General features: G+C 34.4%; 3 protein-coding genes across 4 annotated transcripts; 2 read left to right on the forward strand and 1 right to left on the reverse strand.

Moving 5' to 3' along the window:
* The first annotated feature begins 291 nt into the window (after window positions 1–291).
* On the forward strand, window positions 292–26,732 carry LOC131146866 (uncharacterized). 2 transcript variants are annotated; one of them, XM_058096693.1, is made up of 11 exons: window positions 292–533; window positions 650–742; window positions 837–901; window positions 16,441–16,495; window positions 17,670–17,759; window positions 17,916–18,000; window positions 18,124–18,219; window positions 18,428–18,612; window positions 18,694–18,782; window positions 26,292–26,391; window positions 26,468–26,732. In XM_058096693.1, exons 1-11 carry the CDS (start codon window positions 483–485, stop codon window positions 26,510–26,512), a joined length of 954 nt encoding a protein of 317 aa, XP_057952676.1. In that variant the 5' UTR covers window positions 292–482; the 3' UTR covers window positions 26,513–26,732. The 2 variants fall into 2 exon arrangements, with proteins under 2 accessions (XP_057952676.1, XP_057952677.1); XM_058096694.1 differs by having other exon boundaries at window positions 18,446–18,612.
* Window positions 2,548–8,414, forward strand: LOC131146865 (uncharacterized). The gene is made up of 5 exons (XM_058096691.1): window positions 2,548–5,894; window positions 5,993–6,672; window positions 6,775–6,911; window positions 7,030–7,105; window positions 7,224–8,414. Exons 1-5 carry the CDS (start codon window positions 4,879–4,881, stop codon window positions 7,412–7,414), a joined length of 2,100 nt encoding a protein of 699 aa, XP_057952674.1. The 5' UTR covers window positions 2,548–4,878; the 3' UTR covers window positions 7,415–8,414.
* A 17,296-nt stretch (window positions 26,733–44,028) lies between the features above and the next one.
* Window positions 44,029–47,612, reverse strand: LOC131146069 (uncharacterized). The gene is made up of 5 exons (XM_058095353.1): window positions 47,267–47,612; window positions 47,117–47,166; window positions 46,765–46,891; window positions 44,871–44,975; window positions 44,029–44,790 (listed from the first exon to the last, which is right to left on the reverse strand). Exons 1-5 carry the CDS (start codon window positions 47,376–47,378, stop codon window positions 44,165–44,167), a joined length of 1,020 nt encoding a protein of 339 aa, XP_057951336.1. The 5' UTR covers window positions 47,379–47,612; the 3' UTR covers window positions 44,029–44,164.
* Between the last annotated feature and the right edge of the window lie 24,477 nt (window positions 47,613–72,089).

Here is a 72,089-nt window from a genome sequence, read left to right on the forward strand (position 1 = left end):
AGTGTTGTGTGTGCTCTGCAAGACTCTGCCACTCTGTAATTTCACGAGAAAAATGGAGGAAGAAGATTTCAAAAATTTGATCTAGCAAGTTTTGCTCCACGTCAAAAGACGGTTCATTTTCTAAGAAAAACTCGCTGGATCATCTGGCGAGTTTTGACCGCCACACATCAATTAGCGTGTGCTTCTATTCGTTTAAAACTTGTTGGATGGTTTAACGAGTTTTGCTTAAAATCTCACTACACTATCCAAGAGAAAGAGACATTAAATTATAGTTATTTAATGTTTTATTATAAAGAAAATAAAAAAAAGGAAAAAACTCCATTTTGGCCGGTACGATTTGTGCATTTCAAAAACTCGTCCGCAGGTCTTCGTCGCCGGCTTTCCTTCTGCTGCATTCCCCAGCCTCCGAACTCTGTAAAGCCCGCTGGCGTCAGTTTGTAGTTCCCCGGCTACAATTTTCTGCTTTATGCGGTGCCATCACCATGTCAGTAGAGCTCAAACTTTCCAGAGCAAATCGCATCTACCGTCCTTCTGTAATCCCTCTCTCTCTCTCTCTCTCTCTCTCTCTCTCTCTCTCTCTCTCTCTCTGTGCTGCTCTCTCTGTCTGTTACTCTTCACGCTGAAGCATGCATTTGTTTGTAAATTGAAGGAACCCCTCGAGGGCAAAATCGTTACAAAGCTTACTTCATCAGTTTACCACTATGCGATTCGCCTCACGGTGAACGGATCCGTCAGCTTGCAGGTTTGCACTCGACGGTCTCATTTTTCATTGCAATTGTTTGTTTCTGACGTATCTTTTGTTTGCCCTGAGAAACTGATCACTTTGTGGTTTCAAGGTTCACAGAGGATCGGCAGGTGTAATCGAGTCCCTCTATGCTGCCGTCAAGCCTATTAGCATCGTGTAATTTCACTTCAGCCCTTTCAGCAATATGTTTTTTTAATTTTTTTACAAGTTCAGTTAATGGGCGACTCGTACTTCGTCACTTGCTTCCTGGAGTAACTTCTTCAATTTTAGCTCTTGAAAGCAAGAGATTTGTTTGCAAAAGGCTAACCTATACTCTAATTTTTTCTGTTAATAAGTTATTGGACTTGTATTTAATAGAATGGAGAAATTGAAAACCATGGGGGTTGATGGTTGGAGAACAGAAAAAAAAAACTATAGGAAATTATCATGGTTCTATTAGTAAAAGTAATGTCAATTATATTTGTCCTAGGGAAAAAACGAAGCCACCCCCTCCAAGGAGGGGGTGATAAAGTTGTACTTTGTGTGGGATCCAATTGGCCATTGGCCCACCGCTTGTATTAGCTTCATTTACTATGTTCAGAGCATAGTTGCATGGTTACCACTTCTTGGGAAGCAGGGAGAGAGAACATGGAAAACATGAGACATGGAAGTTGGAACAAGTTGGAAAAAGGTTGCAGGGGTTCTATCTTTTTGTTTCTTTCTTTATTCTATTTTTTTTTTTTTTATGGGTGGGGATTGGGGTAGTGTTTCTTTCTTTATTCTATTTTATTTATGGGTGGGGATTGGGGTAGGGTTAAAATTTTCTTAGGAATTTATGTGGAGGCAATTGTAATATCTATGGAAATATATTCCAAAGAGAACAGGCAATATTAGGAAGTGTACAGGCTTAATGTGGTATTTGGGAGGATTTTATTCTAGATGTGTTTAACCACTTTTTACCCAAAAAGTGAAAACAATTAAAAAAGAAGAAGAACTCCATCCCCAATACTTGTGCACGTTTCATAATTTAGGAGCCATAATATAAGAGCTTCCTCAACAAGTTAAGAATATCATTGTCCTAGGTTCCTAGGGGCTGATGCTTACTTCCATAGACATGAATTTGGATTATGACAAGTCTATTAATATTCTGTTTGTAGTAGACTACAGTGAGCGGTCAATAAGGTAATTAAGTTAAAACAGCGTGGACTATGGGGAAAAATATAGGAGGTAGAGTGTATTTTTAGACTTTCTAAATCCTTATTCTGAAACAAATTAAGCTGTCACCTGTCTATTTTGTTAGAGAAATAAACATTACTGCATCCTTGTATTCTCATCTTATTGTTGATGATATGTCTTTTTTTTCTTTTCCCCTTATTTTGATAGCACAAGAAAATTCATTAAAAAAGCATGGGAAATACAAGCTAAAGGAGTACTAGAAGCCTTGCATGCTATGAATGAAGATAAAATAAAAATTTAAAATAAGAAAAAGAAAGAACTTAAAATAACTTATTCAGGAAGCCCTTCTTCATACCAATTTCATCATAATTTGTGGAGCACCAAACACTCTCTGACCTTTTTTGTTATTATTCTTATGGCCGTCCAATCTTACTTCCTTCCCTCATATCCCCAGGCCATTTCATCTTTTGAGATAAACACTGACAATGCTGAAGATTAGGGCTGTGAACAGTATCAAGAAGAGTTACTAGGTTTATTTTGTAGGGCTGGAGGTTCTAAGCATGGTTTTAAATAACGCCGATACGTAACGTAAATCAAGGACTCCGAAACCGATCCGGGCCGATAATGCGGTTCGGAAAAAATTCACAGCCGTAACGGCCGTTACGGCTCCGTAACGGTCCGTAACAGCCGTTACCCCTACGTTACACTCCGTAACAGTCCGTTACGGACCGTTACATACCGACAACTTGCAGAATCTGCTTTCTGCTGCGCAGCGTTCCTTTCCCCCTTTCCCGAGTCCCAAGCACCCATCTACCATTCAATCTACCTAAATCTAACATTCAAAAACAAAAATACTTACTTGCAGTTTTGTTGGCCGAGCCGCTGAAGCTATAAGATGGCTTCACGCCTTCACTCCTTTGAAGCCTGAGTTACTCATCTTCGCAGCCTTCGTTTCCTGAATCCTGAACCTAACAAAGTTCTTCGAAGCTTGAGAGTGGCCGAACGAAGGCAGCTTCATCCGCCACCGCCAGTCGTCGCACTCGCCGCCACCAGCCAGCCCTCTACCAGTCGTCGGCGTCGTCGCACTCGCAGCCACCAGCCAGCCCTCCGCCAGTCGTCGCACGAAGCTTCGAGGCTTCGAGGCTCCTCCATCCTCCGAGTCGCCTCCCCTCTCTCGGTCTCACTCAGAGTCTCAGACTCTCTGCCCTCTGCTCATCTCGCGTATGAGATAAGCTTTATTTCAATAACACTCAACACCCACAACCACATTTTAAATATTTTATTATGTTTTTTTTTTAATTATAATTTATTGTAAGTAATGTTTGTTAAATTAAATTAAAAAAAAAAAAGTAATTTAATAGAGTAAAAAGCTTTAAAATTTCAGATTCATTTAATATGCAAGCATGTCATATTCTGTTTTGATTAACATACTTTTATTCATTCTTTACGTATTCTTTCTTTCCTTTTGGTTTCATTGCATATAAAATATATATTATTTTAAAATAAATGACTATGACATGGCATTCCAAAAATATGGAGTGGACAATTTCTCATGTTCTATTTCTATGCAATTTTATATTTGTGAGTAAAACAACATTTTGCATAATTATTTCCCCTAACAGCATTTTTTTTGTTGTAAATTATTATATTCATATACAATATCAATTTCATTTATATGGTATCGCATTAACATTTTTTGAAAGCTGACACCATTAGAAATAGACTAATAGTATTATGGTTACAGACTTCCAAGATACAACATTAGTACAAAAAATACTCTTTTCTAGTCTTATGCCTTGCCTATAGATGCAGCTCTTGTTTTTTTTTTCTTTTCAAAGATCAGAAATCTCCCACATCTTAAACTTTTTATTATGTTTTTTTTTTAATTATAATTTGTTGTAAATTATGTTTGTTAAATTGAATTAAAAAAAGAGTAATTTAATAGAGTAAAAAATCAAAAAATAGTAATAATTATGTAAAATAAAATTTTCTTAATTTATAAATATTTTAATTGTCTTATATTTTTTGAAAGGTAATTAGGAAAATTTAGTTTTATCACATATTTCCTATTTATAAATATTTTTTAAGTTTTAAAATATCATTTTGACGTTAAATTTAAAATTAGGTAAAATAAATCGTTACATGATCTATTTTTTGTTTTTCAGTTATCAAATAAAGTAAAAATTGATAACTTAATAAAAAACATTTTAACCTAATAGTTAATATATTAATAATTCAGATTTTTGCTAATTACTAGTTTACTACTGGAATTTGTAGAAAAATTTTATTTTAATCCATAAATTGAGAAAATGCTTAAAAAATTAAATAGAAAATTTATACTGTATGGATCTCTATTAGTGATGCTGTGATGTATATAAAAGTAGAGCAAGTTTTTTCCACCTTTAAAATTACAATGTTAATTTCTTATAGTTATAAATAAAAATAAAATCAAGTTAAAAAAATAATGAAAATACCTTTTTAAAGATAAAGGAATATATTTTTTTGTAATAAAATATCTAATATTTTAATCCATATACTGAGAAAATGTTTAAAAAATTAAATAGTCAATTTGTAATGTATGGATCTCTATTTGTGATGCTATGATGTATATGAAAGTAGAGCAAAAATCTTTTTCACCTGTTAATTTCTTATAGTTATAAATGAAAATAAAATCAAGCTATAAAAAATAATGAAAATATCTTTTTAAAGATAAAGGAATATATTTTTTTTGTAATAAAATATCTAATATTTTATAATTTTGTTTATTTATATATAAAAATAATAAACATTACTTATTATTTTTAATCAAATATTATACTTATTTTTACGTAATAAGTATTTAAAATTAGGACTATTTAGTACTTATTATTTAATATTTACTAAATTACTAATTATATTATTCCTGTCATTGTAGGAAGGTTGTAACTTTGTATTTTCTTTATATTTTGTGTAGAGATCATCAAATTAAGTCTATCAATATGTCACGTGATAGAGGAAATGAAAACTTACCTAGTGAAGATATTGGATGGCATTTTGGTACTGCGGTAGACGGTAATAGACATGTTATTATGTGTAAGTTATGTGGGAAGATAATCAAAGGGGGCATTACACGCTTGAAACAACACTTGGCACATAAAAAGGGTCAAGTAGCTGGATGCTCAAATGTGACCACACAAGTAAGAGAACAAATGATGAAACATCTACAACAGTATGCTGAGAAGAAAAGAGATAAACAAAAAAGGCAAGAAGAAGCAGAAGCCCAAATTAGAGGAGATTTTGAGAATTTCAGCGATGAAGAAGACTTGGAAGAAGAAAGTATGAGATTCGCTCGACAAGAAAGCATGCGATCACAACAACAATGGGAAGAGAGACAAAGATTTCGAGCAAGAACAACTGGAAGGGGTAATATTTATGAAGAGGGAGGTGGCTCTGGCAGTGGTGCTACCAGTGGTTTCAATAGAGCAGGAGCTCGATCTTATAGTGGTCGAGAAGCTGGAGGTAGTGGACGACAATGGATCAATCCTGATGCCCCTGAAGCTAGACTAAAGGCAATGGATCCTATTTTAGAAAGAAGCAAGAGTGCGAAACAACCAAAACTCAACACAAAGTTACTGAAAGGTTTAAGAAGTAAATTAGGAAAAGCGGTTGGAAAATTCCTAATTTATAATCGGATTCCAGCGAATGTAGCTGACTCTCCATTTATGCAGCCTATGCTTGATATTGCTGCAGAGGTTGGAAAGGGGGTGAAGGGTCCATCACCCTATGAGATATCTGAAATTTATTTGGAGCAAGAGTATCAAGAAATGAAAAATTATATAGCTTCTTTTGCTGGAATTTGGAAGGAAAGAGGTGTAACACTTATGTGTGATGGTTGGTCAGGACCAACTAGAAAACACATTATAAACTTTTTAGTTTATTGCGATAGAGGCACCGTGTTTCATAAATCAGTTGATGCCTCTGATGTGCCAAGCAGAACAGCTGAATATTATTTCAGGTAATTTTCTAATTTTAATTGTATATGCAAATAGTATTATGGACTTGCATGTTTTTAATTAAATAGTAGTAATTATTGAATTTATAATTTCATTTCAGATTAATGGATGAGGTGGTTGAAGAAATTGGAGAGGAGAATGTTGTCCAAGTAGTGACTGATAATGAAGCTGCAATGAAGGCAGGAGGAAAATTATTAATGCAGAAGAGGCCCAATCTCTATTGGACAGCATGTGCAGCTCATTGCATAGACCTTATTCTTGAAGATATTGGTAAGAAAAGTAACGTGAAGAAGGTCTTAGAAGATGCAAGAACAATAACCTCATTTATTTACAACCACACATGGACAGTGAATTTCATGAAGAAATTCACAAATAATAGAGAGTTACTTCGCCCTGCCATCACTCGATTTGCCACAAATTTCATTGCTTTGGAGACTATTGTCAGGCATAAACAAGCACTAAGGGAAATGTTTACATCTGATGCTTGGAAAAACTCAAGGTTTGGAATGGCAAAATCAGGCCCAGCATATGATTCGAAGAAAATTATCTTAGGCAAAGAGTTTTGGCAAAAGGCCTCTGATATAATTAAAGTGCAAGAACCCTTGGTGAAAGTTCTTAAATTGGTTGATGGTGATGAAAAACCAACCATGGGCTTCATATACGAGGCAATTGATAGGGCGAAGTTGGCCATTCAAAAAGATTGCCGGTTTTACAAAGACTATTGGAAAATTATTGACAACCGGTGGAGTTTTCAGTTGCACCAAGATTTGCACGCTGCTGGTAAGTGTAAATCAAATACAATTTCTTATTATTTTAACTTTTAAATTATGCATGGTTGCATTAGAAAACTATTGATTAATATGTTTCTAAATTTAATTGTAGGGTATTTTTTGAACCCACAATTTCTTTATGGTGCCCCACCCTCTCCTGAAGTTGCTAGAGAAGTCATGGATGGAGTTAAAAAAGTGATAACCAAGTTGGTACCCGATATAGATACTCAAATTCGGGCTATTAATCAAGTAAGTATTGGTTCCATTAAATTGAATAATGAATTGTTCTAGTATTTAATAATACTTTTAAGAATAATTATTAATATATCTAATTAATTAATTATATTTCACAATCATCCTTTTTTAGTTGTTGCTATATCGAGATAGGCAAGAGACTTTTGGAACCCCGTTGGCTCAAAGGGCAGTAAAACAAACAAATCCTGGTAAATATGGCTATATAGCTAAATAATAGAGAATTACTCTATTTTCTCTCTTTGTGTTCAAATTTGACTTTTGAAATACGCTATACTAACATAAAACTCTTTTTAATTATTCATGCAGCTGAATGGTGGATTCATTATGGCTTGTGTGCTCCTGAGCTCCAAAGAATAGCAATTAGAGTTCTTAGCCAGACCACATCAGCTTCGAACTGTGAGCGTAATTGGAGCACCTTTAGCCTCATCCATACGAAAACAAGAAATAGATTAAAGTACATGAGACTACAAAAACTTGTTTCGTACATTACAACATGAGGTTAAAGTTAAGACGTACAATGAGAAGAAGCCAACGAGAAATTGAAGAGGGTTTCAATCCTATCAATTTGGATTACATTTTCGAAGAAGATGATCCTTTAAGTCAATGGTTAGAGGAGAGAGAGACACCACTACTCGACGGTCAGGACAATTCAAATTGGTTAAATGAAGAGGTTGGTGGTACTACAGAAGGAGGTGATCAACCACCAATAAACGCGCATGATGATTCAAGTTCAAGTCCTGAACGCACACAAAGTGATGACAATCTTGGTTTGAGCCCACCAAGTGATGATGATGGTAATAGTGGTGCTGGAGCTGGGGTTGGGGGGGGTGGCAGTGGTGGTGGTGGAGGCGGCGGTGTAGAATATAATTATGGATATGATACAGGGACATCATTTGGAAGGGATATATATCCTTCTGATCCTTATGGACTACATGACATACCTGAAAATTATGACTTGGGTATTCCTCCAGGGAACCAATCTTCACAACCCAGGAGAAGGAGTGCTCGTGGTGACCCTAGCGATTCTACTGAAGATTCATATGGTGTGGTTCGTAGTTTTGGCGACTTTGGTTTAGATGGTTCATCATCACAATCATATGGATCTCATCCAGCATATCCACATTATGCATCTCGTGACTCACATTTTTATCCCAGTGGATCAGGAATCTCAGGATCTAGTGAGTCTTCTTCTACACACTACCCAGAGCCAGCCCCTGCCCCAACTTATAGACATTATTCAGGAGAATTTTCATCACCAGTACATTTTCAAGAGCAACAACAAAATGACGCAAACTTGGGTTCATTTAACTATGTATTTCCACAAGGATGGGGAGATAATTTCCCATCCCAATCTCAAGATACAGATGCAAATTATGAAGACCCTCCACGTCATTCTTTTTGGTGGTGACATGAGTTATGTTATAAATTTGTAATATTGTATTCATGTATTTTCAACTATTTATTGATATTTGATATTAATCACTTTTTAAATTCATGTATATGTAATCACTGTAATGTGTATATTGAGTATTAAGTCTATTGAGTATTGATTCATTTTTAGTAACTTTATGACTTTAATTAATTGATTCTTACATTTCTACATCTTTTTACTCATTAAACTAATGTAAACTATAAAAAAATATGATTTTTTTTTTAAACAGCGCACTAAAATTAATATAAAAATCATAATGCCTATTAAAAAGCATTTGTAGAGTGAATGAAAGCCTGCAAAATTCATTAAAAATCATGTATTAATGGATTTCATGCTTATTTTTTAAATTTGGCATGGTTGTGCATGTGTGAAAAAAATTCACGACCGTTACGCCCGCTTCCCGTTACGTAACACCCGCGTCTCCCGCGACCCGCGACACCCGCGACCGTTTCGCGACGTTACCCGCGACCGCGATTTCGAACCATGGTTCTAAGGTTGTGGATTTGGGAGATTATGGATTCAAGATTGAGTTTTTATTTATTTTATATATTTTATATATTTTTTAATTTTTATTGGGGGAATCAAGGACTTAGACTTGAAAATCAAATGTGAAAATAAAATAAAGATTAAGTAGAGGAGAATGGTACTAACAAATGCACTTTGGGTTGCGAGAAATCCATCCACTTGGCCATGAGAAAGCATCAATGCTAGATAATCTCATTCATTCGTTTATTCAAAAAAACCAAAAGAGTATAATCCTTTATATAGACTCTATGGTACGATTGTTTTGGTGGCTAAGGTTTATGGGATAGGATTGGACTGGAATAGATTGCTTATGACAGTTATTCTGCCCCATGTTTGAATTGTCATCTATAAAGGGCAGGCTAATCATTCAAAAGACCAAAATACCCTTAATGAAAAGAATAATATAACGAAGAATGAAAAAACAAATGACATTTCAATCTTTTAATTGCTTGACCACCACTAGCCTATGGGAAGGGGTTGGCCAGCTTTAAACCATGCAATGGGCTAAGGATTTCCTTTGCTAGTCGTACCCAACACCTTTTTTGCATCAAACATAGGCTAATGGTGTTTTTCCTAGCCTAGCCTAAGCCAAGCCACCATAACAAACATACCCTCTAGACTATACTTGCTTGGGAAGCATGGGACTTCTAAAACCAACCAAACACTTAACTTCCAAGCATATAATTTGATAACTGCCTCACTCTTACGTCAGTCCCTTCTGCCTTCATTTTTCCATCATCCCTGCATTCGCCTTACCCTCCATTATCATTCAATTCATCTTCACTTGACATAAGGTCCTTGAGCTTGTAAGCACTAATTATATCTAGCATCTCTACAATAGCTATGTTGTCAAAGAACCTCGGAATACAAAAAAATAACGACAACAAAACTAGCCTTAAGTTCCATTAGGTGGGGTTGGCTACATGAATCCTTTTCTGCCAGTTTACATAATTGTGGGCAATTTCCTCAGACAATTGAGGCTACTTAATCCTTTGATTTAATATTTTCTCTAAATAGAGGTAGGAATAGAAACTTGAAAGCTCTTCTTGTGGGGATAATGCCAAAATATCAAGTTGGCTCATTCAACTTTATGGTGTGTTCGTTACATGCCTTCTGAAAGGGCCATGGAACAACTAGAAAAAGCTTGGGCTCGCTTGTGTAAAGTAGAAATGGAAGCAAATAAGTTTGGAGTGAATGGATCCTCTAAGATAGAATGATGAAAAACTCAATGAATTATCATTGATCCATTAATTTTTTATCATAATAATGACAATGAACTCTTATTGTGGCCCATGCTACTGAATCAAATATTTTATTTTTGGTACCAATAATTAAGATGAGTTTTACTCCACTTGCTGCATAAAAAATTGAATCACAATCTTATGATAAATGATGCCATTTTCTCGTTCTTGAACGGGTTTGCTAAATTCCTTTAGGTTTATGTTCTACTCTAGGTAAAGATCTGCCATTTTTGATTTGCAAAGATAAATATCCCCATTGCCACATCCTTTTGCTTTACAATGACCCCTTTTTCCTTTTCTTTTTCATTTTGTTTCTCTCATTCCTGCTTTCTCCCAAATTTTGACGTATTTGTTATATTATTTGTTGATTAAGAATTTGACATCACTCTATTATAATGAGAAATATAAATATAATGAATATAAATAGGTATTTTAAATAGGAATTGTTTATGGTACAAGTAGTAATTATAGATATATTACCAATTGGGTTTTTCTAAACAAAGCCTGGATACTTACTTTCTCATTCCAAGTTATTTTAGGTCTACCCTACCCCTTCTATTGCCACTAATAGTAATTGGCTCACTCCTCCTCGCTTGTGCGCTTAGTGTAGTGATATAACCTTAAAAGATCAATTAAGGGATGAACATATTTGTAGCAAGTTAGGTAATAGCTCCCATATAAGTCAAGATAAAGGAGGGGTGGTTTCAATGGTTTGGGCGGCTTTTGTGCATGAAAAATCAACGAACATGGGGTGAACCTATTTGTTGTAGAATCATTAAATACACAATTATTGGAGTTAGAGGTGGCAAAGTGGATGTCTTTGAAAAATGAGTCAGTGAAGGTATTATTTAGGGAAATGAGGAGTTGGAGACAAAAGATTAAATCAAAATGAGTTAAGAGAGGGTGATCATATGCAAGATTCTTTTATAGGATGGCTGATGGTAAGATGAGAAGAAGTGTGGTTAGAGAATGGGAGATTAGGGAAGGATTTGTTACATTTGATCCTTGAGATATTGCAAATGAGCTAGCATAAATTTTTTCCAATTTATTTTTTTAGGAGGATGAGAGTAGGCCTATGATTGAAGGATTGGAGTGGAGTCCCATTGCTAGTGGCCGGATGGGTTGGTTGGAAAGGCCTTTTGAAGATAATGAAGTAGAAGCGGTATAAGAGGTGGCAAAGTGGATGTCTTTGAAAAATGAGTTAGAGGAGGTATTATTTGGGGAAGTGAGGAGTTGGAGACGAAGTACTCAATTAAAATGAGTTAACAAAGGGTGATTGTATTACGAAATTCTTTCATAGGCTAGATGATGGTAAGATGAGAAGAAGTTTGGTTTGGGAATTGGAGATTAGGGAAGCATTTGTTTCATCTGATCCTTGATTGATTGAAGATGAGATAACATAACTCTTTTCCAATTTATTTACTCCGAAGGATGAGAGTAGGCCTATGATTGAAGGATTGGAGTAGAGTCCTATTTCTGGTGACTAAGTGAGTGGGTTGGAAAGGCCTTTTGAGGAGAATGAAGTAAGAGCAGTACTGTTTGGGATGGAAGAGGGATAAGGCTCCAGGTAGGATTGTTAGGAAGTGGTTAGGGCTGATTTTATGAAGATTTTTGAACACGTTTTTCTTTGACGGGATCTTAGGAAAAAGTATTAATTCTAGTTTCATTACTTTTTAGTTTCAAAGAAGGATAAGTCTATAAAGGTTGCTGATTTTTGTCCTATCAGTTCAGTTACTAGTGTACAAAATTATTGCAACTGTGCTTTCTGATTCGTTGAGTCAAGAGATGGGACACTATGTCTCAGGCACAATCTGATTTTGTTAAGGCAGACATATTGTGGTTGCTATCTTTGGTGGCAAATGGAGTAGTTGAGGATTTTCGTAGGAGGAAAGACATTCTTAAATTGGATTTTGAAAAGGCTTATGATTGGGTTAGTTGGAATATCTTAGACAAACTCTTAGCTGGAAAGGGTTTTGGGTAGAGGTGGCATAGGTGGATGAGGGGATGTCTGCCTAATGGATTCTATTTAGTCATTATAAATGGAAATGGTGAGCCTAAGGAGTGGTTTAGGGTCTTGAAGAGTATAAGGAAAGGGGATCCACTATCTCCCTTTTTGAGTAGATTGATAGATAGGATAGTGGGTAGGGGCTATGAATTTTGAGGGGCCAGCGTGGTTTTTGGGATGAGTAGTGAGGAAAGCGAAGGGGTTTACTCTTAAATTGGATTTTTGAAAAGGCTCATGATCGGGTTAATTGGAATTTTTTGGACAAAATCTTTGCTAGAAATGGTTTTAGGTAGAGGTGGTATAGGTGGACGAGGGGATGTCTGTCTAATGCATTCTATTTAGTATTTAGGTAGCTTTTGGTTCACAATTGGAATTGGAATCAGATTTGGAATTGGAACCGGAATGTCAAATTCCTCTTTCATGTTTGGTTGGGCAAGGAATCGGAATTGAAATTATATTATAGAGTTTGGTATGCATAAACTTAGGAATTGAAAATGAGTTTTATTTATCAATTATGTCATTATGGTATAAAAAAATTATTTAATTAATTTAATATGGAATAATAACATTTATACATTATAAATATGTAATTATTACATACAATTATTTAATTAAGCTATATAATAAATATTTTTTTACAATAAATTTATTTTGATAATTATATACTTGATAATAATTTGCATATTATATTTTGTTATCATTATATTTTATCTTATATTTTATAAGTATTATTTTTTAATATGTAATTTGTTAAATGTAAATAAAAATCTCATGTCTGTAACATAGTTTACTTTTTAATATAAAATAATAATATAATAAAACAACCACCATAGCATTCTATTTTATTACATTTTGGTATTTTATTCTTTTTTATATATTATATCATTATTAACATTTATTATTATACAGTTTTATTAATGATATTAATAATTAATAATTTATTTTATTTTAAGGTTATATATAATGATAACCACAATCCTTGGAAGCAGAAGACGTACTATATTATATTATATTATATTATATATATTATTATATAAATATTATTTTTTACATTTATGAAGTATATATCTTATTATATTATATATAATATTATATTATAATAAATATGTGCAAGTATTAAATATTTTTCTATACCATATCATTATTAAATTTACTATTATATATTTCTAATTGATGACAATAAATATTTAATTTAATTTTATTTATTTTCGAGATTAAAAAATAATAATATAATAAATCAATAATCGTATTACAAGTATATCATAATATTTAACATTTAATATTGTTCTATTAATTTTATATGTTATAACATTATTATATATAATAAAAACTATTAATAATGATGATTTAATATTTATATTAAAATATATTATAAGATTTTAAATATTAATAATGATATCATAATATTAATATTATTTTTAAAATTTATGTAATATATACTATATTATATTAATATAAATTATCATATTATAATAAATACTATGTTTTGAGGAATTAGAATTTGATTCCAGAATAAAAGTCAAGAATAAAAATATAGGTAAAAAAGGGAATCCTTTTTCAGCGTGGATTGTGAATCGGAATGAGATTACCGTAAAACAAATGATAGGAATGAGAATCAACCATTCCGATTTCGATTCCGATTCCTAGAGTTGTTTCCCAATTATCAAACACCACCTTAGTCATTATAAATGTGAACCTAAGGTGTGGTTTAGGGCCTTTAGAAGTGTTAGGCAACAAAATCCACTATCTCCCATTTTGTTTGTTCTTGTTGATATTTTGGGTAGATTGACAGATAGGGCAGTCAATAGAGATTTTGTGAGAGGGATCGAGGTGGGTAGTGAGGGGGTGTTTGTATGTCATCTTTAGTTTGTATATGATATTAGTTTATTTTTTTTAGGTGCCCATATGGAATCTCTTTCAAATGTTCATACAATTCTCCTTGTTTGAGAAGGTCTTTTGTTTAAAAATTAATTTGGGTTAGAGTGGGATTGCTACCATTAGTAGTCCTACTAGATATTTGGAGTTAGCCTCCTTTCTCTTTAGTTGGGTGTGGTATTTTAGAGTGCCCTTTTAGAGTGCCCCCTAACTTATTTAGGAGTGCCACCTAGGTTTGTTGGGTTTTGGTAACCAATGTTAGATAGGTTGTCCAAGCATTTAGATGGGTGGAAGGGTGCTTTGTTATCTCTAGGTGGTTGTATCAGTCTTGTTCAAGCATGTCTTTCCAGCGTCCCTTTGTATTATGTCTATTTTTAGAATTCCGGAGGGGATTGCTAGTGAAATTGAGAAAGTAATGAGAGCTTTTCTTTGGTCGGGTGTAGGGGTGAGGAGGGTCATATGGTTAGATGGGAGATTGTGTGTTCCAAGAATGATGGGGGTTTGAGTCTTGGTAATTTGGTGTCTGAAAATGCTGCTTTATTGGGCAAATGACTGTGGAGCCTTTGAGGATAACTCCCTGTGGCATAACATTATAAAAAGTAAATTTGGCTTGGAAGCTAGTGGGTGGGATGCTAACTTGTGTTATAAAAAGTAATATATGCTGTGCTGAGAGTCCTTGGAAGTATATTGCCCAGATTTATTCTTCGTTCCTCCTTATATCAAATATGTTGTGGGCAATGGATTTCATATTTGTTTTTGGGAAGATTCTTGGATGGGGAATGTTGCACTTTTCATTTTTTTCCTAATCATATCGTCTATCCTTAGAGCATGATGATGTCATTGCTTCCTTTCTTACTTCAAATGGGTGTACTACTTTTTGAGATCCATTTTCTTTGGCCTCTAAATTATAAGGAGGTGGAGGACTCTCTTATTTGTTTTTATTATTGGAGGGAAGTCATCTGTCTGATGGGAGAGATGGATGCATTGGGATTTTAGATTTTTCAGGAATGTATTCTTTTAAATTTCTCTTTCAGCGTTAGATTAAAACTTACTAGTTCTTTCCTTTTCATCGTACTATCTGGAAAGCTAAAGCCCCCTCTAAGATAAAGGCTTTTGTTTGGTTGATTGTTCTTAATAGAGTTAACATCAACAATCTGTGGCAGAGTAGAAGACCTTTGAAGTTATCTCCTGATTTTTGTATGTTGCGTTTTGATAACTCAGAATCTGCATCTCATCCTTTTTTGCAACCTATTTCTCTTGGGGGATTTAAATAATTTGTTTACTTTATTTGGGGAGAGTTGGGTATGTTTGGAGGATTTGTTGAATATTTCATTTATAGGCTTTGGATAGCCTTGAGACGTTTCAGTGGACTTGTAGGGTCTTTGCAATTTTATGGGGATCTGGTTGGAAGGGAGTGCCTGATTTTTTTTTTTTCTGGGAGGAAGAGCCCTTGTCCTTTGATCTGGGAAATGATTCAGTATTTGAATTCTCTATGGTCCTTTACAGCAGGCAGTTTTAAAGGGGTTTCTTTTTTGTATATTCTATGAGATTGGAATGCTGCCTTATTTTAATTGTAGTTTTTTCCTTTTTTGTTTTTTTTTCCTCATGGGAGGATGTCTTATTTTCATTTTTGTTCATTCTTTCCTCTTCAATGGACTCTATTCTTTTCCTATGTAAAAAGCAGTTGTATGGTTCTCCCAGCATGGGGTTGTATTTATGCCATCAGTGGCATTCAGCGATTGAATCTGTTACACAACTGGGAAAAATCCATCATCACCCCATTCCCACCTGCTTGCTCAAAATCAACTGTCCATTCTATTCAGTGGTTCTGAATTGCAGCCTTTTTGTCTGTTGTATCACCAAAACAATCCCTTCTCTAGCTTGGTCACATGGCTAAACCGAATCTATTTCAGTACAAACTCACAATTGTTGATCATCAGATTACACCAGGAGCGCAAGAGTCTGGTGAAAAATTTGCAGTTATTGAAGACCCATTTCTGAATAAGGGTAACTTTATTCCTACCATCCTCTATTCGCCTATTCTCATGCTTCTTTCCTGTGTTTGTGCAAGTGTAACTTGCAACCATCCTATAGTTAAATACTGCAATACCTTTTAAAGAAATGAATGTATTTAGGATCAAACAACTATTTGTAATTCAATCTCGTTTATTGGCAATATCCAATTTTAGAAAGGACTGTGCATACAACCTTAGGATCTTTTTAATTCAATTTAATTGACAATATCCAATTTCCTTCATATGAGTGCTTCGTTGAAAAACCCTTACACTCAGTTCCTTAATTTGCTTTAGTGGGGCTATTCTAACCACTACTACTCACGCACGCTGTATATAGTGATACAAGGGATTTGTGCCAATGAACTTAATTTTTACGCATTTTCCCATGTTATTTGCTTCTTATCTCATTTGTTGTTTCACTTGGAAATAGGAATAAAAGTGTTGAGGTTAGACCGTCGGGAAAGATTGGTTCAGGTACAACAGAGGTACTATATCTGATGTTCAAATTAATATTTCTTTTAGTTTCCATCCAATGTTATAAAATGAAATAAAAAATAATGGTCCTTTTTTGTTGCAATATTAACTTTTTTTATTTTTTTATTTTATTTTTATCTATTTTATTTTATTTTATTTTTTTAATTAATTATTTAGTTATTTATTTTTTATTTTTATTTTTTTCCGCGCTTTTGCTATACTTTGTATCTGCTAGAGTAGGAAACTTTTTATTGGGTGTGCCTAGTAAGGTGGTGTGTTTGCCTCGTGAAACTGTTTTGGCCCAACTCGAGTGAAGTATTATTTGCTCTCAAAGTTTTGTCCCCTAAAAGATGTCTCACATGGTTGACATCTAATGTGGGATTGTGTAGTACCCATGGGTGGCTCTAATATCAAATATAATTGTCTTAGCCACCCAACTCCTGTCAGCTTTGGTCCATTGGGCCTTTCAGTTTTCTCCCATAAAAGACACCTTACACCTAATCCATCCTTACATGGAAATGACCTTCCTCATCATATGATCATGCTTGAAGTGGTAGGCCCCACATTGCATGAAAGGATATGTGTCATTGTACAAGGCACATACAAGGTTTTCTACTGGTGTGGGGACAATAGTATAATCATGTGCCTTTTCGTTTTAATCCAGGCTTCTTTCTTTTATATGCCTTTTTTCTTTTTTAGCTTTGTTCTGCTTTCGGGTTGTGGTGACAGGTGAGTGAGAGAGAGTGATGAGGGACTTTCTTTGGCCTAGAGGGGGATAGGAGATGGATTACTTGGTTGGGAGGCTGTGTGTAGGTCTAAGGTTGAGGGCGTTTTGGGTCTTGGTAACTTGCTGTTAAAAGATTTGCTTGTTGGAAGGTGATTGTGGCAGTTCTATTGGAAATTATTTCTATTTTCCATAAGGTGATTAAAGTAGATTTGAATCATTTTCCTTCGTTCATTTTCTCCTTTTATTATACACATATATATAAACCCACATGTTTTGTAAAGTTCTGAATTTCTCCTTGTATGACGTAGAATATTATGGTGGATGCAATATTTGCTATTCTTCAATGGAACTTTCATTTAGCTAGTAATATAGTCAACTGAAATTTTGTTTTTTTGCTGCAAATTTATTGATTGTTTGACTGATGGGGTATTCATGTATTGTTTTGCTTATTGTGATAGATACCATTTTCCATTGCTCTGAGGCAGACTGGAGAAGACAATTTGGAAAGATTTTACGAGACCTTTCACGGTGCAAATATAAGTATCCAGGTAAATAGTTTCTGAATAAGAAAGTGCTAATCTTGAGATATTGATGTTTATGCTATATTATATTTTGCATTTTCTGTATTCGTTTTTCACTCTGGTTGTTTTTGTTTTGATGTTTACATTTATTTGATGCTTGATGTCTAATAAATTATATAATAGTATCTTGTCACTGTTGATATAATGAGAGGATACCTGCATAAATCGTTATCTGCTACAATGGAGTTTATAATTGCAAGCGACAAAGGTATGGTTTCTTACCATAATTTTATTGTGTAATGCTATAATTCTATTTTCATTTATATTGTGAGTTTCTTTTATGAATGAATTAAATAAGCTTCTTTCTTTTGATTGCTGCTCTGTTTTTCAGCTGATCTTATCGAGTCACCAGTCTCTTCTGAGATGGTTTTATTTTATATCACTCAGGACACACAAAGGCATCCGTTACTTCCTGAGTTAGTATCAGGTTTGCTTCTTACTCTCATTCCTTTTCTCTTCTTCCTAATTTTCTTGTGAATCAAATTTAAAAAAAAAGGTATCTTTTTGACTGTTCATTGGCATTTTGGGTTCTTGATTGTAGCTGCAATGCTTTTGGTGGCCTTTTTTTGTCACTATTCTTTTGGGAACCCAGCAACAGAAATTTCCTGCCATTGATGAGAGATGTTTTTTAATAGGTGGTTTTCGGGTGACAGGAAAAATGTCTACTCATTGCTCTCTGTCAGATCCTGTCAGTGGTGAGCTAATGGTAGAAGCATCTGCTGTTCCCATTCGATCTATTGATATTCACTTGCTTCGTGTGGAGTCTATTCTTGTAGGGGAGAAGATTGTAACTGAAACCTCGTTGATTCAGACTACACAGGCATGCAACAGTTCGTCTTTTTTGAACCTATTTGCATGTCTAAGGAATATTTGATATTTTATTTTCTCCTTCAATCAATAGATTGCAGATGGAGATGTTTGTTGTAACATGACTTTGCCTATCTATGTCATACTTCCCCGCCTTTTGACTTGTCCAACGGTCTTTGCTGGGTAAGTTGCTCATCAAACATGAAAGTTTGCCTGATTTCCTGTTTAATTTGTCTCTGTGTACCTTGTTTAGTGAGAGACTAACATATAGTTGAATTAAGTTTAAGCTGGTTTTGTTAGCATGATAACTAGCTGCTGTAGCTTCTTTGAGTAATTGTTATTGCATGCATGAATGGCAGGTGATAATGGAGGGACCAAAGGTTTTGTTTATTAATTTAGAATTTTGAGTGCTTAGCCTTACTCAATGTTTGGGAAGTTTGTCATGTAAAATTCAATATTCACAAATTTCTAATATACCTTTTTTGGTCTCATTTTCTTAGATGCATGTTATTCTTATGAGTTACATTGCTATTTTGTTTGGTAACTTTGGAGATTCTGCCTGTGTATCATTGTCCATTGGTTAATGGTCTTTAAACAAAGGGGTGAGAAACAAAGTCTTGTGTTCTTGTGTTATTTATGGTGGTTTTGGTTATTTGATTGGAAAAAAGGCTGCTGAAATCTTTAGCGAGTGGTATTATTGTGGCACTTTTTGGTTTAGACTGATCCTGTGTGATTGGGTCTTCATGTGCTCATCTATATATCATTCGAACGAGCTTGCTATTTCTTTGAAGTTTCCTCTGGATGCAAAATAAAGTTTAACTTGAATGTTTCTCTTTCAGCAATCAAGGGGCAGACACATATTGGAGGTGTCTTTACTTGTTAAAGTACAGTAGGCATCTTCAGAGACTTTGGGGAAGACACCATCTTTCAGATGTGTCAAAGCTTGTCAGGCGCTGGTTTTGGATGGAAAGCAGAAACCAGAATTGTTTTCATATTTGAAGACTTGAAGGAGTCTTCAATCATGGATTAAGGCATTGACTTTGGAAAAAAGACTTCAGTGGCTGTTGAGTATTTGAATTTAGGTTGTTTGGGTTTTTGTAAATATGTGTATTATAGGTATTCCAAATGGGTTGAAGTAAGGTGGATCTGTAGAAAGAAGTAAAAAAGGCCGCCTGTCTGACAATAAGGGTTGCATTGATTTCGAGTGATGCAGAAAAGATCTTGTTTTAAAATTTTAATGGCGTATGATTGTCGAAGAATGATGAGATTGAGTCAAGGGGGAAGTAAAGCTTGGTTTCAGTTGTAAGTAAAGCCAAATATTGCTGCAAAGAGACAGGTTGCAGGAATCTTCTGGCAGCAATACTAGTGTTTTAGGTTACTAGGGCTTCGTTTTTATAGTGGTAAAAGTCAAGGAAATATTCTGGGGTTTTAGGCCTGTTAGAGGATATATATGTCTTTTAGTATTATTATTATTGAGTGTGTTCGTATGTTAATTAGCGAGAGTTTGTAAGGGTATTATTGTCATTAGAATGTATTTAATTTGTATTATATATAGAGGGAGAGACCTATCTTCAAGTTAGGTCATTCATTTTAATCAAATCTTAACATGGTATCAGAGCATGATCCTATCTAAACCCTATTTCCTTCAGCAGCCGCCGGAAAACACCATTCCTGCAGCTGTTCTTCCTAGATCCACCTCCATCCCATTCTAAATCACAAAACCAACCATACACCCATAATCAGACCCCCTCGACGACCCACCCCACAAAATCCCATCGCTGGAGGGCACTCCATGTGCCCCAATGCGCCGGCCAAATGCCAGCAGGGCTGACCTCTCGCACCGGCATGTGAGTGAAGTTCTGACCACTTTTTTCCTTTTTTTTTTTTTTTTTTTCTTTTGCCATGCTCTGATTCCTTCTGTAGATTAATTATCAAGTTGTTAGGCCAGTTTTTTATTAAAAAATTTGAACTTTTTCGACTATGCACTTGCGGTATTCCATTAATTTTTGTTCAGGGTTTGTGAAGGCTTCCTTGTGAGTTTTTTTGGAGCCATGGCAGTGTTGGCATGTTCAGTTGTGAGGCTGTGGCAGTGCTATATCCGTCAGTGAGTTGTTCATCTCGTCTGTGGTTGTCAGTGAGTTTCACCTAGTTTGAGTTCTGTGTCTAGTCTCAATTGTGACAGTTGGGAAAGCGCCATCGTGTTTCTTTCGCTTCCCAGGTCAATAAACCAGCTGCAAGCCCTTTTTATATTAGTTCATTCAGATGTTTGAGGTCCTAGTAGGGTCGTGTACAAATTGGCCTTCCGGTACTTCATAACGTTTGTGGATGATTATTCAAGAGTGACTTGGTTATAATTAATAAAAGATCATTCTGAGTTATTTCATGTATTTTGTACCTTTTGTTATGAAATAATGACTTAATTTAGTTTGCCAGTTCGAATACTTCAAAGTGATAATAATAAAGAGTTTTTCAATGCACAATTCACTACTTGTATGACTTAGTTTGGTATTGTTCATCAATCATTTTGTGCCCGCACTCTTCAACAAAATGGGGGCAAAGCAGAAAAATGGACATCTTGAAATCACTCGCACTTTATTTTATCAAATGCATGCATCTAACATGTTTTGGAGTGATGCTGTACTTACTGCTTGTTATCTGATCAACAGAATGCCATCCTCTGTTCTTAGTTGTAAGAATCCCTACTCTATTCTCTTTCCTAATTCATCTTTATTTTCTCTTCCTCGTATATTTGGGTGTGTGTCCTTTGTTCATCAAGTAACTCCTGGGGTGGATAAATTGGATCCTTGTGCTATAAAATGTGTCTTTCTAGGCTACTCATATACTCAAAAGGGATATCATTGTTATAGTCCTATGCTATATCGCTTCTTTGTTTCTGCCGATGTTACCTTCTTTGAGTCTACACCTTACTACACCCAGTCATTGAGCTCTTCTAAGCTTAATGAGTCTCCTCCTTTGCCTAATCTTCTAGATTGTATGTTGCTGTCCTTGCCCAACCAACCATCTGAGTCTCCATGTAGTTCGGGTCCTTCTCATCGCCTTGATCATCGTAATTTGCAAGTGTATTAACGACGGAGGCTCCAAGGAAGAGAGTCCCCTCTAGCTTCTACTGCCACACCTTTGGTTTCCTCGTTTGATGATCATACTTCCCATGATGTTGATCCCTCCTATTGCTGTTTGGAAAGGTACACACGCATGTACTCAACACCACATTTCCAACAAAGTTTCTTACGACTCCTTATCAACCTCCTATTATTGTTTTGTTATTGCTCTATCATCTACTACCCTTCTAAATCTGTTTCGGAAGCCTTAGCCCATTTAGGGTGGAGGGATGCTATTGTTGAAGAGATGAATGCTTTACATGACAATGGTACTTAGGACTTGGTACCTCTTCCTCCTGACAAGTTTGTGGTTGGTTGTCGTTGGGTTTACACTATGAAAGTAAACCCTGATGGTTCTGTGGCTCGTCTAAAGGCCCATCTTGTTGCTAAGGGATACACTCAGGCGTATGGTCCAGATTATTCTGATACTTTTTCTCCAGTTTCCAAACTTACATTAGCACGTTTGTTCATCTCCTTGGCTACTACTTGTCACTGGCTTTTGCATCAGCTAGATGTGAAAAATGCCTTCTTGCATGGTGACCTTGAGGAGGAGGTTTATATGGAGCAATCACCTGGGTTTGTTGTTTAGGGGGAGTTAGGCTTAGTGTGTCGGCTCAAGAATACTTTATATGGTTTAAAATAGTCTCTCAAAGCATGGTTTGGACCTTTTTTTTTTTTTTCTTTAGTACTTGAGTTGTGTTTGACAATGTGCTGTGGATCATTCCGAGTTTTATCGTCGTACTTCATCGGGTAGAATCCTTCTTGTTGTTTATGTGGATGATATTGCTATTACAAGTGATGATGATAAAGGTATTTAAAGTCTCAACTTTTTCTACAGACTAAGTTTCAGACCAAAGATTTGGGACCGTTGAAATACTTTTGGGGTATAGAAGTATCTAGATCTCGTATCAGAACTGTTGTGTCACAGAGGAAGTATGGTCTTGATCTGTTGGATGAAATTGGCATGTTGGGATCTAAACAGGTTGATACACCCGTGGGTCCTAACAAGAAGTTAATGTGTGATATGAGTGATTTGCTACCTAATCCCGGACAATACTAGACTTGTTGGAAATTTGAATTATCTCAATAGTTACTCTGTTGGATATATCTTTTGCTACAAGTTTTGTGAGTAAATTCTAGATTCTCCGAAGACAAGTCATTAGGCCACAACAATTCGCATCTTGAGATATCTCAAAGGTGCACCTGGGAGAGGTCTTTTATATCGTGATTAGGGTCACACTTATATCCATGGATATACAGTTGCATATTGGGTTGGGTCTCCCTCCGATCGGGGATCCACCACTGAGTATTGTATCTTGGTTGGTGGTAATTTGGTTTCTTGGAAAAGTAAGAAACAAATTGTGGTGGCAAGATCATGCACTGAATCAGAATATAGAGCTATGACTCACTCTACCTATGAACTTGTCTGGTTGAAGAACGTGTTGGAAGAATTGGGTTTTTTCGCATTTTTAGCCTATAAAGTTGATGCGTAATGATCAAGCTGCTCTTCATATTCCAACCCAGTCTTTCATTAGCGGACAAAGCACATTGAAGTTGATTGCCACTTTGTTTGGGAGAAACTTGTACAGAAGCTCATTACAATCACTTATGTGAAGTCGGACATGCAGCGTGCTGATTTATCTACCAAATTGTTGGGGGGGTGCTCTTGTTAAATTCATTTGTAACAAGCTAGGATCTTGTGACATTTGCGCTCCAGCTTGAGGGGGAGTGTTGGAGGTTATATATGTCTTAGTATTATTATTGTTGAGTGTGTTAGTATCTTAATTTGTGAGAGTTAATAAGGGTATTATTTTCTTTAGAATGTATTTAATTTGTATTATAAATAGAGAGAGAGACCTACTTTCAAGTTAGGTCATTCATTTTAATCAAATCTTAACAAGGCCTTTTGTTTGGTACAATAGTGAATCCAATGATTATGGTTGGGAGGAGGGAAAAGAGAAGTCGAGGTGCTGCTTGAGCATTGCCCAAGAGCGACGAAGTGAGAGAAATAGCAACTTGGTTCACAAGTTTTTCATAATCAAACACAAATTTCTGCTCAAAATTTCATTTTTTTATGCAAAATGAAAAATGTTATTGAAGAAAGAAAGAAGTTTACTAATAAAGGAGAAATCCACCAAAAGGGTTCTTAGTGAGAGAGAGATTAATGAGATGGTTCTTTTGACCAGGTTGGTCGATTCTTTTGATGTTCAATTGGGGAGTGGTAAAAGGTTTTGGACTTTAGGTCCTTTTGGGGAATTCTCTTTTAAATCTTTTTTCAGCCACTTGACTTGTGATTCGAATGCGTATCCTTTGATTGGAAAGCTAAAGCTCCCTAAAAATTAATCTTTTATTTGGACTGCGATACTTGAAAGAATTGATACCAATGATTTGCTTTAGAAGAGAAGACCTAATAAGGTCCTGTTCCCTGACATTGGTGTCCTTTGTATCAGGAGTGAAGAGAGTTTTGCATGTCTATTTCTTCATTGTCAAAAATGTTGGCTATTTGGAATAAGTTATTTGGTATTTTTACTGAAAATTGGGTCTGTCCAATTTACTTTGAAGGCCTTTTATACCATTACTTTTAGGGGTTTTGGCAAAGGAAAGGATAGGAAAGCTCTGTGGTGTTATGCTATTATGGCTATTATTTGATGTATGGTTGGAAAGGAACGCTAGAATTTTCAAAGGTGCGGCTACTGCTAACAATTTACTTTGGATTAGAATGGTATATCTTGCATCACTGTTGGTGTCAGCAAATGGGTTTTTTGGTCATGTTTCTTTGTAAGACTTGCAGCCCGATTGGTTGGCCCTGGTACATTGAGTTTGGTTCTTGGTTTAGGTTGCATTTCTTTGTGACTATTTTCTTTTGATGTAAAGGGTAGGGGTTTTGGCAAAGGAAAGGATAGGAAAGCTCTTTGAAGTCGCACTGTTATGGCTCTTATTTGGTGTTTTTGGTTGGAAATGAAGAATTTTCAAAGGTGTGGCGACTGCTAACAATTTGCTTTGGAATAAAGTGGTATATCTTGCTTTGCTGTTGGTGCCTGTAAATGGATTTTTGGTCATGTTTCTTTGAAGACTCGAAGCGAGATTGGTTGACCCTACTATATTGAGTTCGGTTCTTGGTTTAGGTTACGTTCTTTGTGTCTATTTTCTTGTGATGCATAGGGAGGATTTCTTATTCTCCCTGTCTTCATTTCCTTTCTCTTTCTAATTTTATGATGTACCATTCTACTCTCTTTTAATACAATTCTTTGCTTATCAAACAAAAAAAAAAAAAAAAAAACCACCAAAAGAAAGGGACGATAAACAAGTTGTACTGCATATCAGCATATGCTGAGTTGAAGGAACTCCGGTAAAAACACCCTTTGCTGAAGACCAAAGCCAAGTACTCAATGTTTGTGAGCACATGTGATACTCATGTAAGCAACTGAAGCAAACTTACATTTTTAACCATTCCTCTTCTTCATCTTCATAGACCTTGTATGTGGACTTTAGAGGGAGAAGAGTCTAGAAAAAGAGAGCAAGAGTGACATAATAAGAAATTACTGAGAGAGGGGACATTGTTCATGGACGTATTAAGAACTTAATCAAAGTCTTGAACCATAATCTCCTACCTGCCAAACTGCATAACCATATTCAAGATGACAATATTAACAATGCTTATGATGATGGAGCACTGAAGTACTTGTGTGCTCTATGTCCCAGTAAAGGCTATAAAAAAGTCCATTGCCCAATGCTTGTCTTGGGCAAGGTCTTGTGAGGAATGGCCCTAACATTCATCATCATTACCATAAGAGGTCACTTTCATGACTCTTGCGTGCATTTAGTACTGGATAGAATGAGGCCTGGGTCATGGCACTGGTTCAATGGCCTTAAATGTCCCAGGATTGGACGATTTGGTAAGGTAAGTAGAGGATTCCTGCATTCTATGGTTCCCAACTTTCATAGAGCTCAGAAAACTACTCTCTTTGATTCTCGGTTTTCTAGTGCTTGGAGAAGTCTTATCTTCCCACAGCTTCTTTCCTTTTTCACATTCTGAAAGTGTTCAACTCTGAAATATTGAAAAGAATATCAGAGGAAAACTGTTGAAAAAGATTGTTGATGTTGTTAGGGGGAAGCTGTGATGGTGGAAACTCAAAAAAAATATGTAACTTGTAAAAAATTTTGTGCAACCTAGAAGTTTTTAAGCTCGCTTAAATATTTTCCTGTTGGTTTCTCCCTAAGAGCATTGTACTGATGCACTGAAAAAAAGAAAAAGAGAAGGTTTATATGCTAGTCTGTCTCTTTTCCACTCATTTTCACTTAACATTAGTCCAGATCTCATTTTGTGCAAGTTATGACCTATTTTATTGGTTGCTTGTATGACGTTAGCCTCTCTCTTCTGTGGTTATGTCATGAAGATTGATTTAGCTGGTACAAATATAGAACTGCTGTTAGATTTTTATGCGGTGCTCATGTCAAGGATGTTACATATTCAGCTCATAAGCTGTTTTTGCCTTTCAACCCACTTCCAGTGCCATTTGATGATGACTATGATTGTCGAAGTAGTAACTGCTCTTTCAAATTTCGTCTGCAGTCCATTTTCAATTGAGTTTAAAGTTCGCATAGCAATTAGCTTCGAGTCGAAGCTTTCCAAGCTGCATCCAAAATCTGATCCTCTAACTCCTAGACTCTGGGTAAGCATCAATCGAAGTATTTGATGTAGAGGGTGTAGCCATTTCATTTATATAAATTGTTTCTTTTGAATTTCAGTTGGCAATGGAAACCTTACCACTTGAGCTGGTCCGAACAAGATAGATTAAAGGGAATGAAACTTCTGATATCCGTGTGAGATAAGTTTTTTTTTTTATAAAATTATTCTCATGTATTTTTTCTCCCTTGGTTTTGGGATAACCAAAGCTCACTGTTGTGCTTTTTTCTACACACACTAGAAAGCCCTGTGCTATGCACAGCAAAAAAATGTAAATTATATCATCATTTTATTATTACTATTATTATTATACAGATACATTTTTTTTTCTTATTTTTTTTTTTAAAAAGTTCACCATCTTTGGCTTCATAGAAATTAGTCAAGATTATTTGTAATTTAAAATTTTTAATAATATTTGCTTAACTGCACTTTGCATATAATTTTATCCAACGAATCTAATTTTTCATAAATTTTTAGAACAAAATGCACCAGCACTTGTATGGTAAGAGTGTTAATTTTAAGAAATTTTAATGTAAGAGTTGTGTTGCAATACATAATAGAATTGTGAAACTAGTTAAAACTTAAATGTGTAATTCATTCATTTTATTTTTGAATTTCATCAGATTTTTATATTAAATGTAATTATTTTAGTTAAAACATTCTATAATCGTTATTCTAAAAGGCAATGTGTGAATATTGAAAGCAGTATGAAAATCATCCAACATGAGGAGCCTTTTAATTTCTGTTTTTGACCCTTTTGGGATTCAAATAAAAAACCTTCAATAACAATGTTTGGCATTGACAAGATACTATTAGTAAAAAATAAATAGATTCATTCAAAACTTTTCGACGAAGAAAGTTCATGTATTATTGAATTACAGAATTTAAATATTTTTAAACAATTGCAATTGATTTTTGGAGTGTTTTAGGATTTGTTTAGTTGCGAAAAATATTTTTTATTGAGTTATTTGAATATGCTTTTCTATTTTTAGATTTTAAAATAATCACAAATGACAACTTGTGCTCTAATTTTTAAAATTTTATATTATGTAATATTGGAAATCGGGGGCTTAAATTTGGATTTGTGTTGATCTAGAAGAAATTTTATGCATAATCTATACAAATTAAATTGTAATATTCAAATCCATACTCTCATATGCAAAATGAGAGTTGAAAACTTAGAAAAATAATGAAAAGATGTTTTCTAACTTTTCTATGTTAATATGAAAAATTAAAAAATAAGGTGAGGTTTTTATTATTATTTGAAAAGTTAGAAATGAAAAATAGAACTATTTTCACAAACAAATAGTGCCAAAGTCGTTTATTGTTATTCATATATTTCATACAGACGTTTTAAAATAATGAAAAATTAGCTAATATTTTTGTAATTTGTTTAATAATAAAAATAGAAATAAAAATTATTTTCCAAAATAAATAGGCCGTTATATCTCTTTTGTTAATTTATGATCAAGTAACCAAATGAAAATTTAAAAATCGACTACTTTGTGTAAACTCTTTTATAGGTGACAAATTTCAAGCATGCCATTTCACATACGACAACGACAAACTTTAAGACCCACTAGGAGGGATTGATTACATGAATCCTTTTTTGCCAATTCACCGGATCAAGAGTATTTTCATATATTAGATTAAGGGTTATTAACTCCTTCCTCTATACCTCATTCTAAATTATTTTAGGTTAATCCCTACCTCTCTTTGTACAGGAAATAATAACTAACTCACTCCTCCTCACAGGTGCTCTACCAAGTCTGTGTTTTAAACACTCAAACCATTTAAATTGCCCCTCCTTTATCTTGTTTTCAACCAGTGCTATACCTAAGTTATTGCATATATGCTCGTTTCTTACTTTACCTTTTAATGTTAAACCACTTATTCACCTTAATATTTACATTTTAGCAACTTTTACTTTTTGTACATATTGTTTCTTTGTTGCCCAATATTCTAAATCATAAAACATAATTGACCTCATAGCCGTCTTATAAAACTTTCCTTTTGAATTTAAGGATATTCTACGGTCACACAACACACCTGATGCATTCTTCCATTTACTTAACCTATTTTTATTCTATGTGCCACATCTTTTTTTAATTTCCCCTTCAACTTACATAATAAATCCAAGATATCTAAATTTTTAGTGTTATTAATATATTGATTATAAAGTTTAACCTTCTCTCTATTGCTACTCACATGACTAAAATTACATTTCATGTATTCTATTATTTCTACTTATCCCAAATCCTTTAAACTCTATTTTGACTCTCCAAAGTTCTAACTTAGATACCACTCTCTTATCAATTAACATAGTATCATTTGCAAATAACATATACTAAGAGATCTCATTTTGGATATTTCTAGTAAAGTTCATCAATTACTAATGCAAAAAAGATAAGGGCTCAAGCCCCCAGGGCATTGGTGTAGTGGAAAGGAGCTGAGCAATCCAGTGGGAGGATCGGGGGTTTGAGTCTCGATTGATGCATGCAGTTGATGCTCCCAGATTGAGCCCTGGGTGAAGGGTCCTGTGATGTGTCCTAGAATGAGAGTTGGCTGAACGTCTAACCCGAGTAGAGCCTTGATGCACACCTATTATGATTGGAAAATCTCTAGATTCCCCTCCTATAGTCCTAATGCTGCTAGTCACTACTCTATTATACATATCCTTAAGGATCTTTGTCACGCCCTAGACCCAGTAGGGTCTGAGGTGTTACTTTCTTTAAATAATTCACAACGAAAGTAAATAAACCTCAAATATTTTTATTACCAGATCACTTATTAGTTTCATTATAAATGTATCTCGAATATTAAAATTATCATTCTTAAAAATTCTAAAATACACAAATATAATCCAAATGGTATCATACTAATTCTTATTCTAATATGTTCTTTCTATTCCCACTCATGCACTTGTTACGTTAGATTTCTGATATATCTTCCAAAATTATCTGTGATGTAAAATAATATTTGGGGTGAGACGACGCTCAGTAAGTAAGAAAGATTATTATTAGTGTGTGGGCAAGATGAGCTTTCACGGTATTATAATTTCGTAAAATAACATTTAATACTGTAACTTCAAGACTGCATTTATAATAAAAGTAAATTTAAAAATTATTGCAAATTTTTTTTATCATCAACAATAACAGTAAAATTTTATAACCATATACTATAACCGTTAAACTGAACTCGTAAACTGTAAACTGTAACTATAATACTTAATTATATATATATATATACTTTCCTCTGTGTTTTTCCTTTAAATCATCATTTGGGCCTACTAAAAATGGCCATGTTCACATAAATATATATATATATATATATATATACATATTTATTTATACCATAAAAATCTCCCTTAGGCCCGTTAATTGTAAGCAATGTTTACCCCCATGACAAGGTTGTGCGATCTGAAAATTGGACTTAACTGACTAACCGACCAAACTAAATCAAACTATAAACTATAAGTGAGATTTTCTCCATTAACTCTTGGTCCAGAACCACGTGTGCACTCAGAAGAAATCCACTGCTCTGTAAAATTAGTGTGTAAACAGTGTGGGTGTACTCTATAAATTGTAAATTGTAAGTTATGATACCGAACATCTGTAATTCTGTAATCTTTGAGTCGTAAGGGGTTTTAAAAATATACTACTATATAATATATATAATTTTCATCATAAAAAAATTATATATAATTTACACAATAAAATGAATAACATCATAAAAATTGTATATATAATTTGACCAACATCATAAAAATTTAATATATAATTTATGCAATAAAATGAACAACACCATAAAAATTGTATATATAATTTATGCAATAAAATAAACAATATCATAAAAATTTTACATATAATTTATGTAATAAAATGACTTCATAACAATTTTACAATTTCAAATTATTTCATAAAACACTCAACGTAACTTAATAAAAATAAACTCATGCCACATGATTTAAGTGCTAAAAATATTTATTTATTTTTAACATGATATCATAATGCATTAAAATAAACTCATGAATATTTTTAAAATAACTAACATAAACTTACTTATAAACTCAGTTATATTTAAAAAGAACTAACATAATCAGACTTACTTACCTTAATTTAATCCTGTGAAACGTCACACTAATATTTTATCTCTATACAAGTGAGATTGAAAAGAGTGGGTGAATGAGAATTTTAAGTATAACAAAAATTCTCTCTTCACCACTAATTCTTTCAATCACTTTTTCTTCTCTTTTTTTGGAAATTTTTTGTGAAAATGAAGGTTGAGAGCTTCCTATTTATAAGAAAATTTTAGGGAAAAAAATTGAATTTACAAAAGTGTGGAGAGGGGAGTGTGCAATTAAAATTGTAAAAGGGGGAGGGGTGTGAAATTAAAATTAAATTGGGGCATGGATGGGATGGGATCTTGGGGGGATGGAAAAAATGGGAGTGCTTGCCGACATTCCCCTTTTATTTTATTTTTTATTAATTAATTAGTTAATTAAATAATTAAATTTATTTATTTATTTTTTTGAAGTTGTCAGTGCTTTCCTATATATATTTTATCATATATTTATACAATGCATACCAATAAGAAATAAGATATATATATATGTACTTATATATGCGTACCAACTATGTCTACTCTATTTATCATATGAAATTCTACTTCGACTAGGTCGACCTTCAGGGAGCGATTGAGTCGCAATGGTTTCTGAGCACTCGCTTAAACAAAGTTTTTCTTAAGCATCAAGCATGAAATCAATTATCCTAACAGAGAAACGCCTCCATTTTGACACTAACATAATGACCATATTTATCATTTTATTATTATTTTATCATATATATATATATAAATATAATTATCATGCTCTTACTCGTATATATATTTTTGGGGTTATCACAACCTTAGTATATCTACTACACACCTCTTTCTTTTCTAGGACCCATCGAAGAACTTCCCTTGGTAGTCTATCATATGTTTTCTCTAGGTCAATAAAAACCATGTGTAGATCCCTTCCTCTTTTTCCTTAAACTTTTTCATTAAACTTCTTAAAAGATAAATGACTTTTGTTGTTGATTTCTTAGGCATAAAACAAAATTAATTTTTTGAAATCTTTGTTTCTAGGTTTATGCTATGTTCAATTACCTTTTCCCATAATTTCATTGTATAATTTATAATCTTAATCCCACGATAGTTATTACAGTCTTGAATATCTCATTTTTTTTTGTACAAATGTACTAATGTACTTTTCCTCAATTCTTTTGGCATTTTCTTGATTTTTATAATAGTGTTGAATATATTGGTTAACCAAATAAATCCTTTATTCCCTAAAAACTTTCAAACTTCAATTGGTATTTTATTTGGTCCTATAGATTTCCCACTTTTCATCATTTTAATGCAATCATAATTTCAAAAACTCTGTTGACTTTAGTGTATTCCCAAGAGAGGGGTGAATTGGAAATTTAAAGATTTATCTCCTAGGTTAAACTATCCAACAATAGTATATACATAACTTAGGGTCTGTCTATATACACATAAATCCAAATGTGCGAATAAATGTAAGACACAGAAATTAAATCATATGCAACATTCACACTATATCATACACGTGTAGGAATATAAATTGCGAAAATATAAACAGTGCACACACGATATGTTATCGGGGTTTGGCCAACTGTGCCTATGTCCCCGCCTTGGCTCACCAGCACAAGGATTCTACTATAAGCTCACTTCATGGGTGGAGCGGCACCGTTTATAACCTACAAACGGTGCTGACCTTAACCTACAAACACACCTTACTAGGATGGTGCACCTAGATTTCCTAACGGGCTCTAAGCCAATCCGGGACTATTCAACATGGCTAGTCTCCCTCTTCAGGCCTACGCCTGGAATACAACAAATGTAATTTGACGTACAAATAAATGCTTCTTAATTAAGCAGACTATGTACCGATTCAGCACAAGCACTAATCAATGCACCTCAAACAGATAGGAACTATAAGCTCAGTGTAATACGTGTGCAAAAATACTCAATCTAATATCAATGTTCAATCAAGCACAAGAGTGTATCAACAAGCTAATCTTTGAAACTTTGTATACAAATATATCTCAATAACAAGCTTAGGGTTTCAAAGATTTCTACTAAGAGTATTCTAAATATCTCTAAACAATATTTTCTCAATATTCACGCACAAGGAGATATTCAAAAATAAGCTTGTAAAAAGAATTTTGCACAACCAAAAATACAAGCCTAAATAGGTCTTGCAATAACAATGCAAAGACCCACTTAGTTATAAAATTTTTCCCACGCTCAGAGTTATCAAATTAAATCAGTGGAAAAATCTTTGCTTAACTCTCAATATGAAAATCAAATATTGACAAATGTAATGAGAGTTTCTAACAATGTAGAACAATATATAAACACTCACAAGACTTTGATTTCACAAGAGAAGGATAGTATATGAGTGTATGAGGTTTGTATGAAGGAATAGGGCCCTAAAAAATTCAAAGGAAATTTTGCAAATTAAAATCCCTAATCACATACTAATTATTGCAAATGAGGGTATATATATAGCCTCTACCAAAAATATGACCGTTGGGATATAGAGGGGATAATTAAATTTGTTTTAAACCATTTTATCCTTAATTAACCTGAGTTACCGCAGTTAAAAATTAAGCAACCCGAGAGTTTTGAGCGCCTGACCCTTGGTTCGGTTGCCTGAATAGACACAACAGAAAAAGTCATTTTTGAACATTCAGGTGCCTGAATAAGGGTTCGATCTGCTAAACCGAAGGCGATTTCAAAAGATCGTGGTTCAGTCGCTTGGTCTTGAGTTTGGTTTGCCGAATTCATGTGTTTGGTAGCCCGAGGCAAATTTGAACATGAAGTTTGAGCTGCCGAGTTGGTGGGAAATATTAGAATAATAGTTCGGTCACTCGCGGACGCTACGGTCAAATTGGTTCGATTGCTCGAAACCAAATCAACCTTCTGACTAGTCAAGGGTTGGTCGCCCGAAACCTCATTCATTTAGCTCTTTACGTTTTATTTCAATTCAATTGCTTCCCTTGATAGTATATGTGATATTATGGACTATTTTATGTATAAGTGCAAGGACCTAAGGTCTTTTGAGGTCGACCGAAAAGATTCGGTGTCGGTCGACCGAAGGGTGTTCTCCAAGGTTAATCTACGGTCTTGAGCTTATAAGTTCCTACCAGGCATGATATTCAGATTATTACAGACCTTTAATTATTACAAACACGAGAATAACATAAATATAAAATACAAAAAGTAAATAAATATGTCCGGGTCTTCATTCTTCTTCAAGTTGCCGCATACCATCAATATGATCTTGCTAGTATTATCCTGCACACAAACTTGATAGATATTAAATACGAAAATATTTGTCATAATCAAAACAGGGTATGACCCATAGGGTCAAAAACTCTAATTTTGTGAATAAATCTCCTATTTGTAGTATTCTTCTCATTTGCCACTTCCAAGTTCAATATTTCATTTTAGGTTTCATTAAACGACTTATCAAAGTATCTTCGCCTATTAGCTTTGGTGTATTCCCAAGAGTGGGGGTGAATTGGGTATTTAAAAATTACTTCCTAAGTCAATCGGTTTAATAGCAGTATTACTTAACCTAGGGTTTGTCTATGCAATTATAAACCAAATCATTCACAATAGTAAAATATAAACATTCATGTCCTGGAATTTAAAAAGCAAAAATTAAAAGCAAGCATAAGAAACGTTATCGGGGTTCAGCCAACTGTGCCTACGTCCTCGCCTCTAGCTCACAAGCTTGAGTATTTCACTAATGCTCACTTAACGGGTGGACCGACACCTAATACAACTAGGTCAATTAGCACAGGCCTGACCTCAACCTTTACAAATTTTCCTTATGGGGTGGAGAAGGCCCTAATAATCCTTACCGGGCTGGATTACTTCCCCTTCAAGCCAAGCCTGGAATACAACAGTATTTTTCATAATATAACTGGTACAGTGATTATGCTTTTCAAGTAAAGCAAATATGTACCCAATAGGCACAATATACTCAATCAACCACACATCAACAATATAGGAAATGTAAGCTTAGTGATGTGATTTTGTGCAAGCAACGCTCAACAAGGTATTATGACTAGTATGCTCAAGAGTGTTCTAATCAAGCTATTTCTTTGAAACAGTATATATCAAATCTCAATAATAAATCAGGATTATAAAGATGCTGCAAATATTCAGAACAACTCAAAATATTTTATTCAATGTAATATGCTCAAGAGTTGTTTGAAAGAATAATATAACTTGTAGAAAAATGTTTTTAGACAACAAAATCAAGTTATACGAATCTTTGCAATGACAATGCAAAGATCCTTAAGCTAATGAGTTTTTCCCAACACTAGATTTATCAAATAAAAATATGTGGGAAAACTCTTGCTTAACTCTCCCAAAACAATAACAATCAATCAAGAAAAACAATGGGAGTATTAGCACAATCTAATAAACACAAGAACAATCAATAAACTCTCATAATATCAAGATGTATCAAGAGAATGAATATTTGAGAGTATTTTGGGCAAAATGAGATTTTGAGATAGAGAGAATTTTTGCTAATTATTTTGGCTAATCTCATGCTAATCCTCACAAATGAGCCTATATTTATAGGCAAGAGTAAAATCATAACCGTTTGGGACTTGTTGGGAATTTTTAGAAAAGTTTCAAATTGTTTAAACACAATTAACCCGTATTTACCTCAGTTAAAATTTTTTTAAACCGGTGAGGTTCAGGTGGCTGAACCGTGGTTCGGTCGCCCGAACAGACACATTTTTAAAAGGCCTTAAAAATGGTTCGGCAGCTTGAGTGTAGGCTCGGTAGCCTGAACAAAAGTCAAAAGCATTTGTTCGTAGGTTCGGGTACCTAGTCCTAGGTTCGGTAGCCCGAACGCACATGTTCGATCGCTTGGGACTTATTTGAACTAAAATGCTCGGCAGCTCGACTTGGTGAAATGTCTTTTTCAAAGAGTTAGGGTGCCCGTGTTTAAGTTCGGTTTCCTGAACAAAAGTCAAAAACATTTGCCGTGCAGTTCGGGTGCATGAAACTAAGTTCAGTCGCCCGAGGCCTTTTTGAACGCGAAGGTTTGGGTGTCCGAGTTGGTGAAAAGCATGCCGACAGAGGTTCGGTCGCCCAAACGCGATACGTTCATTCTTGGTTCGGTAGCCCGAACCCAAGTCAAACTGTTGACTTTCCAACAGTTCGGGCGATTGAGGAGTTTTGAACTTTTGGGTTTCGGCCGCCCGACCTCTCATATATTTGCCCATTAAGTCCAATTTTTAATTTAATTATTTCCCCTGATAATATATGTGATATGAGGACTATTTTGTGCATTTGTGTAGGAACCTAAGGTCTTTCTATCATACCGAAAAAATCCGGTTTCGGTCGACCGAAGGGTGCCCTAAGGTCATTCGGTCTCTATGGTCAGTCTATGACATTTCTGAGTTTACAAACCTACATGCATGACATGTAGAGATTATTACAGACCATATCCCTAGTTACTATTACAAACCTGTATTACATTAATTGACTTTACAATATGAAATAGAATCTTCAAGGTCTTTAGGTTTCACTTCAGGTTGCCGCATGCCATTATATGAGTATTTGCCAATAAGAACCTACACACAAACTTGACAATGATTAAATACCGAAGTATTTGTCATAATCAAAATAGGGTATGACCCATGAGGTCAACAATCTCTCCCCTTTTGATGATGACAAATACTTGCATACTTCTCCCCCTTTTGGCAACAGCAAAAATGATCTAAATAAACATTTACGTATATAGGCAAATAATCATTTGAATATAAAATATGTTTGGGAAAAGGTTTTTAGAAAATTTGGCAGCATGCTGTTTGAAAACATAACATTTTTTCTAAAAATACCTATATACAAGTGACTTGATTGAGTAATATATTGACAATATATCCACGACTACTTACTCAAACAATCCAGTATTATCAACACATAAAATAGAGGTATAAAGTTCAATCATTCAAGAAATATAATAGCCATACAATGCAAAAAGAATGACAAAGATAACCTCAACAATTAAGCACACAAACAATATAATTGGTCATTTAAATTATTTAAATGACATGAAAACAAGGTTAAACCATATGCATACACAAACCATTGCAATTGAAACATATCATAAGACCCGTGGAAGATTTGAGTTAAAGGCACACGATATATGATACCAAAAAGAAGGTTTGAGTATAAACACAGTCTAACAAGTTTGCATGCATTTTTATGTGCAGTCACTGAACCAGTTATGCGACTTTAAAACCATATATGCATATAATAATAATAATAATAATAATAATAATAATAATAATAATAATAATAATAATAATAATAATAATAATAATAAGGCAAGAGAGAAAAAAAATTTAGTTTTGAACTTAGTTCTTGCTATTAAGTATTACAATAAATATATATGTATATATAAAAATATCTATTCCCCTTATGATATTTGCTTAAAGTACTGGGGGTTGTTTGCCAAAAAAAATTTAAAGATCATGCAAGCAAGCAACGTTTTTTTGGTTTGCTAATTAAGTACACAAACTGAAATATAACTAGAAAACTACAACCATGATGATCCTAAAGATTTAACAATCACATGCAAGATCATATGGCAAAAATAAATAACTTGTGGCAAAGCAATATATATCAACTTAAGATTTCCACAAAGATCATTTTATTTAAGCACATGCCACAGTGAATTACAACAATAGATCTAAGTTGAGAATGTTCGTGAGCAAAACAATATTGGAATTTATGTTTAGATGCTCCCCCTATCAATTTGAGTACGTGCTTAGATTCTTTAACTACTTATACTAACCAAAGATTAATTTCATTATGCTTAGTAGTATAAGTCATTCATTTGAAAGATTTTTTAAACCACCCATACTGATTATTAATCAATTATATTTATCCTTATCAGTATAGTTGCCCCTGTAGACCATAGATGCATCAAAAGATATATATTAAGACATGCAATAATGTTCATGACCCAAGAACATTCCATATCAAACCATAAAACTTCAAGTGTAGGATATAATGTTTAGGGATTTCAGAAGAGCCTCAATATTTCAGTAGACAAAAGTGACGCATATAAGTCATTTATGTTTTTCCTATAGGGATGGATTTTAGCACTTCTAAATCTTTGATGATTATGTTAAGATGAAGTCTAATTATTCAATTAGTTTTCACTCATATTTTCAAAAAATATTTTAGCGTTAATTTTATCATAATCACCTTTAACACAAGGTTTTGGTTTAGGAAAAATCCTATCGAAATTTCGGCAGCATGCCCTCTGTAAATCGGACATTTCCCAAATTTTCATGCACCAAAACCTGATAGATTCAAGCAATCAATTCAAAATAATTCAGTTTGAGCATGTGAGAACCTATTTTTTACTACCAGCATGCAATACACAATATACTACATCAGCCATGTAGTTGACGTTCCATACAAGTACGCAAGTAAATAAGTTTCTGCAACAGCCTTGCAGATGACGTTCCATGCAATCCAGTATTATCAAATAGTATATTCAATAACAGTTTACAATACTAGATAATCACAAATCACTATCCATCAAGATATAATATAAACAATGAACAATAGTGGATAGTTAAAAGTTTAGTGTTGTGTTGCTTTTCATAAAGACATAAAGAAATATAATAATGAGAGCATTCAAAAGAGTCATGAGATTTTGAAAAGAAATGCTCCCCCTAAGTTATGCACTTGTTCATTTTATGCCTTTTTCATCACCAAATATTTTAGCCAAGGTTCCTAAGATTTTCAATGGATTTAGACTTGGCATGAATGCTTTAGGCTTATCGGACCAAAAAGTCACAATGAATATCTTTTCTGTGAGCTAAGCCTATCTTGCCTCTTCTCTTATGAATTTCAATGCGTATGAGAGGAATAAGTTCAAATGGCATTAAACTTTAAGAATCGTGCATAGGTTTCTTGAAACTTTACATTTTCATATATGTTGAAACCTAAACCAATCATGTTAGCCTTTTAACTTAATTCATGAAGATGAACCTCTAAAGGTTTTGACTTAAATTTTGAGAGCTTGTGATGATGATTTAAATACTCTTAGTAGTTAACTTTCTATTAAGTTTAGAAGAGTATTTAGAAGAGGTAGGACATTATTAAAATAGTTTTATGATAGTGAATATGTCCAAACCATTTAGACAAAGAGCAAATAGAAGTATATGAATTTTTGAACATTGCTCTTTGGTGATTGGAAAGTATCCTTCAGATATGATCACATAGAGGAGCAAGGATACAAACTAAGGAATGGGTGAAACCTTATCGAATATGATCGTGGTTTGGTAAGAATTTCCTATGGATGGGATTTACCAAAATTAGAGGATTTTTATATTTTTGGTTCAAAGGGAATATTTTGATTTAATCAATAAAATTTGAATCCCTTAGTGGTTGCTTCTAATCTTGATTATAGCAAGATGTATTATGAAGAGCACATTTAGTATATATTAATCATTTATAATCAATTGTGCTTTAAGCCTAAAGTGATGACTAAATTTTGATCCAGGCTTTGACTAATAAGATTAGGGATAAAAATATATAGAATAGGATGGATCCCTAAGATTCATTTCTGTGCAATGGACAATAGTTGCTTAACTTTGTGATTTTCATGTTAGCATGGGTTAAACATTCAGAATTAAGTACTAGGCATAGATGCCATGTTCATTTGGAAGTGGATAAAGTGTCTTAGTATAACAAGATAGTTTAGTGAGTGTGTATACTAAGAATTTCATTTTAAGCAACAATCACTTCCCAAACCTACAGTCATCACAACCCCCTAAACTTAGAAACTAAGGAAAGATTAACTGGAAGATGATTTCGATTTAAATCCATTTTTCCTTAAGTCATGTGAGGTTTGCCTTCATAATCACCCAAATCATTTTCTTATCTAAGCCTCTTCCATTTTTACTTAACGTGGCATGATTATGGGTTTGGTGAACTAACCATGAACCTTTTTTGAAAAATTTATTGCTTTTAATTCTTAAGGGTTCATTATGATTATTCTTTTCATTTTTAATTTTGTGTGTTATGCTAGAATAATCATCCGTTACTTCTTCTAAGAAGATAATTTTAAATATCTTCTTAAATTTTCTCTTTTCTAAGGTAGTATGATAATCTTTTAGTTCACCTAATTGCTTAGCCACCCTTTTATTCTCATTCTTCAAAAATGATCTCTGCTTAGATAACTTTGTTAGAAATTTATTCATTTTCAATAAAGTCTTATCTAGCATTTCATACGAAGGCATGCTTTCAATAGTAAATTCAATACATGATTCATCATAAGATATATCATAATTATTACATGAATCATTGTATGCTTTGTCAATAGGACTATCACCGAGAGTATCAGATGATTCAACATACCATATATTGCAATATTTTTCAAGAGAATCATCACATACATTATTAACAGTATTATCAATAGATGACTTAGCATATGACACAATATAGAATTTAGCATAAGAATCATCAATCGAGTTAGAGTGAGAATCATATACCTCATCGTTGATTACTAGCTCATGATTTACCTCCTTTTCCTGGGTCTCTCCATATTTGTTTTCTAACTCATCCCAGATTTCTTTTGCAGTCCGACATGCCACAAACTCAACAAAAATATCAGAATCTAATACAAGATATAACATGTCCATGACATATGAATTTACATGCATCAAATTAATATCATTTTCTATAGGCATACAAATTCCCTTATCAATCACTTGCCAAACCCTCCAATTCATAGATTTTACAAATATGTACATTCTAATTTTCTAGGCGGTGTAATCAATACCACAAAATACAGGAGGCCTAGAAGGTGATTGTTTCTCGCCGAATGGGGATACACCAAATTGAGCCATTGCGATCTTTTACAAAAGCTGTTAAGCTTAGTGCAACGAGGCTCTAATATTAAATGTTAGCTTTGGTGTATTTCCAAAAGGGGGGTGAATTGGGTATTTAAAAATTACTTCCTCGGTCAATTGGTTTAATAACAATATTACTCAACTTAGGGTCAGTCTATGCAATTATAAACCCAATCATTCACAATAGTAAAATATAAACATTCATGTGCTGGAATATAAAAAGAGGAAATTAAAAGCATGCATAAGAAATGTTATCGGGGTTTGGCCAACTGTGCCTACGTCCTCGCCTCTAACTCGCAAGCCCGAGGATTCCACTAATGCTCACTTAACGGGTGGAGCGGCACCTAATACAACTAGGTTAATTAGAAAAACTCTGACCTCAACCTTTATAAATTCTCCTTGCGAGGTAGAAAAGACCCTAACAATCCTTACCGGACTAGATTACCGTCCCCTCAGGCCACGCCTGGAATATAACAATATTTTTCATAATATAACTAGTACAGTGATTATACTTCTCAAGTAAAGCAGATATGTACCCAATACGCACAAAATACTCAATCAACCACACATCAACAATATAGGAAATGTAAGCTCAGTGATGTGATTTTGTGCAAGCAACACTCAACAAGGTATTATGACTAATATGCTCAAGAGTGTTCTAATCAAGCTATTTCTTTGAAATAGTATATATCAAATCTCAATAATAAATCAGGATTTTAAAGATGCTGCAAATATTCAGAACAACTCAAAATATTTTATTCAATGTAATATGCTTAAGAGTTGTTTGAAAGAATAATATAACTTGTAGAAAAATGTTTTTAGACAACAAAATCAAGTTATACGAATCTTTGTAATGACAATACAAAGATCCTTAAGCTAATGAGTTTTTCCCAACACTAGATTTATTAAATAAAAATTTGTGGGAAAACTCTTGCTTAACTCCCCCAAAACAATAACAATCAATTAAGAAAAACAATGAGAGTATTAGCACAATCTAATAAACACAGGAACAATCAATAAACTCTCACAATATCAAGATGTATCAAGGAAATGAATATTTGAGAGTATTTTGGGTAAAATGAGATTTTGAGATAGAGAGGATGTTTCCTAATTATTTTGACTAAGCTCATGTTAATCCTCACAAATGAGCCTATATTTATAGGCAAGAGTAAAATCATAACCGTTTGGGACTTGTTGGGAATTTTTAGAAAAGTTTCAAATTATTTAAATACAATTAACCTAATTTAACCCATATTTACCTAAGTTAAAAATTTTTTAACTTGGCGAGGTTTGAATGGCTGAACCGTGGTTCGGTCGCCCGAACAGACACATTTTTAAAAGGCCTTAAAAATGGTTCGACAGCCTGAGTGTAGGCTCGGTAGCCCAAACAAAAGTCAGCAACATTTTTCATAGGTTCGGGTGCTCGGTCCTAGGTTCGGTAGCCTGAATGCACGTGTTTGGTCGCCCAAGGCCTATTTGAACTAAAATTCTCGGTAGCCTGAGTTGGTAAAATGTCTTTTTCAAAGGGTTCGGGCACCTGAGTCTAAGTTCGGTTGCCTGAACAAAAGTCAAAAACATTTGCCGTGCAATTCGGGTGCCCGAAACTAAGTTTGGTTAACCGAACTAACAAGTTTGGTCGCCCGAGGCCTTTTTGAACGCGAAGGTTCAGGTGCCTGAGTTGGTGAAAAGCACTCTGACAGAGGTTCGGTCGCCCGTACGCGATACGTTCATTCTTGGTTCGGTAGCCCGAACTCAAGTGAAACTGTTGACTTTCCAGTAGTTCGAGCGCCTAAGGAGTTTTGAACTCGTGGGGTTTGGTCGCCTGACCTCTCACATATTTACCTATTAAGTCCAATTTTTAATTCAATTATTTACCTTGATAATACATATGATATGAGGACTATTTTGTGCATTTGTGTAAGAACCTAAGGTCTTTCTATCCTACTGGAAAAATCCGACGTTGGTCGACTGAAGGGTGCCCTAAGGTCATTCGGTCCCTATGGTCAGTATAAGGAATTTTTGAGCTTACAAACTTACATGTATGACATGCAGAGATTATTACAGACCATATCGCTAGTTACTATTACAGACCCATATTACATTAATGGACTTTACAATATGAAATATAATCTTCAGGGTCTTCATGCTTCACTTCAGGTTGCCGCATACCATTATATGAGTATTTGTCAATAAGAACCTGCACACAAACTTGACAACCATTAAATACCAGAGTATTTGTCATAATCAAAACAAGGTATGACCCATGGGGTCAACATTGCCACCCTTTTTTTTTTTTTTAATGTCTTCTTCTCTAATTAAGAAATTATCTTTTATGTCGTTTTCTCTAATTAAGATATTATCATTTTTGTTCTTTATACATTTTATATTACCTAAATCTTTAAATTTTCTTTCTCTAACTCTAACAAGTTTATAAATATCTCTTTCTCCTCTTTTGTGTCTAGTTTAGTATACAAAGTATCATAAACTCCATGTTTAACTTTACTAATAGTCCTTTTTTGTATTTTTTTTTCTCACTTCTTTATATCTTTCAGTATTTTCCATATTTATACAATTTTGCCATATTTTATACCAATTTCTTTTTGTCTTAATAATTTTTTGAACTTTATGATCCCATCTTCAACTTTCTTTACTACTCAAGTATCTTCCTTTAGACTCACCTAAAACCTCTTTTGTTAGCCTTACAATAGAATTAGCCATTTTATTCCAAACAGTATTTGCATCAACCTTATCTTTTACTGTCCAATCACAGTCTTTGATAATTTTATCTTTACATTTTACTAAATTATCTCTCTTCAAGTTCCACGTCTAGTCATTTTGTGTTGATTTATGTTACTCATTTTTTTCCCATTTTTCAATGTGAAGGTAAAATAGCCAATTTATTTAAAATTTTGTTTGGCAACTTGATTGTAAAATAATGAAGATATAATTTTATTCAAGAGAGTTTTACTACTTTTTACCAAATTTTAGAACAGTATCAATATCTTTGTTCTAAAAAGATTATTACTCACCCTCCATAATAGGGAATTTGATATTTTATGTCATACATTCCACTTAAAATCCACATCAAAAGCTAAAAAATGTCAAAAGATACATCCTTAAGACTTCAAAGATTCCATTAATCTCGACATTTAAATTTTAGCCCCTTTCATAAATTTATTATAAATAGCCAAAAAATAGTTTACTTTGCCTCGCACATCAAAATAAGGTGACAATGATTAAAATTCTCTGTCTCTCTCTCTCTCTCTCTCTCTCAATGTGGTCATCATTATACATACATTTTCAGATCTATTTTTTTAAAAATGGTTCCAATTAACAACAGTAATGAGTTATTGGTAAATATATGCAAGCTCCTTCTATTAAAATATTTTCATTTTTTGACAAAGCAAGATATATGATTGATCGCATTAATTTCTTAACTCAAAATTATTGTAAGACCTAAAATCAGGGTTTTTGAAGCCAAGACGGCATATGATTTTACATTTATAATAATATTGAAAAAAAATTATTGGGAGCATTTGCATGGGAAGTCTGAATAGAAATTTCAGTGAAAAGAAATTTGGTAACTACTAACGATCAGTAAAACTGAGTAAATCTTGATCAGTACACAGCTCCCTCAAACAGTGCAATAATTTTTAAAGAAATGCGTTACCAAAGCAACTCATTCACTTGTTATTACTTTTGAGTTTCCATATGATTATTGTCAACCACGCCCCACTCACCCTGTTGACATCTCCCACTAATAAATTACATTAGCTGCTACTGAATTTATTCCACTGAAAACTCAAACAGCATGGTGTGCTTATACTTCTCACCTGGTTGAACAACCACAGAAGGAAAGTTTGGTTGATTAATGGCATTTGGGAATCCCTGTGTCTCCAAACACAGTCCCGAGTGCTTTCCGTAGACAGCACTTCCTTTCCCAACAATACCATTCACATAGTTAGCTGTGTAAAACTGCATTCCAGGGGCATCCGTCCACAAGTTGAGGACCCTTGAACTGGATGGATCCTTCAACCTCGCAGCATGTTTCAAACCCAGTTTCTCTTCTCCGCAGTCCAGCACGTAATTGTGGTCGTACCCTAAACCGGGCACCTCATGGATAGAACTGCCAATCTTCTTCTCGGTAGTGAAATCAAAAGGCGTGCTTTTAACTGGCATGATTTCGCCCGTAGGGACTGTGTTCAGATCCACAGGAGTAATTTGAGATCCCCATATCTGAATCGAATGATCAAGTATGTTCCCTGAGTTATGGCCGGCCAAGTTCCAGTATGTGTGCTGTGCTAAGCTAATAGGAGTAGGCTTGTTTTCAGGCACAGCTTCCATGTCAAGTCTCATTGTTGTGCTCGAAGAAAGGGAGTAGGTAACAGTTACAGTAAGATCTCCTGGGTAGCCTGTTATTGAAAACAACCAAAGAATGAGAGAGAGAGAGAGAGAGAGAGAGGGGGGGGGGGGAGGGAAGGGAAGAGAGAACCTTCCTCTCCATCATGGCTGTGATATTTGAAAGTAATTGAAGGGGTTTCGCCTTTCTTGTAGTCAGCAACCTCCCATACCTTCTTATCAAAACCCTTGTGGCCACCTAAAGCCAACAGATACTTCATATGAATGAAACCTTGTAGATTTTCAGTTGTTTTGATACAATTTCACAAAACATTACAACAGCAGGAAAATGCTACATTTATTCTTGAAATTGCAGAAACATATTCTAAAATGCCAAAATGAGCATCCAGTGGTTATGCTTTTAAAGATGTTTCTCTAGCTTGCCTTCAGAGGCAAAATGTATTGATTTTGCAGCAATGTAAAACACGTAAGGCAGTTGATGTCAATGTGTACTTGACAACTGATTATACAAGCATCTTTCACACATTTTACCACTAGGCATATGCATACCTTGCATGGATTTCTCACTTCTCACTTAACACCGTTAAACAAATCCTTCTAAATTTCTCACTTTATCAAGAACTTAAAAGATCTAAGGAACAATGCATGAGAGAGAGAGAGAGAGAGAGAGAGAGAGAGAGATGGGGTTCATGGACAAGGATAAGAGAGATAAGAGGTTTTTTCAATGTTTATGGGGGACTATAGCAATGTCGATTAGCAATACATCTCAGATATCATACAAGTTTTTTTTTTTTTCACATATAAGTACTTGGGTGTTGGACTAATCAACGTTTATAAGGTTTTCTTGAGCCTTAATACTATTATTAGTTATAAATTGTTAAATAGGACTATTTCTCACTTGAAAAGCTATTTTCTGGAATATATATATTTTTTTCATTTACACATCTTTGTCCTTATTTTTCAAATCCCTTTTTTCTGGTAAATTTTACAACAAGATCCCATAGATTGCCTTTATTATGACAAATTACCATTACCTCACTATTTCTATACTTCTACATGCGTTTATTTGCAACTTACATATCCAGGTATTACAACTACATTTCATAATTTAAATATAAAAAGTCTCAAAATATAAGTGCACCAGGTTAGAAGTTAAAATCCTCAAGGCTTATGCCTTGCTTCCAATGGATCAGTAGTCATATCAAACCCCTGTCTGTGTAAAAAGGGAGCATAATCGAATATGTCTCAAAATAAATATTTTTCTTTCAGGCTCTAGTTGAATTTTGGGAAAACAATTTCCCATATTAAATTTCAAATCACTATTATATATATAACAGTGGAGACACTTTTTCAATATCTATTTTGCAAGTTGTGCATATTGATGAAAAACTTTAGCAAAAATAGACTAGATAATTCATTCTCCTTGAGCTCAAAATTTTGCAATAATGAGATGCAGTAATCTACAATTTCAAGGATTAACAATGTCAGTCATCAACATGAATGCACTTCTTTTCCTGATTGCTTTTCCAACAATAGCAAGCAAAGCACAAATTAAGTTCCCTTTGGTTCACAAAATGGAATAGGGAGGGTGCGAGTGGAATAAAAACTATATAGGGATATAATAATTTATGAAAAAAAAATTATATAAAAGTTTGTGTGTTATTCTATCCAATATGAAACAAGATAAGAATATGGTGAAATTTGGGAAAGCTATTTCTTGTCTATTCCAAGTTATGGGTTAATAAAATTTTTCGCATGATCATTTGCTTCATCACTACTGTAAGTTGTTATATCCCATACTATGACCATTTCATCCCTAGCCTATTCCATTTGACAAACCAAATGCAACCATACTGTTCATGCAAACCCATCATTTTTTTAGGAGTTTTTTGGTATCATTTGAGAGTAGGAGATCAGAATTTCAGTCAAAGTTTGAAAGAAATTTAGCAGATATTGAGAAACAAGAAAGCTAACAGTTGATTAGGAAAGCGTCCAAGTATCAAGAAATTGATAAAGGAATAATATACCATGGAGACTATTTGGGGGCTTGTTGATGGGCAAAGAGAACTCAACTCCATTCAGTGAAAACTTCCCATCCTTGATTCTGTTCGCGACCCGGCCAACAATGCAGCCAAAATAAGGTGCAGCACCTTTCTAACCGCCCAAAGATCAAACAGTCAACAGACAAGGTAAAAGAATAGTGTTCTGAAGGGAGAAAAAAAAATTAATAAAAGTACCCATTTGAAATTTTGTGGAATTCCATTGTTAAAATCTCCATTTTGGGATCAATTAACGCAACTCATAATCAATTTCCAAATGAAAAAACTTAGACATGATTAGAAATCAAATGGGTTTACAACAACAGTGTGCAGAGTTTACCAGATAAGGTTCAAGAGAATCAAATCCGAGAACAACATCATCCAGTTTTCCTTCAAAATCAGATTACCCATATCAATCAATCAATCAATTAATCAATGATCAGCATTCGGTAACATTTACATGATGACGAAAAACGGATTCCAGAAGTACCATCTTTGGCAGGCACAGACAAGGAGGTGATAGTGGCCCCATAGTTGGAGATCTTGACCTGCATGCTCCCATTGCTGAGATCAAAGATCTCGGGTTTCTGCTGATCAACCATGGATTCTTACCGGGAGATGGAGATGCTGGAGTGCTTACAGTTACAGAAAAAGTTCTAGAACGATGAGGTTTACTAGAAGGGTTTATCTGTGTGAGAACATGCCATCTGTGCTATAATATATTCTTCACCTTATTGTAAATGTCAACACTGCCAGACACTTACTGTGTGTGTATGCTGTCTTCTCTACGTCTTAAAAATAAAATAAAATAAATAAAGCAAAATATTTTTTGAAAATTTATTTATTTATTTATTTATTTATGCTTAGATACTTACTGAAGAATAAGAGAAGTAATAAAATTATTGCAAGAACTTGAAAAGTAGAAAAAAAACATATCTACAAAAGTGTAAAAAAATATTTGTTTTAATTTAAAAGATGCACTTGCTCAATTTAGACTGACATATTTTTTATTTTTTCATGGTAATCTTCCTTAAAATACAATAAAATAAAATAAAATAAAAGTCAACTATGTAATATGAAAAAAGTGATTCTAAGTGAAAATCTGGAAGGGCTTCAAAATGATAAATTATTGTTTTTCTAAATTCAGTTAATTCTAATTATTGATACTTTAGAATTAAAAAAATAAGTTTGCACAATTTCATTTAAATGTCTTATCCCAATTTTAATTTTTAACATAAAGGCTCACAAATGTGTCTCTTGCATGATTGCATGGAATATTATTATGTAAAATATTTTTATAATTCTTAATAAAGTTTAGATATTTTATTTTAAAAAAATGACAATATAATATAACAATTTAATTTTACAAATGTTAAAGTATGGATATTAAAAATTACTCATAAAAAATATTATATATATAGTTTAGAATTACAAAACTCAAGATCGATGTAAGGATAAGAAAATAAGATATGATATGATAGAATCAAAATAGTAAATTCAATATTTATATATCATTATAGCTAAAAAAGAATAAATAGTGCTTTTATTATTTTTATTTTATAAAAGATCTTGATATATGACTTCTTCAAATGAAAATATGAATAAATTTATTACAAATTTTAAATTGTGATTTGCTATTTAAAATTGTTAAATGCTGTAACCCGGGAGTATATAATCCAAAGGGGGGGGTGAATGGACTCTTTTCGCGGAATTCGTATTTTTCTACAAAATATAATACTTGGCGAGATTGCAAGCAATTATATCACAATATACACAAAATAAATCATGCACAAGATGAAATAAAGAGTGAAGGGGGAGAAAGGTTAACACCGGAAATTTAACGTTGTTCGGCACCAAGCCTATGTCCACGCCTTAACACCAAGCCAACGATTCTACAATCCACTATGAATACTCCTTCACCGGCGGAGCAAGCCTTACAACTTGAGTACCAAACCCAACACTCGGGAACAAATCTCTACCGCGCTCACTAAGAGCCTTCGGTTCACCAAGAACCTTCACCAAACGGTTCACAAAGAACCTTTACAACCAAGAAGATGATTTACAAAGAGGTGCTCCTTTAATTTGAGCTGATAATAAATACAAATCAAATCTCACACAACTCTCTCAAGGATTGAGTCAAACAAGATAAATGAATAAGAGAGAACTTAAACACTTGTGAATGAATAAACAAAAATGCAAAGTGCCTAGGTTTTGTATTCAAGGACATTTTTCATTATATGTTTGTAATAATAATCAAAACCATGTTTAAACAAGTCTAAGAACTTGTACTTATAGGAGAAAATGAGCTACTATATGCCTGTAATAATAATAATAAAAACCATGTTTAAACAAGTTGAGGCGGAAACTCTGACGCAAACCGTCAAAGTCATCAACAAGAAAGTTGTGGAATGTTTTCTTAACTTTCCATAGACACCAGGATCGCTCTTTTTAGATTTTTCTAGCAAAAGTTATGCCCCAAATAACGAAAGGTGTTCAAGAAATTTGATAGGTGCATAACTGAGGTTTAAAACCCAACTAAAAAGCCTTTTAATCACTTAAAACATTCTTGGATAAAAGTATATAAAATATATAAGTCTAATGAAGATTAAAACTTTTCCAAGTGAGTTTTTCCTTAAATAAAAGATATCTTGATTTATGAAAACACAATTGAAAGATCATTTGATATCTTATATACTTAGAATGTCCTTTTACAAAAATATACTTAACTTTCTTAAAGTTTTAGGACATTAACCACACTTTAACAAAACCAAGACCAAGTATAAAAATGTTCTTAAAATTAGGATGTTAAAAACTTGTCCCTTTGAAAACATATTTTGAGTTTAGGATTGTTTATGACAAACTCTTTGAATTTAACTTTGAAAACTATGAATGTGAGTTTGTGACTTTAATGCAATCCTATAAACTTAAGTGTCATAGTATACATATGCAATGTTCAACTCTTGCTCAGAAATCATGCAAGAAACACACCTGCAAGAGTTACAACATAAACTACCTCAAACACTCCCCAAATACATATAAGACAACATTAAGCTTCCTTTGGTCATGTTTGGGTCCTTTCGAGTACGTGTTCATTTTATCTTTCCTTCTTGACATCTACTCGGTCCGATCTTCCGCTTTGATCCAATACTTCATATACAAGTACCTGTACTAAACATGATCTACAAAGATAAGAAAACACTAGGAATAATATATAGGTTAATATCATCAAAACACTTTAAACAATGATGTTGTAGCCACCAAAGCTAATATTCTCCCCTTTTTTGATGATGTCTAACCTATTGCTAATTACTTAATCTTTGCATTCGTATTTATACTTACTATGACTTGATATGCAAAGATAAGCTAACCTAGAACCACTAATGGATTGTTATCATCAAAACAAGATAATTAAACTTATGTAGCCTCTCAGGCTAACAAAAATAATTATCATTTCCACTTTTGTTTATTAATAATCAATTGATGAGTCTTTTATTTCAATTAAACTATTTAGGAGTACTTCTAGGTTTATAATTAATTTAATTTCCAGAAGTTATGTTATTATCTATTTAAATGATGTTAGATAATTCACAATAATGTTAGAAGACATCATAAGAATTAAACTATTTTTGTTTCAAATATGCCTTTTATTTAGTGTTTATATTACCATTATATTTTATTTTTATCTAAATAAAATTTTTAGGTTCAAATCTTGTACATTTAAGGGATGATGAGATATATGAATAGTAAATTTCAAGGACGAAATTTAATAAGGAGGGGAGAATGTAATGACCCGAAGAATAATGATATTTAAATAATAAAGGGAGAGGGAAATTGAAACGGTAACAGAAGGAGGCAGCGGATTCGTTGACGACGTGGTAGTATAGGCTCGTCGACGAAGGTATGCTTCGTCGACGAGAAGATACTGAGAGGATGTTTTGGGCGACTCTGAATTTCGTCGACGAAGGGTAGAGTTCGTCGACAAATTGTCTCTTGGTCTCATCAAAGAGGTAACGTGACTCGTCGATGAAGACCATAGTATAAATAACCTAAAATTCGGTTTTTACGCAGGAAAAATTAGAAAAATATACCTTCTCTCTCTTCTCCACAGTTTCTCTCTCCTCTTTCTTCTATTTCGGCTTCGATGTTCGCCCGATCGACGATCTGAGGCCATCACGACGCTCCTAGGGAAGTTCTCTCCAAGTCTGCCGGAGCGGATCGTTGGTTGGGCTGAGTTGGAATTCATCCCTAGTTTAAGGTAAGACTTTTTATACAAAATTTGGTCTTTTCATAGTTATAGGAAATGTTATTCATAGAAAAATACTAAAGTTTAGTTCTGAGAGTTGTCATTTTTAGGGTGTTAAATAGGGAACCCTGCGAGTGCAGGACCAGTGTATTTAGGGGGGTTTCTTTCCAGTAATCAGGTAAGAGAATAAACTAAAACAATTATTTTCCATGCAAATTATATTATTATTATTATTATTATTATTATTATTATTTATCAGCAAGTTTATTTTCAAGAAGCATATCCAATATATATGAAGAGATTGGTAAAAATGCATATTTAGGAAAATACTGCTATAACATTGAAAAGTATATATATTAGTATGAACTGCTAGAAATTATGATTTTAGAATGGAATGTACGATTTATTCAGCATTGTGTGGCATGAATATTATTTTACATGAAAAATATTATATTATGGAAATTTTACGAATAAAACATGTTTTTAGAGATTATGAAATAATGCAGTACATTGTGGTTTTAAAATACATGATAAATGAATTATTTTATTTAGAATGATATGTATGAAATATTCGGCGCAAGACCTTGATTGATAGCCGGCGCAAGGCCGTGTATGATATATGATTCCGGTGCAAGGCCGAATATGTATATATATGAATTTGGCGCAAGGCCACAGATATGAAAGTAAACGGCGCAAGGCCGTATGTATTTACGTTATTACGAAAAATGCTATCAATTTATTTATGTTAAACTGTATATTATCATGTATTATGTATTATCAGAACCCGGATGATAGTTCAGTTTAGTTACAGGAGCATGGTACTGTAACTATATAGATCAGATTATTATGTTTAGATTTGTGCTAACGGCCCCACAAGGGGGTGGGGGATGGATAGTCGATGTGACTTTCAGTGTAGAGTTGTAGACGTTCATCTAGTAGTCCAGACCAGGGTGTGGCAGACCCATTGTACTTACAGACATTTTTGACTCGATAGTGGTCGGCCAGCCATTGTCGAGTCCCACCTTCGGGTTGCACAACTTGTCATGGGGGGAAGGGGTAATACATGACATCAGCTAGCTATACATCCTGGGTAGATTTCAGTATCATTAGTTATATCAGACATTTCATGATCAGTATAAATTATTAGAAATTATGAAAGTTATGATTATTCAGATATGTTACCATGAATGTTTTCTAGAATATGAAATGTATTGTATATGTATTATAGCATTAAATGTTCATGTTGCCACACAGTTGTATTTAGTTTATTTTCCCTTACTGAGAAGTGTCTGACCCCCGAACTTAAATAATTTTCAGGAAACCCAGAAAGACTGGTGGATTGAGGCCGCCGTTGAGTCACTTGTCTTACCTTGCTAGGAGGGTAAGTTTTGATCTAGGAATGGGAGATGTACCTTATGGGTTCCTAGATTTGTATATATTTATGTATATTTGGGAGATTGTATAGAAACACAGTGTTTTGGATTATAGTTAACTCTGGTATTATGTATTTTGTGGTTATGAGAATGATGATTTACATTTACTACTGCCTAGGTTCTGCTGTGTATGACAGGTGTTCCCGTTACCCATGGGTTTGGGTTGACTATTTTTACTTATTATGCTTTATTATATGATAAGATAAGTAGGTCGTTATAGGCCGAGCCTCTTAATGATATGTGATACGGCGTACGGGCCGTGATTGATAAAATATGAAATGCCGGCGTACAGGCCGATGATTTTCACGTTATATATGAAATGTGATATGATGATATTGAACTGAAAATTATTATTATGGAATAGCAATGTATTACAATTTGAAATATGCTATATGTTATCAGAACCTGGTTGGCTTGGTTTAGGCTTACACTTGCACAGTACCTTAACTATGTGTTCATGATCATCATGATATTGTGGTATCGTTATTGTACGGGGCAGCGTGAGGATGGATAGTCGATGTGGTTATTGAAGTGTTGGCGCCCCTGGTGAACGGACCAGGTCTGGTAGACCCATTGTACTTACAGACATTTACTTTGACTTGGCAGTGATTGACCAACCATTGTCAGGTCCCGCCTTTGGGCCACACAACCCAATCATGTGGGGGTAAGACATGACACCAGCTAGCTAACCTTCTAGAGTTGTTTTTATTATTATTATTATATGAGATGAATTATGATTATGGAAATCCAGTATGTTCTGCCATGCTAAGATTATACATATTTTTCCCAAAAATGACATAGATAGTTTTATTAAATATGCTTATGTATGCTTTTATGTATAACACAGAAATACTCATGTTGCTACACACTGGTATTAGTTTATTTCCCTTATTGAGAGGTGTCTCACCCCGAATTATATGATCATTTCAGGAGCCCTAGATAGGAGAGCAGATAAAGCTCCGCAGTGCTAGAGTTCGTTAGTTTTACCCTATTTGAAGGTGAAATTTAGGATAGCAACCAAGAGGGGGGGTGAATTGGTATATTTTGATTAAGCTTATATATATATATTTTTTTTATTCAAAACTCTAAAAGCAAATTAATCAATTTGCAATTTAATCCAAATCACACCACAAACTTAAAACAAAATACAATCCAATCAAATATAAAACTCAACCAATCATTCAAGAATAATTTTTCTCTTTAATAGAAGTCCTGTAGCTGTTTTGCGAAGCCTATTTTGAATGAATTTTATTGCTTTATCTCTTAACCAAGATTTCCGTAAATTAACCAACGTACTCCCTTGTGGGTTTCTGCAAATGGTTAATTAAAACGTATTTTCTTAAATCAAGAGTCTTCCTTGAATATAATGTATGAGCCCTGTAACCTACACTTGATATACACAATACATAATATGGAAAGTAAAAAGAGTAAGGAAGAAGATGAACACCGAGATTTATGAGGTTCGGCTTATCCCCAGCCTACGTCCTTGCCTTTGATCAATTCCACCAAAGGATTCCACTAAGTATGCTCTTTTATCGGGCAGAGCAAGCCTTTACAAAATTCCCTCCTTTTAGGTAGAGACACCTCTCCAAGTGAACAATCCTCACTTGGTACAATGATTCAAACAATCCTTGAATCATCAACAATACAAAGATGTTGCTATAATGATCTGTGTACAAAAGAAACTCTCAAAATAGAGTAAGATTATACAAGTTAGAGAACAGTCAATACTTCAATCAAATAAACAATAAAGAAACTATGAAACTCAAGTGTTTAGAGATCACCAAGAGTTTTGTTTTGAATAATCAAACTCAGAGTATGAATCTTGGCTTTGGTATTTCAGCAGAGTTTTAGAACTTTTCTCCCAGATGGAGTTTGAGCAATAAAAGCCTTGAGAGATTGAATGCTTTAATTTCAAAAGAGTTGAGTAATTTCTTGGATGATTGAATTCTTGAGCTTAAAAGAGTATTCATAGGCATTTTTGGCTTAGTTTCCTTGTTCCCCAAGTATCTTTGAGTGGTCTCCAAGTTTTTACAACGTTCATATTTTGAAAAATCAATTTTTTGAAATCTTCTCGTTGGAGTTTAAAAAAACAAAACCCGTGGAGTCAGTCAGCTGGACAGACGACTAGGTAGTTCAAAAAAACACAAGGTCAGTCGGCTGGATAGGCGACTGGCACCATTTTGTCTCCCATAATTTAGTTTAAGAAATTGTCAGTCGACTGGCGAGACACAATTCATTTTGAGTTAGTTGGCTGACTGTCAGTCGGCTGGGTAATTTTGCCTCAGTTAAGTCAGTCGACTGGACAAAAAAAAAAAAAAAAAAACTGGTTTTTCATTTTGATTTTTCCATTTCAGCTTTACACTTATGATTTGATTTTTCATAAAATATTTTAGGGATTTAAAAATGAGTTTCTTAAGTTTATATTGGTCCCTTAAAGAGCTTCATATTTTCTAAATTGTTACTTGATACGAAATACTTACATCAAGCTTTTCTTAAACATGATGCTTCAAGTCTTTGATAAGCCTCTTGACTTCAAGTCCCTTTTTATCTTTAAGCTTTTAAGTACTGAGGCTTCAAGTCTTCTTCTTTACTGCTTGAAAAGATTTGTTGAAGCTTTTTCTTGATATTCATAACTTGTTCTTTTGACATGATAAAAATGCACAGCTTGTTCTCTTGACGATACTTTAATTCATAGCTTCTTTCTCTTGTGTTGAGATATATATTCCTGAAACAAAATCACTCAACAAACAAGTTATACCAGCGTCATTTGTTATCATCAAAATAAGATTTGAAAAGCCTTGTTGGCCAACAATCTCCCCTTTTTTGATGATGACAAATGAGAAGCAAAGATAAGGATAAAAATAAAACACCCCCTTACTATATGCTCCCCCTTACTACATGTATATGTAACCAGTATCAAAAACTCATAGTTTTCATGCACATACTCATTCATACATAGACTCATCTATACATCCACATAAATATTAGATACAAGGTGCATAATATTCCATTAAAAAAATGCATAAGCCATAACATAAGGAATACATAAGGTTCATAACTTCCATCTTTGCTAGTCACAAAAAATAACATAAGGGCCATAACATAAGGTTCATAACATAAGGGCCATAACATAAGGAATACATAAGGTTCATAACTTCCATCTTTGCTAGTCACAAAAATAACATAAGGAATAAATAAGGTTCATAACTTCCATCTTTGCTAGTCACAAAAACTCTCTCTCTTTGGACATCAATCAAAAAGTAGGGGAAATAAGTCAACAAAGCTACCATCCAAAATTATAGTACATAGCAAAAGTTTTTGGAGAAAATCAATTATCATCAGCTTTATCTTCACCTTCCTCTTCTTCTTCTGCTTCTTCACCTGATTTAACAGCTTCACCTTCCTCATGTTCTTCTTTTGTGTTTGTCTCATCATCATCATTTCCATCTTAAGAGTCCTCTTCATCACTACCATCATCACTTGTAGGAGCTGAACTAATATCCATAGGATCTGAAGGATGAGATGAACTAAAAAGGTATTTTTCAATGCGACCAACACGTTTATTAAGTGAGGAATAGTTTGCTTAAAGAGCGGAGAAGTTGGTTTGAAGAGAGTGAAGTCCGATTTACATGTTTTGACTAGAACTGATAAACTGCTGATAAAATGGATTGAACCAAGCAGGAGGTCCAGCAACAGGAGGAAGAGGAGGTGCTTGACCTCCACTTCATTTAAGAATCCATTCATCATTACGTTTTTCATATCCCATCATCTTAAGAGTAGTAGAGTTAAAAATATCATAGTGAGTACGTTTGACAAAAAGATCGGATGATGAGGATATATGTAATTTCGAAAAAAGCATATTTAGAGTTCCTCCATAAGGTAGGGTAACTCATCATGCCTCTACACATGTGATCATCCATTGAAGCATAAGACTTGGTAAGTCCAACTTCTTGCCCTTGAGCAAGCACCAGAGAATGAAGCAATCAGCATAAGAAATATAGGCATGAGATCCTGCTTGAGGAAGGATGTTAGATGTGATGATTTTCTGCAGTATTTGTGCCTGAAGATTTAGGTGTTTATATAAGGGAGGTCCTTAAATGAAATAGGTACATGATCCAATACCAAAGGAAGAAATTCTTCCGGGGTGAAATCTTGCTCATAAATCCAAGATGTGCCAAAAGTAGGACACCTAAACTCACCACTGGGAATATGAAATATTTTTGCAAGAGATTTTAGAGTAAGAGATATGGACTTTCCAATGGCACTTTTTGAAAAACCATTTGCTTCCCGAACAAGATTTGCATAAAAATTTTTGACAAGGTTTGGAAAGTGACCTTGGGCTTGAAATAGTATGAAGTTTTTCCATCTGATAGTTTCGAATAATGAGAGGATATGTGGAAAATCAGATGAAAAGAAGGATGTGTCAACAATTTTACCAAGAAGAGGTTTCTTCATGCTAATTCGATTGTGGTAGAAAGTTTTGGCATGAGGAGCTACGAGCCATTTTTCAATGGCTGAGTCTTCGGTGTGCTACTGCGAAGAGGTAGAAGCCTTCTTGTTCCCGAATGTTTTGGTTCTCGGCATTGTGTAGGAATGAAAGGGATTGACAACTTTATGGGTTTGGAGGATGATCTATTGTGATATTTGGAGGAAGGAGAACAGAGGAGAGTTAGAGACAAAGACTAAGTGGAGAGAAAAACCTAGGTCAGTTGACTGACCTTTCAAATGACTCGTATTTTTATAACTAAAGTTAGCGTTTTTCCATCAATCAGTCGGTTGGGTCTGGAGCCAGTCGGCTGACTGCTCTCTGTTTTGAACATTTAATCTTTCAGTTAGTCGGCTGGGTCTGGAGCCAGTCGGCTAACCTCATCTTGTTTGTTTATTCTTCACTCAATTTCTCTATTGTGCAATAAACCTAACTCTCTCCTAATATTTATAAATCTGTCTTCTATGAGAGGTTTAGTAAGTATATCCACCCGTTGATCATGTGTATTTATAAATTTGAGAATTATGTCTCCTTTTTGAACATGATCTCTTAAAAAGTGATGCCTTATATCTATATGCTTGGTTCTTGAGTGTGAGATAGGATTTTTTTATATATTAATCGCACTTGTATTATCACACTTTATTGGTATTGTTTTGTAATCTATATTTAAGTCTTTTAATTGTTGTTTCATGTATAGTATTTGTACACAATAACTTCCAGCTGCTATATATTCAGCTTCGGCGGCTGATAAAGCTATTGAGTTTTGTTTCTTCGAGAACCATGACACTAAGGATTGTCTTAGGAAGTGACATGTGCCACTTGTACTCTTCTATCAACCTTATAGCCAACATAATCAGCATCAGAATAACTTATCATATTGAAATCAGTATCCTTTGGATACCATAAACCTAGATCAATTGTTCCTATTAAGTACCTAAGTATCCTTTTAATGGCTGTTAGATGAGATTCCTTAGGTGCTGATTGGAACCTAGCACATATACACACACTAAACATAATATCGGGTCTACTAGGAGTTAGATATAGTAAACTACCAATAATTCCACTATAGTGTGTTATGTCTACTTGTTTTCCTTTTTCATCTCTATCAAGACTTGTGGATATACTCATCGGAGTTCCTATGAGTTTACTTTGTTCCATATCAAACTTTTAAGCATATCTTTGATGTATTTAATTTGATTTATAAAAGTCCCATGTTTAGCTTGTTTAATTTGAAGTCCTAGGAAATAATTTAACTCCCCCATCATACTCATTTCAAATTCTTTTTGCATACATGTGGCAAAGTCTTTACATAGAACTTCATTTGTAGCCCCAAATATGATATCATCCACATATATTTGGACAATTAGCATGTCTTTATTTTTGTTTTTAATGAATAAAGTGCTATCAACCTTTCCTTTTAAGAATTCATTTTTAAGTAAAAATTTACTTAACCTATCATACCAAGCTCTAGGAGCTTGTTTCAAACCATATAAAGCTTTTGTCAACTTAAATACATGATTTGGATTTTTCACATCTTTGAAACCTGGAGGTTGTTTAACATATACTTCTTCATTTATATAACCATTTAGGAATGCACTCTTTACATTCATTTGATATAATTTAAAATCCTTATGGGCTGCATAGGCTATGAGCATTCTAATTTCTTCCATTCTAGCAACAGGAGCAAAGGTTTCATCGTAATCAATTCCTTCTTCTTGATATATATCCTTGTGCTACTAGTCTAACTTTATTTCTTACAACTACTCTGTTTTCATTTTTTTTTTTTTTAATTTCTGAACACCCATTTAGTTCTTATGATTGATTTATCTTCGGGTTTAGGTATAAGCTCCCACACTTGACTTCTTTCAAATTGATTTAGTTCTTCCTGCATAGCCATAATCCAAAAATCATCTTTTAAAGCTTCTTCAATGTTTTTAGGTTCCTCTTGAGACAAAAAAGCATAATGGTTGCAAATATTTTTCAATGAGGCTCTAGTAGTTATTCCTTTTGATGTTTCACTAAGAATTTGTTCTTTTGGGTGACTTTTAGAATATCTCCATTCTTTAGGTAGTTTTGGATTTTCTACAATGTTTTCATTTGAAGCTTCTTTATTATTTTCTTCTTTTATTTTAATGATTTCTTCTTTTTGTGAGTTGTCTTCTTTCTCATCAATCTTAGCCTTATTATCATAGTTGTTTGACTCATCAAATACTATGTGTATTGATTCTATAATTGTTAGAGTTCTTTTATTATAAACCCTATAAGCTTTACTATTTGTAAAATAACCTAAAAAGATACCTTCATCAGATTTTGCATCGAACTTTCCTAGATCATCTTTAGTATTAAGAATAAAGCATTTGCATATGAATACATGAAAGTAAGAGATATTAGGTTTCCCACCTTTCCAAAGTTCATATGGTGTTTTGTCTACACTTGTTCTTATAGACACCCTATTTATAATGTAGCATGCTGTATTTACAGCTTCTGCCCAAAAATATTTAGGTAGATTATTTTCATTTAGCATTGTTCTTACCATTTCTTGTAGAATTCTATTTTTTCTTTCTACAACTCCATTTTGTTGTGGAGTCTTAGGAGCTAAAAAATTAAGATTTATTCCTTGTTCATTATAGAATTTATCAATGTCTTTGTTTTTAAATTCCCTACCTTGATCACTTCTAAAACTTGTTATCTTATAATCTTTTTCATTTTGTTATTTCTTGCACAAGGTGATTAGCATACCACAAGTTTCATCTTTGCTTGTTAAAAATAAAACTAAGTGAATCTAGAATAATCATCCACTATTACAAAAGCATATTGTTTTCCTCCTAAGCTTGATTTTCTAGTTGGACCAAATAAGTCTAGGTGTAATAGTTCTAGGGGTCTTTTAGTAGATATATATTTTTTCTTTTTGAAACTTGTTTTAACTTGCTTTCCTTTTTGACATGCATCACACATATTGTCTTTTAAGAATTTTGTATTTGGCAATCCTTTTACAAGATTTTTCTTTGATAATTTTGATAAAGGCCCATGCTAGCATGTCCTAATTTCCTATGTCATAGCTAACTTATTTCATTTATTGCTGCCAAACAAGTTATGTCTTGATTCACTAGATTCTCAAGATTTATACAATAAACGTTATTTATCCTATGAGCTATAAATAAGGTTTTGTTTTCCTTAGAATTTTGAATAGCACATTTTTCTTTCTTAAAGGTTATCTCAAAACCTTTGTCGCTTAATTGGCTAATGCTTAAAAGGTTATGTTTTAATCCTTCTACTAATAACACATTATCAATAGAAAGAGAAGGTTCTTTACCTATTCTCCCGATGTCAATTATCTTACCTTTGGCATTGTCGCCAAAGGTGACATATCCTCCATCCTTTTGTCTTAGAGAGGTAAACTTGGTTTTATCACCGGTCATGTGTCTTGAACACCCGCTATCCAAGTACCACTTATCTGTTTACGATGTTGTCCTAAAACATACCTACAATGGAGGATTTATTGTGTTAGTCTTTGGAACTCAAATTCTTTTAACTTTCTTTGTTTTGTTGTTAATTCCATTATTAACTTTCCATTCACCTTGTACTTTAACATACTTTCTTTTTAATGGGCAATTGAACATTACATGACCTTTAGCTTTGCACATATAGCAAGTAGTGTGTTTATGTTTATTGTTTGAAGAAGTGCTAGCATAGTACTTGGCTTTTTTTACGAAGTATCCCATGTATAATTTCTTATTCTTTTTATTTGTTTTACCATTATAACCTATTCCTTCTTTATTTCCATGTAGCCTTTGTTGTCCAATCATCTTTTCAAAATTTTCTTCACCTTTGGTAAAGTTATATATAATTTTCTCCTTATCTTCTACTAATTTTTTGAGTTCATTTACTTCTAAATCCTTTTTGTTTAAACTATCTTTATGATTTTTGCTTAAATCTTGAGTTACTTTATTTACTTCTTCTTCTAATTTCTCAATACAAGTGTCTTTTTCTTTTTCAATGATTTTGAATGATTCAAGTTGCTTTAATAGTTCTTTATTTTGATCTTTCAAAGTTATATTTTTTTTGGAAATTTTTATGAATCTCTTATGCAAAGAGAACAACTTAGCTTGCAATTCCTTATAGGAAGACATGCTGTCATATGACTCATCACATGACTCATTGTAAGATTCTATAGAGGAATAGTAGGAGTCTACCTCTTCTTCATTCTCCATGAAGCATATATTTGCCATCTCTTGTCCGCTTGATTCGTTTTCTATTTCGCTTGGGGCTTGAATCATCCCAAGTAGCCTTCGAAGCTTCCTTTTTTTTTCTTCTTTTCTTTCTTGAGCAACAGACAATCCGGTTTGATATGCTCTGGTTTCTTGCAATGATAGCATATTGGAGATTCATTCTTACTTTTATTTTCTTTTATACTTGTCTCTCCTTTTTCAGGTTTCTTTTTATTGAACTTTCTAGAAAATCTTTTATTCCTTCTATAAAATTTACCTAGTCTTTTAGTGATGAATGCTAATTCATCTTCATTTAAGTCACTTGTTTCACTTTCTTCTTCACTAGAGCTATGGCTAGATGCTTTTAGTGCAATGGATCTTTTATGCTTTGGTTCAAGATTCCTTTCTTTTAAGGTCATTTCATAGGTAAGGAGTGAACCTATGAGTTCATCTAAAGAGGTGGTCTTAAGGTTTCTACCTTCAGTGATAGCTGTAGCTTTTGGTTCCCAAATGGAGGCAAGACCTCTTAGAATTTTTCTAATCATTTCGTAGGTAGTATAAGTTTTTCCTAAAACACTTAAGGAATTTATTATGTGGGTAAATCTGGTGTACATACTTGATATTGTTTCATCAAAATTCATCTTGAATGCTTCATATTCGCTTGTCAACATATCTATTCTATTGTTTCTAACATCAATTGTTCCTTCATATGTTACTTCTAGTTTGTTCCAAATTTCTTTGGCCGTTTTGCAGGTTATGACCCTATTAAATTTGTTAGCATCTATGGCATAGTATAGAGCATTTATAGCACTTGAGTTGATTTGAAGCATCTTATAGTCTGAATCAGTCATATAATTTTCTCTTTTGGAATATGTTTTCCATCAACGATCTTGGTGGGAATTAGGTCTCCATCCATAACTACTTCCCATGCTTTCCAATCCATGTGTTGGAGATAAATTTGCTTTCTCTTTTCCAAAAAGTGTAATTGTGTCCACAGAAGATTGGTGGACGGGTTGAGGATTGGCCCTCACCAAAGGGTGCTACTCCTATATTAGCCATTTGATCTTTTTATAGTTTCTTGTTAAGAGTTACTATAATTAGGCTCTAATACCAATTGAAATTTAGGATAGCAACCAAGAGGGGGAGGGGGTGAATTGGTATATTCTGATTAAGCTTATATTTTTTTTTTTTTGATTCAAAACTCTAAAAGTAAATTAATCAATTTGCAATTTAATCCAAATCACACTACAAACTTAAAACAAAATACAATCTAATCAAATATAAAACTCAACCAATCATTCAAGAATAATTTTTTTCTTTAATAGAAGTCCTGCAGTTGTTTTGCAAAGCCTATTTTGAATGAATTTTATTGCTTTATCTCTTAACCAAGATTTCCGCAAATTAACCAACGTACTCTCTAGTGGGTTTCTGCAAACGGTTAATTAAAACGTACTTTCTTAAATCAAGAGTCTTCCTTGAATATAATGTATAAGCCTTGCAACCTGCACTTGATATACACAATATATAATGTGGAAAGTAAAGAAAGTAAAGAAGAAGATGAACATTGAGATTTATGAGGTTCGGCTTATCCCCAGCCTACGTCCTCGCCTTTGGTTAATTCCACCAAAGGATTCCACTAAGTATGCTCTTTTACCAGGCAGAGCAAGCCTTTATAAAATTCCCTCCTTTTAGGTAGAGACACCTCTCCAAGCGAACAATCCTCACTTGGTACAATGATTCAAACAATCCTTGAATCATCAACAATACGAAGATGTTGCTATAATGATCTATGTACAAAAGAAACTCTCAAAACAGAGTAAGATTGTACAAGTTAGAGCACAGTCAATACTTCAATCAAATAAACAATAAAGAAACTATGAAGCTCAAGTGTTTAGAGATCACCAAGAGTTTTGTTTTGAATAATCAAACTCAGAGTATGAATCTTGGCTTTGGTATTTCAGCAGAGTTTCAGAACTTTTCTCCCAGATGGAGTTTGAGTAATAAAAAGCCTTGAGAGATTGAATGCTTTAATTTCAAGAGAGCTGAGTAATTTCTTGGATGATTGAATTCTTGAGTTTAAAAGAGTATTTATAGGCATTCTTGGCTTAGTTTCCTTGTTCCCCAAGTATCTTTGAGTGGTCTCCAAGTTTTTACAACGTTCATATTTTGAAAAACCAATTTTTTGAAATCTTCCCATTGGAGTTTAAAAAAACAAAACCCGTGGAATCAGTCGGTTGGACAGGTGATTGGGTAGTTCAAAAAAACACAAAGTCAGTCGGCTGGACAAGCGACTTGCACCATTCTGTCTCCCAGAATTTAGTTTAAGAAATTGTCAGTCGACTGGCGAGACACAGTTTATTTTGAGTTAGTCGGCTGACTGTCAGTCGGCTAGGTAATTTTGCCTTAGTTAAGTCAGTCGACTGGACAGAAAAAAAAACTGGTTTTTCATTTTGATTTTTCCATTTCAGCTTTACACTTTTGATTTGATTTTTCATAAAATATTTCAGGGATTTAAAAATGAGTTTCTTAAGTTTATATTGGTCCCTTAAAGAGTTTCATATTTTCTAAATTGTTACTTGATACGAAGTACTTACATCAAGCTTTTCTTAAACATGATGCTTCAAATCTTTGATAAGCCTCTTGACTTCAAGTCCCTTTTTATCTTTAAGCTTTTAAGTACCGAGTCTTCAAGTCTTCATCTTTACTGCTTGAAAAGATTTGTTGAAGCTTTTTCTTGATATTCATAACTTGTTCTTTTGACATGATAAAAATACACAACTTGTTCTCTTGACGATACTTTAATTCATAGCTTCTTTCTCTTGTGTTGAGATATATATTCCTGAAACAAAATTACTCAACAAACAAGTTATACCAGCGTCATTTGTTATCATCAAAATAAGATTTGAAAAGCCTTGTATAGCCAACAGAAGGGTAAGTATTTGCTAGTGTCAAATGGATTTTGGACGATGACCCTAGGACTAGTTTTTGACTATTTTGGGATGTATATGATGAATATAGTAACTCTGGTATTGTGTTAAATGGTACATTGGTATGTATATGATTTTATGTTTCCTGCTGCATAGGTTTTCGCAGTGTATCTCTGATGTATCCCTGGTACCTACGGGTTCAGGTTCATTATGACCAGCTAAGCTTGTTATGTTGGTTTTTATTATATTATGATATGGAAAAAAATGGTAAAATAAACAGGTCATTACAGTTTGGTATCAGAGCTTAGGTTGCTAGGTTCTGTAAACTTTAGAATGCAGTGGAAGCGATACTAGAGTATAGGAAAAGGATTTGATGATTTGTTCTACAGTCTAGAGGCAAGATTTTCGTGGTGGTTTCTGTGTTTTTCCTAGGGTGACGATTTCAGGAAAATCATAGTAAACTATTGTCGGGTTGTGTTTCTAGAATGTAGGACTGGAGTTAGGAATCAGTTGAGGAAGTTAAAATGGGGAACTATATTAGGTGTGTAAGTTATGAGTATAGGGTTCCTAAGATACGTTTATTGTTTTTCAAGATGGATTCAAGAGGAGGTAGTGCCCATGTGAGTGGTAGTGATGGAGCAGGGCTCCGAGTGCAGCCGGGACCAATTCTGACGCAGTATTATGTAGCGTGGCTCAGTAGGTTATGGCAGAAATCGCTAGGAGCTCCAGAGAGCAAGGTGGTCTGTTTGTAGGCTATGGGTGCACTATAGAGAAGTTTACTAAGATGAATCCTCTAGCATTTTCAGGAGGAGTAGATCCTGCAGCCGCCGAGAATTGGATGCAGGAGATCAAGAAATTCTTGGATGTATTGCAGTCTACGGAGGAACAGAGGGTCCTTTTCGCCACCTATAAACTGACAGGGGAGACCAAGAGGTGGTGGACTGCTGTGAGACTTCTAGAGCAGCAGACGACGACGCCGATAGCCATGACATAGGACCGGTTTAAAGAGTTATTCTTTGACAAGTATTTTCCAATTACTGTCAGGGAGGCTAAAGTGGAAGAGTTCCTGAGTTTGAAGCAGAGACAGTTATCGGTCCAGTATGTGGCGCGATTTATAGAGATCTCTCGCTTCACTCTGTATGTTGTTCCTGATGAGGCGAAAAAGGCGAGACAATTTGAAATAGGTTTGAGGCGAAGCATATTCAAGCAAGTGGTAGTGTTAAAGATTCAGGATTTCGTTGAGTTAGTCGATAGAGCAGCCTTGGCGGAGGTTGGTGAGCGTATGGATGCAGAGGATTAGGGACAGAAGAAGAGATTTGCATCTTCTAGCTACCAGCAAGGTCCTAGACAGGGACAGTGGAGGAGAGGAAATTATGGTAGAGGACGGAGGCAAGAGATTGGGGATCGTGAGGTTTAGACAGTGCAGAGTCCTCCTGTCTGTCAGATTTGTGGGAGGAGACACTGGGGAGAGTGTCGAGTAGGGAGAGCTGTCTGCTATCGTTGCGGTAGATAGAGAGATCTGGTGCGAGATTTCCCTACACCACCAGATGCTACTCCGACTCCCAGACCATACCGGGGAGATTATCAGGCGCCACTTAAAGGCCAGCAAAGGAACATGGCTCCAGCCAAGGTATTTACTCTGACGCCGGGTGATGCTAAGACAGCTGGCGACGTGGTGACAGGTATTGTTAGCATGCTTTCCTTTAAAGTTATTGCATTATTTGATTCAGGTGCTACACATTAGTTTGTGTCTCTAGAGTGCACTAGACTATGTAGGGTAGAAAAACAGTTGTAAGATACTGAACTGCTGGTATCTACACCGACTGGGTCAACAATGAGGTGTAGTAGGGTGCTCCGAGGGTGTTCAGTTAATATTTAGGGAAAAATCTTGTCTTCTGATTTAATAGTACTGGATATGCATGGGTTTGATGTAATATTTGGTATGGATTGGCTAGTGGCTAATTTTGCCATTATAGATTGCCATGCACGAGAAGTGATATTCAGACCTCCAAGAAAAGTGAAATTCAAATTTGTAGGATTGTGAGTGCAATCCCTGCCTCAGTTAGTTTCAACTATTCAGGCGAGTAGATTACTGCTGAGTGGTTGCCTGTGGCATTTGTGAAGGAAATGTGAGGGAATGAATTGAAGCTCGCTAGTACACCAGTGGTAAAGGAGTTTACGGATGTTTTTCCAGATGAGTTACCAGGCTTGCCACCTGATCGTGAGGTAGATTTTTCTATTGATTTGCTACCTGGTACAGTGCCGATTTCTAAAGTACCTTACTGAATGGCGTCAATGGAGTTGGCAGAATTAAAGAATCAGTTGCAAGATCTGCTTGATAAGGGCTTCATATGACCTAGTGTATCTCCGTGGGGAGCTCCAGTACTATTTGTGAAGAAAAAGGACGGGTCTATAAGGATGTGCATAGATTATAGGGAGATTAATAAAGTGACAATCAAGAACAAGTATCCTCTACCCCGTATAGATGATTTGTTTGATGAGCTCCAGAGTACACGGGTGTATTCTACGATTGACCTCAGATCAGACTATCATCAAGTGAAAGTGAAAGCAGAGGATGTGTCAAAGACGTCCTTCAGGACCAGGTATGGGCATTACGAGTTTCTTTTTATGTCGTTTGGTTTGACAAATGCACCTGCGGTATTTATGGACTCGATGAATAGTGTAATGACTGGAAATTTAAATAATTAGAAAATATAATGAATGAAATGGATTAAAGGATAATGAAGGAAAAAGGAAAGAAATTAGAAGGAAAAGCAGGCCTCGTCAACAAATGTTCTGTATTCGTTGACGAGTGTCCTTCTAAGCTTGTCGACGAAATCTGCTTATCTTCGACGAAGAAATCCTGAGAGAGTATATTTGGAACTCTGAATTTTATCGATGAAGGTATCTTCTCGTCGAAAAAGTCTTTATAGCGCCTCGTTGACGAATCGACGTGTCTTATTGAAGAAGCCCTACCTATAAATAGGCTGTTCTTCATTTTCAGCGTGAAATCTCGTGATCTCTCTCTCTAAAATGAAGCTCCAGCCTTCTCTCTTCGATTTTGGGCCGATTTTGACCCGATTTGACGATTCGAAACCAATAGGTGGTTTGTGGGATCATTCTCTTCAAGGCTGTAGGAGCTGATCATTGAGTTGTGAGGTTTGGGAAACATCCCAAAATCAAGGTAAGTGAGTTATTTTGGGTTTTCCTTAACGAAGAATGTTGTATGAAACCTAGGAAATAGTAAATAAGCATTTTTATTAAGATTTGAGTTAATTGGAATTTATTTTAATTAAGTTAGGATTTTTGGATTCAGGGTCTAGGTGAATGCCGTGTGGGTATCAGTTCAGGGATCCTACAGGCGTAGTTTGAAAGTCAGGTAAGGGGGGAATTTATATATTAAATCAGGTTTTTCATGAATTAAAATGGATTATGTGTTATTTATGTATATATGTTTATATGTGCGTTTAAAATGCCAGCCATGAAATTTTATGTTTTCTGAGCCTAGGATTGTTTATATAGTTATGTATATGTGAAAATAAATGAATGAAAGTGAAAAAGGTATTTTTCTAAGGAAGTAAGTAAGGAATGAAATGTATTTTCAGTATATCAATGTTAATTATGGGTTGACTTATTTTGTAAGAAATGTATATGAAATTTTACTGCTAAAACTGTGTGGAGATTTTGTGCAAATATATGTTAGATATATAAGATGTTGGTTAAGTAAGTAAAGCTTATGGATAAAATATGATATGGACAATGTTGCTTGTGTATGTTAAATGCAACCATGTAAATGTAAGACAATTGAAAGGCAACCATGTTAGCAGATCTAGCACACTTCTGTGTAGACTAACTGATGACAGCTAAAAGGAGCTGTGTTAGTAGATTCTAGCACATTTCTATGTGGAAACTAACTGATGATGGCTAAAGACTAGCTATAGTACGAAGTAATGAAATGAAATGTTATGCAATGAAATGACGATGAAATGACAATGAAATGAAATGACAAATGTGAACGATGTAAATGAGAAATAGTCATTTAAAGTGAAACGAAATGCAAAGTTAAGCTATGAACATGAATGAATGTGTATGAATGTATACTGACAGAAAGGAATGGTATATTACGATATTAGAAGTATTTATGTATGTAGAACATGTTATGATTGGGTAAGGTGAACTCTTCGCCTGAGGGCTTGCTGAGAAAGGCGAGTGCACTAGTAGTTTCAGATGTGGCAGTAGCTGTATAATGTACTAGGGCAGAGGGAACCTATTTGTATGGGCGGGTAAATTTCCCTATCCTTAGGGACTTTGCTGGTAAACTATTGTTCAATGCGTGAGTACGAGATTAATCTAACACTTGAGGGCTTACTGAGTAAGGTAAGTGCCCTGGTATGCTTTAGTTGTGACCTTAGGGTTACCTATGTATTAGAGCAGAAGGGTGTTACTTGTATGGACGGATAATCACCCCTATCCTTAAATAATCTCGTGGGTTAAATTTCTGCATATGTTTGATTAGGTTCAAAAAACAATTTCAATGCTATGTAATGATTTGCAAATGTATTTTAAAATGATATCTATATACTTCATGTTAGCCACACGCTGTTTTAATATGTATACTTCTTCCCTTACTGAGATGTGTCTCATTTGAATATGAATGTTTCTTTTTCAAGACATCCTTGAGGTCGGGCATAGGAGCTCGAGGGTATTTTTAGCATTTTTGAGGACTATATAACAAGCGGGATATATGTTGATACTATTTTGGAGATGTAAGTATTTATGTTCAATGTTATAAGTCTTTATGTTTTAAGTCTGTGGAGAAAAGAATGTTTGTGGACATACTGAAATGTTTTAGGGGATATGTATATATGGAAATGCAGGTGTTGGATGGTTTTTATGGATTTATAGGTAGGATATAGCAAACTCTGGTATTATGGAATGTTGGTATTGTAGAACTATGTTTATGGAGATTATGGTTATGTTTTCCGCTGCGTATGTATGTTATGGATTATGATTTATCAGGTATAATGCACCGGAACCAGGTTTATGGGTTCGGGGCGTTACAAATAGAGTCTTCTATCAATACTTAGACCAGTTTGTTGTTGTTTTTATTGATGATGTACCGGTATATTCGAGGAGTTATGAGGAGTATGAGATACACTTGAGGTAGGTTCTATAGATACTTAGGGTAAAGAAGCTATACGCTAAGTTCAGTAAATGTGAATTCTGTCTTGAGAAGGTTGTGTTTTTGGGGCATATCATTTCAGGAGATGGTAGTTCTGTAGATCCTAGTAAAATTGAGGCGGTAATGAAATGGGTTAGACCAAGGAACGTCCAGAAGATTAGGAGTTTCTTGGGGTTAGCTGGGTATTACTGTCATTTTGTTGAGGGGTTCTCAACATTATCAGGACCTTTGACACGACTGACTAGGAAGAATGTCAGATTTGAGTGGGACGACAGCTGTGAGCAGAGTTTTAGGAATTGAAACATAGGCTTGTTACGGCACCAGTTCTAGCTATCCCTTTAGGGGTGAAGGTTATGTTATTTACAGTGATGCATCCTTGAAGGGACTTGGCCGTGTATTGATGCAGCATGGTAGAGTAGCAGCATATGCTTCCAGCCAATTAAAAGAGTATGAAAAGAACTACCCTACCCATGATCTTAAATTGAATGCAGTGGTACACGCATTGAAAATTTCGAGGCATTACTTGTATGGTGAACGATGCGAAATCTTCTCAGACCACAAGAATTTAAAGTACTTTTTCACCCATAAGGAACTGCATATGAGACCGAGAAGGTGGTTAGAACTCATTAAAGATTTTTATTGCATTATTAGTTACCACCCAGGGAAGGCGAACGTGGTGGCTGACGCTTTGAGTAGGAAATCTGTGGGACCAGCGTTGACAGCTATGAAGATCCAGTATCCGATCATGATGGATCTGGAGAGACTCGGTATAGAGTTGGTTGAGGGTGGTCCTCAAGTATGTATTGCCAGTTTGGTAGTGCAGCCTACTCTGCAGGAAAGAATTAAAGCTGCTCAGAAAGATGATCCAGAATTAACAGAGGTGATGATGAGAGTGCAGACTGGTCAAAGAGAGGAATTCTGCATTTTAGATGACGGAGCTTTACGATTCCGTTCCAGATTGTGTGTTCCTGCTGATGCTAACATCTTAGAGGAGGCTCATAGAGCTTTATACACAGTTCATCTCGGTAGTACAAAAATGTATAGGGATTAGCAAGAGTTTTATTGATGGAGTGGTATGAAGAGAGATATTTTCGAATATGTAGCCCAGTGTCTGACATGCCAGCAGGTAAAAGCTGAGTACCAAAGGCCAGCAGGTCAGTTGCAGCCACTATTTATCCTAGAATGGAAGTGAGATCATATATCTATGGATTTTGTTTTAGGACTGCCGTCGGCGTCGCATGAACAGAATGTGATTTGGGTGCTAGTAGATCGGCTGACTAAAATCGCTTATTTCCTCCTTATTAAGATCAACTATGCCCTTAACCATTTGGCAGAGATTTACATTCAGGAGATAGTTTGTTCTCACGAGGTGCCAGTATCTATAGTGTCAGATCGGGACTCGCATTTTATGTCACATTTCTGGAAAAGCCTATAGGAGCTTTAGGGTCTCAGTTATCGTTTAGTACGACATTCCATCCTCAGTTAGACGGGCAGACTGAGAGGACTATACATATACTAGAAGATATGCTTCGAGCATGCGTATTAGATTTTAGGGATAGTTGGACTCAGTTTATGCCGCTGGTAGAATTTGCATATAATAACAGCTATCAGGCCAACATTGGCATGACGCCATTTGAAGCACTGTATGGTAGAAGATGTTGTTCTCTTTTATTTTGGGATGAAGTGGGTGAGTGGCGAGTTGTGGGACCAGAGCTTGTACAACAAGTATATGATAAGGTTCAGCTCATCAGTGATAGAATCAGTGCAGCTCAGAGCCGACAGAAGAGTTATGCCGATAATTGCTGCAAGAATTTGGAATTCGATGTTGGTGATCATGTATTTTTGAAGATAGCTCCATTAAAAGGTATTATGATATTTGGAAGGAAGAGTAAAATTAGCCCTAGGTTTATCAGTCCATTGGAAATTCTAGAGAAAGTGGGGTCGGTGGCCTACAAGCTAGCTTTACCGCCTGTGTTGTCCAAGATTCATGACGTATTCCACGTTTCTATGTTGAGGAAATACGTCTCAGACCCTTCTCACGTGATTAGTTATGGTGAATTAGACCTCAATAATTCACTAGTTTATGAGGAGGTACCAGTGCAAATTCTGGATAGGAAGGAACAAGAATTACGTAATAAAAATATTCCTCTGGTGAAAGTCTTGTGGAGAAATCATGCAATAGAAGAAGGTTCTTGGGAGCTTGAGGAACAGATAAGGCAGAGATATCCACAATTATTTAGGGAAGTGTAATAGTAGGTAGTGATTCTTTTGCAAGTACATGTAGTGGTTTAGTTAGTGAAAAGTATCTTAGTTTTGGGAGAATTTTATTTTGTATATGTAATCTCATAGGACTTGGAATGTAACCACGGTATTCCTTCGCCATAAGTGAGGATAAGTAATAAAATAAGTAGACCATTTTGCTTTAAGGGATGATGAATCACATGAATAACAAATTTCGAGGATGAAATTTTTATAAGGAGGGGAGAATGTAGTGACCCAGAGAAATTATAGTATTTAAATAATGAATGGAGGAAGGAAAAGGAATTGAAAAGAATAATTAACAGAGCCTCGTCGACAAACACAGGGGATTCGTCGAAGAGAGCATATAAGGGGCTTGTTGACGGGGACGTGTCTCGTCGATGAGAAGATACCGAGAGGGGTTTTAGGCGATTCTGAATTTCATTGACGAGGGGTGAGAGTTCATTGTCAAATTACCTTCTTGAGCTCGTCAACGAAGTGACGTGGCTTGTCAACGAAGGCTAGTGTATAAATAGCCCTAAACGCTATTTTCAGCTGATTTTCACACAGAAACCCTCTCCTCTCTCTCCTCT

The sequence above is a fragment of the Malania oleifera genome, chromosome 13 (assembly GCF_029873635.1).
Source record: "Malania oleifera isolate guangnan ecotype guangnan chromosome 13, ASM2987363v1, whole genome shotgun sequence".
NCBI classification, from domain to species: Eukaryota; Viridiplantae; Streptophyta; class Magnoliopsida; order Santalales; family Ximeniaceae; genus Malania; species Malania oleifera.

Excerpts from the sequence above, each read along its gene's own strand:
- LOC131146866 (XM_058096693.1), top strand. The coding sequence starts at position 483 with ATGTCAGTAGAGCTCAAACTTTCCAGAGCAAATCGCATCTACCGTCCT. Across the intron at positions 534-649 it reads ATCGCATCTACCGTCCTTCT|GAACCCCTCGAGGGCAAAAT; the intron begins GTAATCCCTCTC and ends TGTAAATTGAAG. Across the intron at positions 18,783-26,291 it reads TGTCCAACGGTCTTTGCTGG|TCCATTTTCAATTGAGTTTA; the intron begins GTAAGTTGCTCA and ends TTTCGTCTGCAG.
- LOC131146865 (XM_058096691.1), top strand. The coding sequence starts at position 4,879 with ATGTCACGTGATAGAGGAAATGAAAACTTACCTAGTGAAGATATTGGA. Across the intron at positions 5,895-5,992 it reads ACAGCTGAATATTATTTCAG|ATTAATGGATGAGGTGGTTG; the intron begins GTAATTTTCTAA and ends ATTTCATTTCAG. Across the intron at positions 7,106-7,223 it reads AGTAAAACAAACAAATCCTG|CTGAATGGTGGATTCATTAT; the intron begins GTAAATATGGCT and ends TTATTCATGCAG.
- LOC131146069 (XM_058095353.1), bottom strand. The coding sequence starts at position 47,378 with ATGGTTGATCAGCAGAAACCCGAGATCTTTGATCTCAGCAATGGGAGC. Across the intron at positions 47,167-47,266 it reads GTCTGTGCCTGCCAAAGATG|GAAAACTGGATGATGTTGTT; the intron begins GTACTTCTGGAA and ends CTGATTTTGAAG. Across the intron at positions 44,791-44,870 it reads CAGCCATGATGGAGAGGAAG|GCTACCCAGGAGATCTTACT; the intron begins GTTCTCTCTTCC and ends TTTCAATAACAG.